At 40.2% G+C, this 72,089-nt stretch overlaps 1 protein-coding gene, 1 long non-coding RNA gene and 1 pseudogene across 5 annotated transcripts; all 3 read right to left on the bottom strand.

Annotated features, from left to right (window-relative positions):
* Positions 1–24,442: 24,442 nt before the first annotated feature.
* Positions 24,443–33,166, bottom strand: LOC311593279. Of its 2 annotated transcripts, XR_014777648.1 has the most exons (4): positions 32,993–33,166; positions 32,518–32,592; positions 31,673–31,836; positions 24,443–27,277 (listed from the first exon to the last, which is right to left on the bottom strand). It is a non-coding gene; the product is annotated as an uncharacterized lncRNA (long non-coding RNA). The 2 variants fall into 2 exon arrangements; XR_014777649.1 differs by lacking the exon at positions 32,518–32,592.
* Positions 33,167–48,223: 15,057 nt separating this feature from the next.
* LOC311606943 (mortality factor 4-like protein 1) lies at positions 48,224–49,336 on the bottom strand (annotated as a pseudogene). The gene is made up of 2 exons: positions 49,226–49,336; positions 48,224–48,931 (listed from the first exon to the last, which is right to left on the bottom strand). The product of its transcript is annotated as a mortality factor 4-like protein 1 (transcript).
* A 3,723-nt stretch (positions 49,337–53,059) lies between these two features.
* Positions 53,060–71,873, bottom strand: TYRP1 (tyrosinase related protein 1). 2 transcript variants are annotated; one of them, XM_084789964.1, is made up of 8 exons: positions 71,661–71,873; positions 70,426–70,895; positions 67,784–68,106; positions 64,792–64,996; positions 60,299–60,466; positions 58,512–58,691; positions 54,834–54,980; positions 53,060–54,081 (listed from the first exon to the last, which is right to left on the bottom strand). In XM_084789964.1, the coding sequence occupies exons 2-8, from the start codon at positions 70,808–70,810 to the stop codon at positions 53,876–53,878; spliced, it is 1,614 nt and encodes a 537-aa protein (XP_084646090.1). In that variant the 5' UTR covers positions 70,811–70,895; positions 71,661–71,873; the 3' UTR covers positions 53,060–53,875. The 2 variants fall into 2 exon arrangements, with proteins under 2 accessions (XP_084646090.1, XP_084646089.1); XM_084789963.1 differs by having other exon boundaries at positions 70,426–70,891.
* Positions 71,874–72,089: the final 216 nt, after the last annotated feature.

The raw sequence follows: 72,089 nt of genomic DNA, 5'->3' as shown, positions 1-72,089 counted from the left end.
GAGAAACCTAGTTATGAAAACCAAAAAAAAAAAAAAAAAAAATTTAGAAAGGAATGATGAATGACTCCTGGTCAAAAGGCTTACAATCTAATTGAGAAAGTAGATTCTGTATTGAAAACTTAAGATAGTCTGATCTGTATCCTAATTCAGAAAGATATAGCTCAGAAAGTGGTCAAGGGAGGGAGCTGTGAGTTAGAAAGTATAGTAGGGGAAGGGTGTTTCACAGAATAAGTTCTATATTTTAATGTAATTTCTTTGTCAATAAATTGTGCCTACTAACTTTCCTTCAGTCTTGTCCAAAGATGCATATGCAATTTGTCTTTTTTTTTTTTCTTTTGAGACAGGGTTTCTCTGTGTAGGCTTGGCTGTTCTGGACTCACTTTGTATACCAGGCTGTCCCCGAACTCACAGAGATCTGCCTGCCTCTGTCTCCCAGAGTTCCGGGGTGACAGACATGCACCACCATGCCTGGTGTCATGTGTCTACTTTTATCTCCATTAATAAGAAATGTTTTAAGAAATAGAGGGCTGCTACTTGATTACATATTCACACTAAATACCTTGCAGATACCCATGTTGTACATTTGAGCACTAATGAATCACTCATTCGTTCTATGATTCATCTTTAAGCTTTCCAATTTTGATTTTCAGTGTAAGGAAAGCTAATGCATATATAGATTCAGTAATTCATGAAGCCCCCCAGCCCCATCGGTGTTAGGAGCGTCTTCAATGTGACCTGATATCATAGCAGTTTACCTCCCACGTTCCATTAAAATTCCTTGGAGCTAGCTATGCGAGACATTATTTGCTTTTGGCATACAATATCAGCTTTCAGAAATGTTCAGAGAATTACTTTATGTTCAAATACTGTACATACAGGTGGAGGCTACCAACAATAACGCTACTCCTAATGCTATTGTTTGCCCTCATAAAATATTTCTTAGACAATGATGTTTCCTAAATATCATTTTTCTACACCGTGCTCTAGAATACAAAAATGAAAGTCATGGAAAGGACTAAACTAGAAAGAATATAATTGGTTTTCAGAGCATCCATGCTTTTCGTGTGACTTTGACATAAGTTGCTTAACCTCTCTGAATCGGAGTTTTGTTGACTATGAAGCTGATTACACACATATCATAGGATCACCTGGATGCTTGAGTTAACTCTGCCTAGCACCTTGCTTTTAAAAACTGGCCTCTCAGAAGCTGGGTCCGCAGCTGGTTGTACCTGCAATTACAGCTTTCAGAAGGCTGAGAGTTTGAGAGTGGGCTATCCAAAGAGACTTCTTCTCAAGAAAAAAGAAGAATGGAATAAAGAAAATGGGGTGGGGGGAGCCAGGGGGTGAGGCGGAAGAGGGAAAGAAAGGAATGAAACAAGGAAAAGAACCAGGATAACCAAACCAGCATTCCATGGCTCATAAGAGAGAGGAGCCTAAGGATTACTTCTTAGAGTTATTCATTTATTTATTTTTATTTTTTTTTGAGAGGCTCAGCTCTGAGCACTACTCATGTTCTGTGGCCTGATGTTCATGTGTGTGAGGCACGCAGTATGAGTGAACTTAAAACAAAAAACTTAAAAAATTATTCTCTCATATATTCCATCCCTACTACAGTTTTCCTTCCCCCCTCTCCTCCTAGCCCCTGCTCGCCATCCACTCCCCCTCAGTTTCCCTTCAGAAAAGGGCAGGCCTCCCAGGAGTATCAACCAAATATGGCATATCACGTTGCAATAATATGAGGTACCTCCCCTCATGCTAAAGCTGGAAGAGGCAATCCAGCAGGAGGAAAAGGCTCCCAGAAGCAAGCAAAGGCTCCTGAGACAGCCCACATGCCCACTGCTAGGAGTCCCACAAGAACACCAAGCTATACAACCATACATACATGTGCCCAGGTGAGACCCATGCAGACTCCGTGATTGTTGCCACAGTAGATAAGTGACCCCACAAATGGCCACTGCACACATTTTTGAGGCCCTGGGTGCTGCTCACCTGACCTAACATGGCAAAGCAAACACTACAGATTACCATCAGCTGCCAAAACGTCCCTGAAACCAAGGCATAGACTCTGTTGTCATAGTGACCCAGCCATTGTTTGTGGTTTGTTTGAGTTCGGGCACACAAAGCACCATCTACTTTGCAGAATCAGTCTTTCTCACACTCCCTCCCTCCCTCCTTTTTTCTGTCCCTCTCTGAAAGAGATGACAGTGTACTAAGCAGTGTGTTACTGCCACTTGGGACACCTTTTGTGGCAGAGATTATGTTCCAATTCCCTGCCACAAAACAGGGAAGTTGAACCAGGGTAGATTGAACATGGAGATTTCTACCCTTGTGCCTTATTTACAGCCTATGTTGTTTCAAGACAGATAGTGAGCACCTGAGAGGTCACCTACGGGATAGCAGGAAAATGGGTGTATGACTCCCACCCCACCCCCATTTCTGTCAGTCATTTGCTAAAACCCTTGTTCTTCAGACTTCCAGTAATTTTCTAGAGAATATACTTCTTTGCTAAAACAGAAGCAAAAGGAAAAAATACCTTAGAGTGCTGACCTAACTAGGAAGATATAGAAAGCTGACATTCAGATACCTTTTTCAAAGAAAATCTTTTTTTTTTTTTTTGCATTTTTTAAATTAATTTATTCTTGTTAAATCTCAATGGTTATCCCATCCCTTGTATCCTCCCATTCTTCCCTCCCTCCCAATTTCCCCTTATTCCCCTCCCCTATGACTGTTCCTGAGGGGGATTATCTCCCCCTATATATGCTCATAGGGTATCAAGTCTCTTCTTGGTAACCTGCTGTCCTTCCTCTGAGTGCCACCAGGTCTCCCCCTCCAGGGGACATGGTCAAAGGTGAGGCACCAGAGTATGTGAGAAAGTAATACCCCACTCTCCTCTCTACTGTGAAGAATGTTCTGACCATTAGCTAGATCTGGGTAGGGGTTTAAAGTTTTACGGCCTATATTGTCCTTCTTGATACTATTTGAGGACATAAGAAATGTGGCAAAGTGTGTAAAATGTGCATAGTCTTCTACTGAGACAAGAAGGCCAGAGAGGCCTATTCTCTGCTTGTTTCCAGAATTTGGTCAGTGCTGAAAAAGAAGGCCCACTAGCTGGCTAGTGAATATTTTATATGGATTCATCTGATTTTAATTTCTGAAGATGTTGGTAAAATAAATCACACTCTACCTCTGCTGCCTGTACAAGTGAGCACATGAGAAATTGACAATAACAACTTTTAATGTCATTTCAACCACAAAACTGTTCTCTCTGTGGTTAGAACTGCTTTGGCTATTTGCTAACTTGCAGACACTTTACACTTTTTTTTTCCCTTGAGAAAGAGTTTCTCTGTGTAGACGTGGCTGTCCTGGAACTCACTCTGTAGACCAGGCTGGCGTTGTACTCTGCCTCTGCCTCCCCAGTGCTGGAGTTAAAGGCGCGTACCACCACAGCCCAGCTACACATCTGATTATAGTGGCCTCAGCTGTAATTCTCCTATTTAGCAAAGGAGGATGATTTACGTCACGGAGATGGGAAACAGCTTGTCTGAGGTCACCTAGCAGTAAACAATTCGTATCTAACTTCAAAACCCTTTCTCATGTGCCATTCCCAGTCCCTGAAGCCCCAGACCACTGGCAGTAATTATGGGTTAAGTAATGAGGCTGATGATGTGTTTGCTTGCATCTTTCCCCTCACAGATGCATGTAGTACCACAAGAGCTCAAGATTCAGTCCACTTCACTGCTCTAGAAAAATAAAACAAAAACACTAGTAGGAGTTGGGGTTGGGGAAGACAGAAACAGTGCTACAGTGATCAGGAAAAACAAAGAGGTAAAGAGAGGAACTGGTCTTGCAACCTGTCTCTGCTCATAAATTAAAGCAGTAAGACAATAAGATAATGTGTGTAACCCCGTAAATTTAGAAAAAGTGAAGAGTTCAGTGTCTAGATTGGTGAAGGCCTGAGAGGTTTATGAGATAGTTGCGTTTTCCAGGTCTTCACAATCACAAAAAAAACCCCAACTCAACCAAATATATTTTGGCACCTGTTTCAATGGGGCTCAACAAACATTTGTGTATTTTATGAAAAAAAAATACTTGCTGCAATGTGTGTTCAAAAGTATTATGGGCATTTCCTTTCTTTTTCTTTCTTTTTAAAAATTTTTTGTTGTTTTGTTTTCTGAGATAGGGTTTCTCTGTGTAGCCTTGGCTGTCCTGGACTCAATTTGTAGACCAGGTTGGCCTTGAACTCACACTGATCTGCCTGCCTCTGCCTCCCTAAGTGAGTATGGACATTTTCAAAAGCTCCAGAGTGTGTCTCTGCCAGTAGGGAGGAGCAGAATGTCTTCTATCTGGTCTATAGAAGAGAAAAGCATGTGTAGAAAAACAAAAACAAAAACAAAAACAAAAAAACAACCTTAGAAATATTTGAATAAAGAGTAGCAATTAAAAACAAAACTCGTAGAGCAGATGAGCGCCTTTGGTTTAGTTAAGGGCAATCTCAATCTCAGAGAAGATTGTTATTCTTCATAAATTACCTGTGAAATGGTTTTCTACAGTTTAAGTAAAAGTATGCAGTGGACATCTGTAATCCGCTGTAATGGTTGGTGTTGGACTTGTCCGATACTGTAGCGCAGGAACACAAACCTCTTTCCAACCCCTTACAGTCCCTTGTTGCTTCCCCACCATGATTACTGCTGTGCCAGTGGCGACAGTTTCAATGTGCTGTTTCACCGGGCCAACTGAAGATATGTTTAAAGGAAACATTATTATCTGTTGCCCACCTCTCTGATTTTATAATTATTTACTTTGCAGTATTAGTTATACACACAGTGACCTCCACACTTGCACAGGGTTCTCCCCCAAAGCCCGGCCACCCCTTCAAAGTCAAAATGCTTTTGATCTTTAGCAAGAGAGGCACCTTTTATTTTCCTGAGGCCTCTGCCCCATACTGGCCCCTTGGCTCTTGTGTGTGCAAACTGGAACAAACAAAAGTAGGGCTCATTTTTAAGATAAAGAACTAACCTGTCTTGGCAGGCTCATTTTAAAATGCAAATGCTCTCCTAAGAGCATAAACAGTTGAGGTACATTTTCCAACAGCCCCCACAGAGCTGAAGTGCAGGCGAAGAGCCAGGCTTTTTACTTTGATGTTTGGCTAATTTGATAGGATTAAAGGGGAAAAGAATAAGGAAGGAAGTTGAGGGTATGGACCAGCTTGAAGTTGAAAGACAGGGCTACAACTTCCATGAAGGAAATGAAACACTGAAAACTGGTCAAGTTTCAGAATTACAGAATCAGAGACTTGGGTGAGTGGGTGGGTAGAAAAGGTTGACTAAAACATCAAGTAATTAATCACTTTTGAAGCTTATCGGGGGTTCCCTCTAGTTTGTCAAGGAACACGTTTTTTTAAAAGTTAAGTACTAAAGAAAGCCCAGTAAAGTCTAGTTTACCCATTTCATCTTTGAATGTCCAGTCCTTAAGTGGTCTTCGAAAAACAGAAGGAAAACTTAACTACAAAAAGCAGACACGGTGTAACACACCTATAAACCTGGCACTCAGGAGGCACAGGTGGGAGGCCCAGCTGCTCAAGGGGATCCTCAGTTACCTAGTGTGTTTGAAATCTGCTCATATACATGGGAATTTGTCTAGAAAAAAATTTCACACACACACACACAATGCATATATCCATATACATATATAAAAAATCATTTGAATTTCAGCCTCCAAAAGGGACATTAACACTTTTCTCAAAATGCTATGAACTTTATGCAGTAATTTCCTCTGTATTTTGAATCAATTTAAGTTTGTGTGTGCTCAGTGAGTACGTCAATACTCTAGATATGATGAATTGGGCTTTTGATGACACATTTAATTCACTAATTATGCTTTATCTTTGATGAAGAGGGTTTCTCTCTTCACATCCATTTTGTGCTGTGTGTAGACTAACAGTCTGCTGCTATCCTAGATGCTGTAAATGCACAGCTGAGTAAATATGTGCATCTTCAGCCATTAGGAGCATGGGTTGATTAACTGCCATTAAAGTTCAGATAAATGTAATTCTAGATACATAAATCTAGCCTTCAAAGTACACTGAGTAACCTGAATCTTGATGGGAACTCATCTCCCTACAGACACATGTTGATTTTAAATGCCAATAGTGACACAGACTGAGCAGGACTAGTACTTCTGAATTAAAATTTGAGTCATTTTATAAAAATAAAAGACATACACTCATGTTGGAAGTACACAATCTGGACAGCTTCATGTTTAGGATTAATACTACATAACGCAGAGGTCATAATTTATAAGAGGCAACACAAGCTTGTACTTGTAAATTACTTTGGAAATTATATTTTGCATAACAGGATAAATGTGAAATATTAATGCTTAATCCCATGTGTTCCTCTGCTTAGAGGCAAAAGCCATATGAATTCATGAAGCAGCTGTCTGAGTACATAGAGTTAGAGTTAGTAGTTGTAGTAAGGAAAAAAAATCAGGCATGTTTTAATCCCAGCGCTTGTAGCACTTGGGGTATGGTAGCTGGAGAATCTCTGTTGAATTCAAGGCCAGCCTGGTCTATGAAACAAATTCTAGGACAGCCAGAGCTACACAGTGAGACTTTTTCTTAAAAGCAAACAAACAAAATTAGTAATAGAATTTTAAAAAGAGGAAACAAATGCACAGATCATCCCATACTGAATTCCTGTTTAGACTACAATGAAGCCTAAATATGAATCTGTAATCAGGTAAAAATACCTAGGAACACCCTTCCCTCCTCCCCACACCTTCAGATGTAACCAATAGATAGTTCATTCTCCATTGTTGTGGGAGTAGCAGGGACTGACTCTGACGTGAACTCTGGTGCCCCTGATTTGATCACTTCCCCTTGGTGGAGGAGCCCAGCAGGCATACAGAAGAAAGAGAAACAGGCTATCCTGTTGAGACCTGATAGGCCGTGGTGGTCATATCAGGAGGTCCCCTTCTGTCAGAGGCCTAAGGGAGGGGAACAGGGAGGGAGTGGGATGTGGGGAGAAATGGGAAGATACAAGCAAAGGGACAACAATTGGGATGTAATCTGAATAAATTACAATAAGTTAAAAAACAAAACAAAACAGTGAGCCCACCAAATAAACCTTTCTCTTAAGAAGCCTTGCTGGTAAAGGTGCTTGCTGCCAAGCCAGACATCCTGAGATTGATTTCCCAGAAGAGAAAGTAGGAGAGAGCCAATAAGTTATTTTCTGCCCTCCACACAAAAGCCATTATACAAGCAGGAATGTGTATGCTTGTACACACACACACACACACACACACACACACACAAAGGAGTGGGCATGGAGGTGTACACACAAACATACCCTAAGTATTTAAATAAATGTAATTTTAAAGTAATTGTCCTATTCTGGCGTGGTGGCACAGACCTATAATCTCAGCACTCAGGAGGCAGAGGCAGGTGGATTGCTTGTGATTTCCAGGCCAGCCTGGTCTACAAAGTGAGTCCAGGACACAGATAACAGATAACACAGAGAAACCTTGTTGCAACGAAATAAAACTTGCTTTAGTTACTTTGGCTATGATTTGAGTTGGTGATCTCCTTGCATATGTGATAGTAACAAGAGGATGTCTCAAACAAACAAGAAAATGAGGAAAGAAAAAAGATTATATAGAAAAAGTAAAAACACTGTTACCAGCCAATGAGACCTCAATATCATCCACAGGATACTCCATTTCACATTAAGCTCTTTCTGGTACCCAATAAATACTCATCAATAAAATTAGATCCTAAATTGGGAATCAAATATAAGAGAGTTGATGTATATAAAATTTATTCTCACATAATAAAGTAATTAAACCTGAAATCAGCCCTAATCTGGACATCTTTATCACCACAGCTTTCTTTATCTAAACCTCAAGGAATATCTTAGGAGAGAAGTAGAAAGAAAGAGACAGAGGAAGGCCAGAAGTACTGTGAAACATTGTCTTCTGGGTATGGCCTGGGCATGCACTGATGAACACACTGCAGCTTTGGCCTCCTGCACATTATGGAGACCTTCAACATTCCAGCATGAATGTAGAAGGCACACATAAGCTCTCACCTTTAACTGAGTAGCTATTGGCACTTAGTAGCTGCTGAAAACTGAGGAGTCATGTTTTTTCAAGGGTATATTGTCCAGTGGCTTGAGGAAATAAGCCCATAACCCTATACATGCAAGGAAACCTAATGAAACTCAGCTGGCTATTAAAAATAAATTCACACCAAGTATAGTGGCACACTCCTGTAATCCCAGCACTCAGGAGGCAAAGGCAGGCAGGTTGCTGTGAGTTCAAGGCCAGCCTGCTCTACAAGCAAGTCCAGGACAGCCAGGACTACAAGAGAAACCCTGTCTCGACACCCCCTTGCCCCCCAAAAAGTCATAAAACTAAGAGTCAGACATGTTGAGAAGAAGGACTCCAGAGGAAACATCAGAGAGAAGTGCTCTCTCTCTGTGTGTGTGTGTGTGTGTGTGTGTGTGTGTGTGAGAAAGAAAGAGATCAAAGTGTTATATACATATATGAAATAGCCAAAGAGTTATCAACATTTATTAAAAATGAAACAAATACAGGTATATCTACTATGTGACATTTCCAGGAATCCAGCATATGGCTCAGTTTGCATCTTGTCCCTTTTCCTCTGTGACACAGTAATGCTCCTCTGCTGCACAGACTTGCTGGACAGTGTTGGCAGCATAAAGGATTGAATTTGCAGACACATGATTCGTCTGCTGATCTGATTGATATCACTGTAATTCTTAGTGTCTATTATGGCAAAATAATCCAGCCTGTCCTCCTTGATACAGCAACACAACTAACAAAGAACAGAATTAGGAGCCTGTCTATGCAGTAGGCCTTCTCTCAGAACCTCTCATAGCTTGCTTGCAAAGTAATAGGCTATACTCAACCAATGTACTTTGTGAGAGCGTATTCTTCAAATGTTGTATTACAAGTGTTACCCTGATTTCCATATATAAAGACAATTTAGGATAAGCACAAAGTGAAAGTACCAATGTTTATTATTCCTTCAAGAGCACTGCTTTTCTCTAGTCTATGATATCTGGGTAATGACTAAGCTTCCCAAGGCAAGTCTCCAAGCTGCGCATGCTTAGCATAAATATAAGTATAAACATATAGTTATAAAATATGGATATAAAACAGATATGGAATTTAAATTATCTCATGGCTCAGCATAATAGATTGTCCCATGGGTAAAAGTGCCTGCCACTCTTGAAACCTGGCATCTCAGTTTGTTCCCCAAAACCTAAGTAAAAGTGGAGACACTCGGGATGCCGAGGCAGGTGGATCACTGTGAGTTCAAGGCCAGCCTGGTCTATAAAGTGAGTCCATGACAGCCAAGGCTACACAGGGAAACCCTGTCACAAACAAAAACCACCAAAAGTGAGGACAAACAGCCGGGACCATGGTGGCACACATCTTTAATCTCAGAATTTGGGAGGCAGAGGCAGGCAGATCTCTGAGTTCGAGGACAGCCTGGTTTACAGAGTGAGTTCTAGGACAGTCAAGGCTACACAGATAAACCCTGTCTAGAAAAACCAAAATAAATAAATAAATAAGTGAGAGAAAGGTGAACAGATTGATCTTACCAGAGGCTCAGGTAAGGAGAAAAAAGGAGAATAAATAAGATAGATAAGGGTTAATAAGGATAAATAAGGATAAATGAGAGGTAAGCAGAATGCCTAGAGTGTCTGAAGCAGGGAACTTACCAGAACAATAGACCTCCTGAGGCTTCAGGATATAGGCTTTATGGGGAAACTTGATGGTGTGCGCAAGTGAGAAAAGTGAAGGGAACGTGGATTTCTCTGGAAAGACTTTCTCAGCATTGGGGAAGGCGGTTTGCCTGCCGGGGAACTGAAGCAACACTGGGAGAGCGCGGTGAGAACCAAGCCCAATCATCTCCCCGCATCTCTGAATCATCAGAGCGCATAGAGCTGCTCCTGTACCCTGCACAGAGACAGCCTTTGTCTGTGCGAAGGGACAGCCTGGGCCAGACGCTGCTGCTCTGCTGTGACTTGCATTGCCGAAGATGAGGCAGGTGTTACCGCAGCGACATAAAGCAAAACAACCTCGTATGTTTTTCTTGAAAACAAGCGCGTAGTTACGCAAAAAGAAGGGCGTTTTTAAGTTGTGCAACGCCAGGTACACAACAGATACTGGGGATGAGGTTGCTTCCTGCAACACATGGTGCTGGAGTGCTGGACATTCACACAGAAAAAGAAAGTTAGAAGAGCTTCAACCAGTGCTTTAATCCGAACACAGAAAGTGCATTTAAAAATACTTACAGATTTTAGGGCAAATGGAAGACTCTTGCTGACAGGTAAGCAGACACAGGAAGCAACAAACTTTTAAAAGTTAGGCAAAATACAGGAGAGAGTGTTAATATCTGAATTCAAGTAAATGCAATTCTAGAATTAGAAAAATAGAAGAATGGCTTCCTGTGGGAAGGTAGAAGTTAAGTTGAAAGCAGCATGAGGAATATTTCTTGGATGGTGGTAATGATTTATCTCTGACAAGGGTTTGGCTTACACAGAGACACACGCTTTTCAAAACTGCAGTGAATGTGCACTGAAGAATTTCACATTTTTTACATATAACTTCACCAGGAATCAGAAAAATATTAGTTATACTTAACATTAAGCATGCTAAAGTATCCGGTAGGCATTGTGCTGTTACCCTTCATTACTTTCAAACATGTTAAACAGTGAAGTAAATCCATGGATGGGTGGAGGAGGGGTGAGATTAATTAGCATAAACTACTTTGACTATAATGTTAATTAGCCAATTTAGGTGGGAGACATAGGGAACACTCTTAGTTTCTTTTCAATTTTGCTCTACATTGAAATTTTACTGAATCAAAGTGTAGAAATGCTCATTTCTGAAATTTACCCAGCACCCCCTTTGAGTGTAAAATAATTGTGTAGTCTGACAATTTTTTTAGGCAGACATCCCTAGAGTGACATCCACCCACTGACCCTCCCTTCCATTAGAGCCAAATGAAGTCACTGGGTGGGTAGATGCCGTCATAGCTGGTTAATAAGGGGTCTCTTGACACTCCCTGCTCCAACACACTGCCTCAGGGCTTAGGGCTGATAGGATCCAAAGCACAAGTCCCTGCTGGGAGGGTGAGTTGTGAGCAGGACAAGAATCAGGTCATTATAGACAGACAGTTACTGCTGAAGGTTCTGACTGTGGGAACAAGCTTCCATTAAAGCAGTGACATGTCCAAGCGAATAAGAACCTTCCAGGTGCTTTAAAACAACCCTACAGTCAGCTAGATTCTCCCCGGAGCTGCTGGTGCTATTTGTACATTGGTCTGCTTATGTCTCCAGTAATATTTGCACAGATGACTTATTAGGAAAGCAACAAGTGTAAGTACTGTATCTCCCACCCTTTTATTTCCTCATACACAATGTCATGTATCTCAGAAATATTATCAACCACCCAGTTAGACAATCCTGAAAGTGAAGGGCAATTTCTGATTGCCCAATTTCCTCAAGCATTTACTCATCATCAAGTCTTATTAATTCTGAATATGCTCACACAATCCTCTTTTATTTCTTTTTTTTTCACTTTTTCAAATTTTTTCCTTTTACATAATCATTTTATATCATTACACATATATACAATAAACTACATACAGCAAGAAAAACTACGAAACAACTAGGAATTTTATAAATGTTACATTCACACTGTTTTGCCTATTTGTATTTGGCAACCTTACAGAAAACATCTTTCTTATCTTGGTCAGTCTAAGATGTTTTTATGTCTAGATAGAAGTTTTTAGGTTGCTAGAGCTGAGATGTGGTAGATATTGATTTGCAGCCAGAGTTGTAGCCTCTTTTAATTCTAATGTTGCCTTCTCACCCCGCAGTCACCATCTTTGCTGTGGTTTACGGCCTCAGTCTCCTTGCTGGTCTTTGATATATTCTCTTCCCTCATTCTCATCTGCTCCCTGTATAAAAACAGATAACTTTTTCTCAAAATGTATATGTACTTTGTAGTTTGCTTGAAATCTCTCACTATTCTCCCCTCAGCCTTTGCTATAAAGTCCTCTGTGTAAAATCTAAGACTGCCTGGCAGTCCTGGCTTATCTCCCCAGATACTCCACCTCACCTATGTGTCTCAGCGAAGATCACATACCTGGCGAGTTTTACACGCCCCATCCTCTCTGGAATGCTCTTCGCCGGCTCTTCTACCTGATTCTTTCTGGTTTGGTTGTTGTTTCAATTTAAACTATCACGTGCCTAGAAGATTTCCCTGGCTACCACGTTTAACTTGCTCCCTGTGTTTTACTATCCAACAGGTTTTCCTTGTTGGGGTCTCCAGTTTGTTTTTTTTTAGGATTTATGTTGGGAGCTCCAAGAATCTTCTGTATGAGCTAAAATTTACTTTCCTATGGAGTTGATTCTACCTTATTTCCATATAGTCTTTTTTTTTTTTAAGAGTATGTGGTTGCTAGCCAGGTGGTGGTGGCATATGCCTTTAATTCCAGCACTTGGGAGGCAAAGGCAGGTGGATCGCTGTGAGTTCGAGGCCAACCTGGTCTACAAAGTGAGTCCAGGACAGTCAAGGCTACACAGAGAAACCCTGTCTTGAAAAAAAAAAAAAAAAGACTTGGAACACTTAATATTATTTCTAAGCTTTTGGTAGATTTTTATATTCCTTTTTGATAGATTATGAAAAATAAATCCCTCTTTAGTGATATTTTTAATGTTCTGTTTAACAAGAAACCCTCTATCCATAAAAAGGGTGAAACACTGTTCCACAATTATGACAGATACATTAAAAATAAATTAATTGACTCATATTTAATTTTGAACTAAATTGCACAGGCTTGTTTTGTTATTTATATTTAGAATGAGAGTGTTAGAAATGAAAGGAATCCTTGAAAGAAGATCCACCCAGACACAACCTAGGCCAATATGGAGGGTGTGCTATCCAGGCACCACACCCTACTGAGACATTATCTGCAGTTGATAGCGCCTACAGGAGGACAAGTGTCCTTTTTTGAAATGTATGGCTTCTGCTAGTGTTCCCTTGCTATAGCGATGGCCCCACAGCATGTACACATGGGTATTACACCTGTGTAGTACTGATTAGGATATTATGGGATATCAACAAAAGAAAACAAAACAGGAAATTAGAAACGGTCATGTTGGAGAGGATGGTAAGGGGGGAATATCATCATGTTTCACTGTATACATCTATAAATTTCTCAAAAAGAAAAATGGCCCAGATATATAGCTCAACGGGCTCAGCTAAAGAGAACAGGATACTCTAACAGAGGTCCCAGGTTCAATTCCCAGCATCCATAGCGAAGCTCAAAACTGTCTATAACTCCAGTACAAGGGAATCTGAGGTCCTCATCTGGCATATGATGCACTTACAAACATATAGGCAAAACACTCACACATACAAAACAATAATTTTTAAAGAATTAAAATTAACAATTTAAAAATGCCTAAAGTAACTTGGCTTTATAGTTTTATTTTATGGAAAGGAAGTAGGAAGGTAGAACTTTAAAATCATCATGCAGTCATACAGACACCAGGTGAGTAGTGCTGTCCTGTCCTGGGGAGTCAACATGTCTTCTAACCTTCCTGCTTCCTTTTGACGCCATCCTTTCAAAATGGAGTTAGATATTTCCTTTAGATGACTAAGATCCAGCTTCTAAACAGCTGACCAGGGAGTGGTTAGTACACTCATACTCTGTCCAATTCACCCCTGCCCTCCTTGTAGGCTATAATCTCATTAAATCAAGTGTTTATTCTTTATTGGCAATTAAAGAAAGTATCATGAAAATGGTACTATAAGAAAAATGGCTGTCATGCAGAGGTAGTATAACTCCAGATAAGTAATCAGGAAGCCGTGCTGAGAGCTATAAAACACATGGAGATAGATGCGCACACTGCCACCAAGCCTTGCTCACACAGTTCTCTAGAACATTCTTGAGGCAGCATAAAACTGGAGGCCCTGGTGCCAGGGGCAACAAACTGAAGACTTGTAGTAAACTTGGGTTCCCAGATGTTCCTATTGGACACTACAGGACACACATATAAAGAGTGGGGAGTTTAATGTTTCCATAGATTTCTGCTACAAAATCAAATTAGAGTCAATTTTCAATAGGAGTGTATCAATCTTAAAGTCCAAATGGAGACATATTCAGTCTACTAGATTTATATCTAGTTTCCTAAAATATGGATTTCTAAAGTAGTGGATAAAATACATAAAATTCTTTCCATTTTAATTGATTTTCAGGACAAGTTGGTTTTCTAAGGACAGACCTTCTATTGGAGCCCCCTCCCACCCCAACACATGGAAAAATGAGTGTGTTTGAGTTGAAGAGATGGCTCTGTAGTAAAGAGCACTGCCTTCTCCTCCACAATACCCAAGTTCAATTCCCAGCACTCACATGCTGACTCACAATCATCTGTAACTCAAGTTCTGGGGGATTAGGTGTCCTCTTTGGTTTCTGTGGGCACCAGACTCATACATGGAGCACAGACAAACATGGAGGCAAAACACTGATATACATAAAGTTGTTTAAAGGTTAAGATGTTTTTAGGTCTAGATAGATATTTTAAGTTGATAATGACAAGAGATTGATTTACATTTAGAATTTTAGACGCACCAAGATAGGTAAGATGCTTTCTTCAAGGCTGTCAAATACAAGTAGCCAAAACACTAAGAATGTAACATTTACATAATTCTTGATTGTGTCATGGTTCTTCTTGCTATAGGTATTTTATTGTATATATGTGTAATATAAATATATATGTAAAAAAATTTTAATATGAAAAAAGAGAAAGGGGTGTGAGGTGGATGTGAAAAGTTCTAGCAGACTTCTCCTATTTTTAGTTTCAACTTTCAAGACAAACAAAGTGCCTGGAGGAGTATTGGGGAAGTGTGTGGACAGTTCCCAGGAGCCACATGAGGTGGCTTCAGGGGCCCAACAGACTGTTCTGACCTCCTTGGGCACTGCACTCACAGGCACACCCCTCCCCATACATACATAACCAGTTAGCATGGATCTTATTTTAGGAATAAAAGAAAAGCAATTAAATGATCTCAAACACTATCAGGATACATATAGAAGGGAACAGTAAATTTGGGGGGGGGGAAGCAATCTGAATATATTTTGTCACACTAACCTGATTGTTTGGATATAATTTCTCACTGCACATTCTTATATTAATAGATATTTACCACAGAAGTTTTACATTTTTGAAACACCATTTATTGATTAAAAGTTAAAGGACAATAAATGAAACAGCACAAGACAATCCGATTAAAGAAACACCCCACGTTTGGGGATTGAATATACACACAAGGATGGCAATATGACCAATGCACCAGGTCAATTTAAGTAATTTTGTTTTCCTTCTACTCCATTGTCTGTGTTTCAAGTCCTACAGGTGCCCTGCATAATGCATTTCCAATTACCTTTAAAGTAGGAGCAGATGGAATCGAAAGGTAGAACAATGGCCATTGTTCCTAGCACATATTGGCTTCATCTTTTGTGTATAGCATTATATCCTGTGGCTCCAGCCCTCCTATGCCAAATGCTGCTGCCTTTTGAATTAAAGTTGGTTTGTAAAAACCACCATCAGGAAATCCCCTAAAAGTATTTTTGTAACTTCCTGCATCCTGAATGCAATTATACTTAGGAAATGTTAGGGAAGGAAGAATCTTAGCTTCTTTTATCCTGTCCTGGCCCAAATAATTTTGTGGCTTGTTCAATCTTAATAAAATAACCTCAAGAAGTATAAGCATTTGAAGCCATGACTGAACACAGGTAGCTAAAGACAGCCACTGAGACTACTCTCCGTGGATGTGAACCTTTCCTGTAGTCACATAAGTCTTTCTGTAAGCCACCGAGCTACTTTCACTGTCTTCTTCTGGATGTTCAGAGGCTTTCACAATAGATGACACAAAGCAATGGCACTTCACTGTTTAAACCTCTGCAGGGATATTCATGCAAAACCTTGGTAAGGGGAAGGAAAATGACCTTCCTTGTGACTGGGTAAGGCTGGTGCCTGGTCCATTCTTCTTTCAGTATATCTGATGCATGCTTTCAGAACATAAGAAACATGAGAAGCCTACATTACACAGGATTCATGTCATATCTACAGTTATATTTGAAGGAAGATTCATTGATGTGACAAGCTGTGGTCAACCATAATGGTGGTATGAAGCTTGAGATTTTGTGTAAAGTAGCACATGATATGATATGATAAATCAATTATTTTCACCGTTTGAGATTTTTTTTTCTCTTTTTTGGTTTTTCAAGACAGGGTTTTCTCTGTGTAATAGCCCTGGCTGTCCTGGACTCTCTTTATAGAACAGGGGGACCTTGAAGTCACAGCGATCCTCCTGCATCTGCTTCCCTAGTGCTGGGATTAAAGGCATGTGCCATCACCACTCAGCTCCATATGAGGATTTTGAATTGGAAAAGAATGAATTGGGAGCTAGAAATAGAAATTACTCCAACATAGAAATGATTAAAAGACCAAGCCTGTAGAACCAATTACATAAGAAAAAACGGCAAAGTGAAATTACATGGTAACACAAATTAGAAGAAAATGGAATTGAGAACTATTGGGAATAAAGTAGAAAAAAAAAGAGAAAGAAAGGAGAGAAAGAGGAGAAAGGGGGTGGAGAAAGGAGAGAGGAAGAGGGAGAGAAAGGAGGAGGAGGGGGTAAGAGAGAGAGAGAAGCAGAGGGAGAGAGAGAGAGAGAGAGAGAGAGAGACAGAGACAGAGACAGAGACAGAGACAGAGAGACAGAGAGATATCAGAATAGTGAAAAGTCAGCGTGTTTATGTAATAAAAATTCAGGGATGTCAGCAATTTCAGTAGTTGTAATAATCATTGATGGCTTGCTCGCCTCTGGTCCATTCCTACACAGCTTTGCTGTCTAAGATAACAGTGGCAAATTTCAAAAAACTGTGTGGCTTAAAGCAGGACAAAATTCATGAGGGAGGGAATCCAGAGTGCAATGACAGATGTGCGTGAGACTATGCTCCTTTTGCAGGCTCTGCAGTTATCTGTTCTATGGCATCTTCCCCTTCTCCCAGCTGCAGACATCCCATGGCATCATCGCTCTCTGCCTCCGTCTTTACGTGGCCTTTCTCTTCAAATACATGCCTATTTCCCCTCTGGTTCCTGTGATTAAAAACCACTTGTCACAATCCAGGCATGATGCTCATGTCCGTAATCTCAATAGCTTGAAACTGAAGCCAAAGAATCACCCCAAGTCCCTGGCTAGCAGGGACTATAAAGTGAGACTTTGCTTGTCCCAGAAAGCAACAAACAAACAGCAAAGCACTCATCAAGCAGACTACTTAAAATAAAATGGGAGGAAAGTAGGAGGGGACTATTTATGAGAGGAGGCAGTGATAGAAGGTTTAATGGGGTGAAAGACACTGTGTAGATGTCTGGGGATGCCATAATGAAGCCTACTGTTGGTACAGTTAATATATACCAATAAAACAAGAAACAAAGCAACTGCCTGTCAATCCACATTCCTATAGACCTCAGTACTTGGCAGGCTAGGCAGAAGTCTGTTGAGCTGAGCCTTTAAGTCCAACCTAGGTTACATAGTGAAAGCTTATCTCAAATTAAAATTTCAAAAGGGGCTAGGGCTGTGGCTCAGAGGCTGAGCTGCAGTCTCTGGGATCAGCACCTAATACTGTAACCAAACCAACTGACCATCACCATGACCACCACCACCACCACCACCACCAGCAGCAGCAGCAGCAAACCAGTTTTCACAGCAGACAGGCACAGATCTAAATTACACTGCGAGGGTCGGGGAGTTAACCAAATAGGGTAGCATTCTAGGTTTCTTAGATTAGGATATATTTTTTTGGAGGAATTATTCACCTACCACACTCTCCGTGTGACTCTGAAACAAAGCTTGTTTCCTATAAAAGACTTGATTCTGCTGGGATGGGTGTTTTCAAAAGAAGAATGGATAAAAGGGAGACATTCAGATGGTGCCATCCTGCAAGCTGTGCCACCTTCCAGCCTCCTCTCTTGGCAGGGAAACTAAAACAGTTCAGAACATAGCCCTAGGAAGTGTCCAAACATTTACGTTCATAGATATGGCCTCCAGAAAGGAAGACGTCAGAATTCTGCATCATTAAATTAAAACAAAAAAATGGCTACTCATTAATAATGAGTGATGTATATGCCATTAAGTCAGTAAATAATCATTTATTATGTGTGCATTTCCAAGTTCTACGCAAGGCCCTGGGCACTAGTCTAGAAAAATTAAGACCCTTCCTTCAAGCAGCTTACAGACTGGTGGGAAAGACACATATGTGGACACAGACACGTGTACATGCAGGGCAGTTTGACTCCTGTGGTGAAAGTGTGCACGTAGGAGACTGTGCGGGACACACCACAGCTTGGATGTGCAAGGGAAAAGATTCTGGGTGCAAGTGTTTGGGGAGTGGGCAGTAGAGAACGCTGCAGAAACCTGGGGAAAATACCTTTACCTTTTCTGCTTTTGTCCCACCGTTGTAGTTCTCTGCTTTGTTTTGGCTTAATTTATAGACAAGTGGATTAGTATCTTAAGGAAATATATTTTTACTTATCATATATTTTAAGGATAACTTAATCTAGACTTTTCACAAAAGCAAGTTTTTGCTTTGATTTTTTTTTTCCAGACAGGGTTTCTCTGTGTAGCCTGAGCTGTCCGAGACTCACTTTGTGGACCAGGCTGGCCTTGAACTCACAGCAGTCCACCAGCCTCTGTCTCCCAAGTGCTGGGATTAAATGCATGCACCACCAGCGTCCAGCCGGTTATTTATTTATTTTTTTCCTAACTTGCTTGGAACTTGATATGTACATCAGGGTGACTCTTCCTCCAGAATTCTGGAGTTAAAGGCATATGCTTTCACACCCGCCTACACAGTAAGCTGTTTGTCTTCTTTGCAAAATCTCTATCTGATAATTTGCCCCAGTGTGTTCTAAAGCGCCTCAATGAGCTACTAGCAAAACATACTCAATAGCATTTCAAAAGTTTACATGTCTTAAAGAAGTGCAATTATGCAATGGAATTAATTAAAACACAAGAATGGAATTAAAACACAATGGAATTAATTAAAACACAGGAATGATTGAAAATATACAATTCCAAAAAATGTAATACAACCTACTACTTTATATCTCCATTTTCTTTGCCAAAGTTTCTTGATTTGAGAGAATATAACTTGTCTACTTCTTTTTTAAAAATTATATATCTTTTTACATATACATCTATATTATTACACATAAATAAAATAAACTACCTACAGCAAGAAGAACCACAAGACAATCAGAAATTATATGAATGTGACATTCATCGAGTTATCTTGGTGAGTCTAAAATTCTGAATGAAAATCATTATCTATCATATCTCATCTCTATCAACTTAAAACGTCTATCTAGACCGAAAAACATCTTAACCCCTAAACAACTAAGTTTGTTCAAAAGCCTCAGAGACCCATAGAATATGGTATCTAAAGATGTCCTTATACAAATAGCCAACATTATGAATATAACATTAATATAATTTCTAATTGTTTCCTGGTTCTTCTTGCTATATATAGTTTATTATATATGTGTGTAATAATATAAATGTATATGTAAATTTTTTTAAATTATTTTGTTTATTTCTTATTTCATTCCCATACCTCTATTTTTTGTTTTGATTTTTGTTTGTTTGTTTGTTTGTTTGTTTGAGACAATGTTTGTCTGGGTAGCCTTGGCAATTCTGGTCTTGCTTTGTAGGCCAGGCTGGCCTGGATCTCATAGAGATCCATCTGCCTCTGCCTCCCAGACTGCTGGGATTACAGGCGTGCGCCACCATACCTGGCTCCATACCTCTGTCTTAAAGTTCTCTCCAAGTTTGCTTCTAGGGGTTTCCATGGCCCCATGTCTTATATTAAGGGTTTGACACAAAGAGCAGTTATCTAAAAGTGTCTGGATTTATTTCCAGGTTCTGTCTTCAGTTGCAATAAGCAGCTTGCATGACGGCTTAGGCCAGCACATTGCCGTTTTGACTGCTCTGCTTTGTGGTACATTTTAGAGTCATGTATTGTGTGTCATCTGAAAACAAAGGTCAGTCAACTGTTCCATTCATATCTGGAGATGCTTGGTTTGTTTCCCTCAGACTATTACTTTCTTGATTCTTTCCAATAGTCAACTGATTGAACATTAAAAAGCGGCGATGGTAGTGGGGATAAAGCTCTGATTGTTCCATGTCTTAGAGAAAACAATTTCTTCCTCCACTCTATGTGAGGTCAGCTCTGACTTTGTCATATATACGTTTTGTTATTTCAGGTATATTCATTTGGTATCTAATTTCTTGACAGTTTTCAGCCCTCAGAGCATGGCTTCTTTTGAATGCTTCTGTCTCATCACTAAGATGAACATAGGCGCTTGTCCTTTACTCTGCTAATATGAGATACTACGTCTTTGGCACTGCGCATGTTGAATCATCCTTTCATTTTTAGATAAATTCCACTTAGTTATGATATATAATCTTTGGTACAGCTAGTGTTCTGTTGAGAAGTTTGTAGCTGTTTATCAGGTGTCTATTTTGCTCTAGTCTCTCAATGGTGACAGAGTAAGGCTGGTATTATGGAATAAAGTTAAACAGTTTCAACTATTTAGAATAGTTTAGAATGATTGGTATTAGCTAGTTTTGGACAACTTGATAGAATTCAGCAATCAAGCCCATTAATTCTGGCTTATTTTTCTCTTCTTTTTTGTTACTGTTTTGTGTTTTGAGACAGGGTTTTTCTCTGTAGCCTTGGATGTCTTGGAATCACTTTGTAGGCCAGGCTCCGCTTGAACTCACAGAGATCTGCTGGCCTCTGCCTCCCTGAGTGCTGAGATTACAGGCATGTGCCACCTGGCCTGGCTCTGGATTTTCTTTAGAGAGGTTCACTATGTTATTTTTGATTTAATCTTATTATTTTTTATTGGTTTAAGTTTTCCATAGATTCCTGGATGAGTTTTGATAGATCATATATGTTCAGAAATCTACTTATTTATTCTAATTCTCCCAAATTGTTGTTAATATTCTCTAAAAATTCTTGGTGCTTATAGAGACTGAGCTACCTCAGCATATCAAACTGAATATCCGTCTATTCTGATCCATCTATTCTGGAAGGCTGTGTATGTGTCTTGCACAGAATTCAGGAACAAATAGCTATAGATGGTTTCTCCTAACTTTTGCTGGAATGGAAAGTGGGTGCATATCATAATTTATTTGCCTTTTATTCAGGGAAGGCTGGTAGACTACCTTTTGTGATGGCGAATGGATATATGTGGCTTCTGATCACTTCCTGGGTTTCTGAACGGTGGGTGAGGTCTCCTGGCTAAGACTTCGGGACTCGGTCCTTCTCAGGACAAACTGACTAACTTTTTATTGGGTTGCAAAAGCATGGATGAACATGCTTCCCAAGCTGAAAATGGTTGAGTAGGACCATACCACGATTCCCAGGCTTAGCATCTGAGTGCAGGCTGTATAGATGCTTCTAAGTTCTGGAAGGATGGGCACAGCATCAGCTGGTGGCCAGGGCTAAGCTGCTGAAATGCTAGCCCACAAACTGTCAAGCATCGGTAGGTGAGATAGTACTGTGCATCACAGAACAGGTGATTTCTCTTTTCCTTATTGCTTCTATTTGGATATGAAGATCAGACCCTCTGCTTATAACTTTTTCGTCAGCTAAAGGACAGGCGGACATTCTAAAAAAGAAGACCAAGAGACTCTCACAGCAATGGAGCCCGCCTCTTATTGAACCGCAGAGGATCAATGCCTTTCCTCCCCAATTTTATCAAGTCTGTCAGCGTTTAGTCACTTAATGTTGTTTAGAAAGTTTGAGTTGGTCTTCCTCCTCACTGATTCCCAGTAGAGAGAAAAATTGAAAGTGTCCAAAGTATATACCAGCAGAGCTTGAGATAAGTAAACAATAATGATCACAACAGAAATAGTAACGAGGAAGTAGAGGTTACATGAGCCTTACACCGTATTTCACAATAAACACATTTTTCAGTTTTCCCCCTTTCTTTGAAGCTTTGAAGCTCCTATTTGAACTTCTAATTTTCCCTAATATCTTCTGAAAAACTTTTCTCCTATTAAGGCACAGTCAATATATTGGTTTTGCATCTAACATTTTAACTCAGAGTATATGGATTCTTTCTCTCCTAAAAGCTATTCAACTTGCAAGCAGTTTTATTTATTAGGCAAGCACATTTAAACCTGTACAGCATTTAAAAATATCTTTAAGTCAGCAGAAGCAAAAATTGAGATTTCCGTATACAATGTTCCTTTTGAAAGATAATAAAGATGTGTGAGGCTTCAGAATGTTACCTCCACCCCCAAATGTCCCCTTGGCATTTGAATGTTTTAAGCTGAAGGACACTGGAGAGAGGGGGGGGGAGAGAGAGAGAGAGAGAGAGAGAGAGAGAGAGAGAGAGAGAGAGAGAGAGAGAGAGAGAGAGAGAGAGAGAGAGACTGAAGCTAGGTTTGATGGCACATACCTTTAATCCTAGCACTCAGGAGGCAGAAGCAGGTGAATTTCTGAGTTCAAGGTCACCCTGGTCTACAGAACTAGTTCCAGGCCAGCCAGGACTATGTAGAGAAATCCTGTCTCAAAAATAAACAAATAAACAAATTAAAGAGAGAGAGAGAGAGAAAAGGGAAGGTCTCTCCCTACCTCCCCCTGAGGCAGACCACATGCTCTTATGAGAGACACCCTTTCTGTACCTAGAGCCAGGGAAGCTAAGCATTATCTTCTGGGAGGGCTAAACCAAGAGGAATGAAATAACGCCTTGCCATGCTTCCTCCAACTTAGCTACTTATCACATTTCTTTTTTTTATTTTTGTTTTTGGGTTTTTCGAGACAGGGTTTCTCTGTGTAACCTTGACTGTCCTAGACTCATTTTGTAGACCAGGCTGGCCTTGAACACAGAGATCCACCTGCCTCCCAAGTGCTGGGATTAAAGGCGTGCGCCACCACGCCCGGCCCACTTATCACATTTCTTTATTCAGTCTTGTTTCCCTGTGCTCCTTCATTCTTCAGCAATCTGAACATAGAAGCACTCTATTTTACCCATTTAGTTATGTCTTCATTTCCCTATGAACATTCTTTGATTAAACCAGTATTTCAGCAGTTTTATGTTATTCTCTTAGTCTGCTTTGCTGCTTATAGCTTTCTTTTATTACTCCCTCATTTCTGTCAAGGATCCTGGCAGTGACACTGAGATGGGACAAGGCAGAGCTCCCTTTTCTTTCTACACTGACTCCTCTAAGGACAAGCAGCTTGGCTGTGCCTCAGACTCTCAGAAAGGAAGATGCCAGGTGCTTCCTGGGGCAGCTTTGTTTCTAGCACCATCTGGCTCTTGAACTTGACTCCTACAGACACTTGCCGGAACTCTAATCACAGCAGTTGCTTATGAGCTTGCTATGACACAGCTTTGCATTACGAACTCCTGGTCTCTGCCTCTTGTGAATTAGAGTTCCTTATGCCTGCTAGAAATGAATGCAAGCATTGAGCCCATAGTAAGACCCTTGCTACAGCCTATACAGTCTTTGTTGAAAAAAGATTTTAAAATAAGTAGTTAATTTGATCAATCTGAAAAAAAGTGGTAGCCAACCACATTTAGAGACAACTAAGATCGAACAAATTTCTAAAGAGGCCTTGTATCATTGTGGAATTTACCAGAAGCTCTGGGTTTTAAAAGGCATTGATGAAAGCTAGCCTGTTGTTGCATTGCCAAACACTGCAGGATTACAAAGAATCTTGATGCATTTGCTTTTCTCTTTTTATTGCTAGAAATATGTTTTAGCATCTGTCCAAGAAGACCGAGACCCTAGTGCCCATGACCTCAGGAAGATTCTGAGGTTCCATCCTTTCTGAAAAATGCTGGTCACAGTCACATCAAGCTGTGGTGGTAAAACTTGGAAATAGTGACAGGGTCAGCTTCGGCCTCTATATTTAATTCTGAAAATTAAATGTAATTTAATGTTTATTTTTTATTATTCTATTTTTATTTATATAATAGACTCTAATTCATTGTATTAACTTGGGAATTAAATATAAATAAAAGGAAGGCAGCTTAATATTGCTTTTAGGTTTCCCTAATAGCATCTCACCATTTAAGCTTCTTTAGAAGGAGGCAGAAAATGTCTGGGACAACAAAGAGGAGAACTTTGGGTTGTAAAGATAAGTTGATGGAGTAACCCTGCCCAAGATAATTTCAGTGACATCGTGGCTGCCAGAAAATGAATTTAAAGTGTGCTTTGCAGATTTTCTTTACATACAGTAAAGATATTAGTGTGTGTGCCATGACAAAAGAGAAGGATCTAGACATATAGGTATGAACTGTGAACCTGAGGTGGCTGTTTTGACAAGGATTTCAAACCCCGACAGTTCTCTTTCCGGTAGAGCGGCCATTAATAACGTAATCTTTGGTTTCATTATCTGAGAAATTGGCAGAGATAGATTTTATCTGAGTGAAAGCTCTGGTACTCTGATTTTTTTTAAATTTACATTTCTGTTTCATTTTATTCACAAATGGAAACAAATACATGAAAACATGAACTTCAGCATGGCTGACAGTGGCTGTACAGGAAACCCCAGAGCTACCGCACTCTGTGCAGCCTCTTCTTTCCCTTCCAGGTTATAGGGACCTTTTCTCCCAACGTCCTTTTAAAAATGCTACTTTAAGGGATGGGACCTGATAACAGTATTATTTAGATTCAAATATCTGATAAGACTTCAAGAGTCACCTGCCCCGTACATGTACATGTTTATCAGAGGTCAAAGGCTTTAAGGCAGGAGAGAGAGTCGGTAGCTGTGGTATTTTAGGAATGAGCTACTTCTTGAACTGGACACTCCTTGCTCGGTGTCCTTTGCTTTAGTGTCTCAGAGGTGCAAGTCGTCGCAGGTCGTGTTCCGTCGGGCAAATACCTGAGTGCTAAGGAACGTTTTTAAAATGAGGCCTTCTTTTGTTTTCTTCTGTTCTGTTGTGTTTTTTCCCTGTGTAGGATGCTTTCCTGTAGTTCATGCCTACCCCATGTCTCAACGTCATGTTTGTCCTGCTGTCACCACTTTGCCTGAAAGCCTGTAGAAGGTGACTCCCCTAGCAACAAGCGAGCCAGGCAAAACCAGTTTTGTAGCTTGGAAAATTAAGTTTAATGGCTTATTTCACATTTAAAAAAAAAAAATGTTGGAAACCAGGTATGGTGGCTCATCACTGGAAGCCCAGCACTTGAGAAACTGAGACAGGAGACTGATGAAGGCATAAGGCTGGCCTAGGTGCCATAGTTCTAAGGCTTAGGAAACAAACAAACACCAAAGTAATGAAGAAACAAAACAAAACAAAGCAACAACAAAACCATCACCATCAAGAAAACTAGATTCTGGCTTGGCTCAGTAGTCTTTTTGTTAGAGTAAAAAAAAAAAAAAAATGCTGGCTTGGATGTAGACTCTGGCCTGGCTGGGCTGGCACTGGTGTTCCAGATGGGCTGGTTCTATCAGTTTGGCCTAGAGCCAATGCCCCCAGGAAACAGGGGTTCCTCTCAAGCCATGCTAAAGAGACAGGCAGAATCATTAGTCTTTAGTGAAATGCTGCATTTCCTGTTTCTTCTTGCTTTCTCTTTTCTAAGCATGCTTTCTTCAACACCTCTTGCTTCTCCCCTACTTCCTTATGCTTTCTCCAGAGCATCCCTCCTTTCTCTCTTTACTGTTTTTTTTTTTTGGGGGGGTTGTTTGTTTGGTTGGGTTTTTTTTTGCACACATGGTGAACAGCATGGTGTCTTATCCTTTACATCACAGTTTAAAGGTAAATATGCATAGATTGAGACCACAAGTGTCAGGGGGTAAAACTGTACAGGGCAGGGGCTTTGACAATCGGACTGCAAACACCCCTGTTTTGGCCTGAATGGAAAATTAAAATTTTGATGTGTGTGTGTGTGTGTGTGTGTGTGTGTGTGTGTGTGTATGTGTGTGTGTATTTGTGAGTGTGTGTCTGTGTGTTAGTGTGTATGTGTGTGAGTGTGTGTGGTTTGTGAATGTGTATAAGTGTGTGTATGGGTGTGAGTGTGTGTGTATGTGTACATATGTGTATGTGAGTATGTGTATAAATGTGTGTGTTTATGTGTGTGAGTGTGTGTTTGTGTGAATTATTTTGTATTTTGAGTGATAGCAGGGTGACCAAACAACAAACAAACAAAAATAGTAAGCCCGTTTTCTTGAGGAGGATTGGGTATAGTAGTTATCCACTAGTTTAATGTTTCTTCTTTTGTTTTTGTAAAAAGCAAAAATGAAATACCAACATGGGCAACTGCATCTTGCACTCAAAAATGGGTAGCTGTGAGAAGAAGCCTGCTCAACGGAACAAGTCACACTGTAGGGTCCTGGATTGGATTTGTCAAGGAAAGGAAAGGATGGGCAGGGACCATCTCAAACGCAGCAACCAGCATCAGCCAGTGAAAAAGGCTTTGGTTAGGGAGTGAGGAGACATGAGTGTACTCCTACCCTAACTTACGGTTGGTCGGTTTGAAAAAGACAGGGAGACTGGTAGGCCCACAACTTTGGGCTAAAGATGTTTGGATCAGGCCTTGAACTCATACAGCAGTGCTTGTGTGGGTGCAGTGGTGATGGCGCTAGGGCAGAAGAAACAGACTGCTAGTTTTCTTTAGGTCTTTGTTGGTAGTATGAGGAAAAAGCCATGGGGAAAACGCCATCTTTATTATATATCTGAGGCCCTCTTTTTGCTTGCCTACCTAATTAGAAAGCTGCCTAATTCTTAGTGCGTCCCTCCGCCTCCTCCCGCGCTGCATCCTGGTGGTAGACAGTGCACTGACTGACCTGCATCCCTGTAATTGCCTGGGTTCCCAGTTTTTTGGCGAGATGATCCTTTTAGAAAATGACGTAGTGCCCCCTGGTGGAAGATGAAATGTATTACAGAAAAAAGGCTCCGAAAATTCACTGTGGTCAGATTAATTCAGTCTGATAAATGCTTAAGTGCAGAAGACATTACTCTGTGCTGAGTGAGCAGCAGGATGTGGATTCCATAATAAAAATAAGAGCAAAAACAGCCAAGAATATCCTTTGAGAAAACTGGAATGCACAGAAGACTCACAATTAGGGCAGGAGGGCTATGTCCCAAGATGACCACACCTTATGGACACTGGGGAAGGCTGTATGGACTGGGTGATTTTTGCTGGTGGAACCCTAAGAAGCAGGAAAGTACAGAAATAGAAGAACAAAGGAGAAAAAAGAAAAATAAAAAGAACAAAACACTATTACCAAATAAAATAGCACAGCTCTACTTGTATTGAAAATACTTATTCAACTTAAGCAGTTAATACACGTTTTATACAACCACACTAGTGATTTCCGCCATGTGTTAATATCCTCAAAGCTTCTCGGAAGAAAATGTCATAGACCTTTTAGTGAAGCCGGGCGTGGTGGTGCACGCCTTTAATCCCAGCACTCGGGAGGCAGAGGCAGATGGATCGCTGTGAGTTTGAGGCCAGCCTGGTCTACAAAGTGAGTGTAGGACAGCCAAGGCTACATAGGGAAATCTTGTCTCAAAAAACCAAAAAATAAGTAAATAAATAAATAAATAAAATAAACTCTGTAGTGAGGCAAGCCTGGACTCCTTGAGGTTGTCATATATACCTACACACACAAAACAGTGATGACCCCCCCCCCCCACGCACACAAAACCAACCAACCAAAACCTCTAATAACTCCACAACCAAAGGAGGGAACAGAGCTATCTGAAAAGAAGTGAATGCTCTGATGGTCTAGTAAAGGATTTGAGAAAAAGAAGAGAAGAGCCAGGCCATATTTTGAAGATAAATGAACCTTAGGAATTACTTCTTTAAAGTGTTTATTTACTTTTACTTCATATGTATGTACAAAGCCAGGATTCCTGGTGCCCTAAGACCAGAATGGGGTGTCAGATCTCCTGGAAATTGAGTTAAGAGGTGGTTGAGGGCCACCTGATGTTGGTGCTAAGAACCAAACCTGGCATTACTGGAAGAGAGTCAAGTGCTTTTAACTTCAGAGCCATCTCTCCAGTCCCAGTAATGACTACTTTACATACATTTTGACAACTTTCAGCTTTTGAGGAAATCATGTGGTCTCTTTCTTGTGTGTGGGACTTATTTCACTAAACAACATTGTGTTCTTCCATCATGTTTGTTGCAAATGGCAGGATTTCTCTTTATTCATGGCTGGAAAATATTACACTACTTGTGTGTGTATCAAATTTTCTTTATTAACCTGTTGACAGGTATGTAGGTTAATTTCACATCTTAGCTATTGGACAATTTCTCTCAAGTATTTTTTTTTTTAATTTTTAATTTTTTTTTGAGAGTATGTCTTGAAATCAGGTACTGAGACAACTCTAGCATTGCTTGCTCTGTTCAAGGTTTCTTTGGCTAGTTGGGATTGCTCATGCTTCCATGTAAATTTAAAGCTGCTGCTAGAAACGTTTCAAAGTGGAGTCTTGGCTACCCAGAGCTCTCCATGTAGATCAGGCCTGTGTTGCTTGGCTACCTAGAGCTCTCCATGTAGGTTGGACCTGCATTGCTTACTCTGGCCTTAAAGTCACAGCACTCTTCTTGCTTCTGACTCCTGAGTGCTAGGATTGAAGGTTTGCACCACCACATCTGGTCCATTGTTTATTAAAAAAAAAAAAAATGTGAGGTCTTGTTTTGAGTGTTTGATGTGGGTAGTGTAAGCATTTTAATTATGTGACTATTAGAGAAAAGGAAAAAAAAAAGCAAACAAACTGGACTTATGAAGAAGAATTTCAAGCTATGTGAAGGGTGAGACCAAAGAAGTTAGAGCACAAGCAACGTCCACCAGAAATAGCATCCTGTGGATAGGAGGGAAATAACTGAAGAGCAGGAAATATATTCAGGATTTATGAGAGTGACTTAGAATCCTTCAGTCAGCATTATGGTCTTCATTTATTGCCCTCAATCATCGCCAGAAGAGAGGTAAGGATAAACTTTTCATGAGAATTTGCTAAAGAAAGATGAAGAGTCTGGAAGTGGCTTCATTTTTCTCTGCTAGTAATAGCTGCGCCAGTTTCTCACAAAGGAACTGTTTGTGAAGGGCTGAAGAATGCCTGAAAAATACGACCCTATGCACTGTTTGTAGGCCCTCATCCATGGAATCTGGGAGTGTTACCTCATAGGATAAAGTGGACTTTGCAGAGGTGATTGCGATCGGAAGACGTGGAGATTATCCTGGGTTCCCTTGGTGGGTCTGAAATGCAATCACTCAGTTCCTGACATGGTGGAGGCAAGCTAAGATTGAATAAACAGAAACAAAGAAGGCCTTGTGACAGAAGCAAATGGACACAGTTAGAAGTGGGAGGTGCAGGCCTCAGGGTTTATAGGTGGAGGAAGGCACAGGAGCCAAGGAGGGAAAGCATTGGCATTCTAGGAGCCAGGAGTGCTAAGCAGGATTTCGGCCTACCCTTGACAGGAAGGGTAGTCCTGAGCAAAGGCTGGCCTCAGCTCAGCAAAACTGACTTAAAAGTTGAGAGATTAACTGGGTTATATACTGGATTTATTAGAGTAGTTTATAGAAGATGGTTCAACTAGACCAACGCTGGCTGTCTACCAACACAAAGTCCAAGAATCCAGTGGCTGTTCAGTCCATGAGGCTTGATGTCTCAGCTGGTCTTCAGTATATGCGGACATCCTGAAGGATCAAGCTCTAATGTCGGGGGTGGGGGTGAGGGAACAGACTTGCCAGTGAGAGCAAAGGCAGGCAAAGAGAGAAAGCATCCTTCTTGCATATCCTGGAGATAGGCTGGCAGGATAGTGTATGGGCAAGATTAAAAGTGCACCTTCCCATCCCAAAAGATCCAGACTAAGAGTAGGCCTTCCCACTTCAGGCGATTTAACTATGAAGAATTTCTTCACGGGTGTACCCAATCTTTTGGATTTTGGTTAATTCCAGATGTAGTCATGTTGACAAGGAAGAGCAGCCGTCGTAGTATTTTAAACATATAAAATAGTCACTGTGGAGGTTTATTAAAATGTTACATTGAAAATCTTTATTTAAATAAAGACATGGTGTGTTTTGTTTTTATTTTTTAGACAGAGTCTCACCATGTAGCTCAGGGTGGCCTGGAACTTTATGTATACGCAGCTGGCCTCACACATTTGCCTGCCTAGGCTTAATGCACCTTGCTTACTTTTATTTTATAGTTTGAAGACATGGTTGCACTCTATTGTTTGGAGAGTTTTGGTCTTAACTGTGAGTAACACGACCAATTGTGTTGTTGATGGGGCCATGACACATATTGAGAAGCCCAGAAGCCCAGGACAGGCTAAGAATTTGTCACTAATTCAAGCTGAGAAGTGAATAAATATGTATTTATTTACTTCTACCACAGTGTTCTCTCTAATCTTAACTCTTTCTGGCTTAAAGATAAGGAGCAACTTTGTATTTTGCCATCATTTGAGGAAGTTGTCTATGCTGACATTAGAACATTTTATGTTTCATTTGAATTGCCAGCATTTGTGGCTGCCTTCTGTAGGAGTGTAGTTACTGGTATGAGGCTGGGAACATCCTGTGTTCAGAAGATAGAGAGTGAGCTGGCTCCACAGCTCCACAGTGAGTGGCCACAGGGATTTCAAAGGCCTTGGTCTTATCTCCCTAGGACTTGAAGCTTGTGCTATGGGATTTAGTGCTAGACCTTGGCCTCTGGCCTTCCATTCACACCAGAATTCACTGCTTTTTCCATGTTATTAAGAACTCAATGTATAGCCTGTCATGGTGGTGCATGCCTTTAATACCATCATTCAGGGAGGCAGAGACAGATGGACATCTGTGAGTTTGAGGCTATCCTCGTCTACAAAGCGAGTACAGGAAAGCCAAACTATTCAGATAAACCCTTTCTTAAAAAACCAAAAACAAAACAAAAAACAAACAAACAAACAACAGAACAAAGCCAAAAACAAACAAACAAACAAACAATCATCATGATAAACAAGAGAGCTTATGTCCAAGGTTGTTGAAAGGCAATGACTTCTATTGTTATCACAGAACTATGTTTTATTAAAATTAAATGTCAACAGCCTGACGGTGGTGGCACATGCCTTTCATCCCAGCACTCGGGAGGGAGGCAGAGACAAGCAGATCTCTAGAATGAGTTCCAGGACAGTCAAGGTGACACATAAAAACCCTGTCACAAAAACAAACAAACAAACAAAAAAACGAATTGTATATCAGAGTATTTATTTAGAGAAACAAAATATCAGAAAATGTTCGCTGATGAGCCTGATAAGATATGTGTCAACAAGAAGAGACTTGATACCCTATGAGCATATACAGGGGGAGGTAATCCCCCTCAGGAACAGTCATAGGGGAGGGGAATAAGGGGAAAATGGGAGGGAGGGAAGAATGGGAGGGATACAAGGGATGGGATAACCATTGAGATGTAACAAGAATAAATTAATAAAAAAAAGAAAAAAGATATGTGTTAACAATCAGTATTTTCCTTTTCTAATTTCCTGGGGCTTTGACAGTTTTCAAAAAAAAAAAGTTTGGAGAAAAATTAAGATAAGGGTAATGCAGTTTTTGAAATATACTTACTAGCCCTGTGAGATTATTTCATTGTTGGAGAAGAAGATAACAGTGGTTCTGTGGCTGGAGAACACTGGGTTATGGCGTTTTAGAGAGCACATGTTATTATAAATAGCAGCCACAGACTTCGTTCATATCTTCACATGTTGCCTTTCTTCTAATATTTGATGTTGCTAGTGATAAAAGTGTAAGGCAAGACTATATGTCAATGGCAGATTGATTGAGTCCAGTAATCATGCATTATATCATTAGCCACCTAAGCTAATGAGACTCGTAGGGCTTTTGAAATGCTAATGTCATTATAGGATGTCCTTCAGTGACATCATCTTACAATGAATGACAGCATTGCAAATGGCCTGGAAAGTTGCAGTAAACAGCCTGTGTTTGTAGAAATACATGTTGTTCGCCTGGAACAAAATCTATTCTGCATCTTCACATGAACATTCAGAGTTGCAAATTCAGTTCAGTTTTCAAAAGAAAAACTGTTCAAATGCATACATAGTATGGGCTGGCAGTAAACATTTTACTGTGCTCTCCATTTTCACTTTACAGCTAGGGTTTGTAAATTCTAGGACGACACTGACACCTAGAGGAAATCGGCTCCAAGTGCCAAGGCTCTCCGCCGGTTTTATAGCAGTTTTCTGACCCATTTTCAAGTTTATTTATTTATTATTATTATTAATTTTTACCATGCATAGTTTTTTCTCTTGTTCTATAAGTTGATTATGAAAATTTTTTACAGAATTACTTTGTCATAAAAGCATAGAGAAAGAAACAGAAAGAAAAAGCAAAGAGAAAGAGACAGAAAGAAAGAAACAAGAATTCCTCCCCATTCGTGAACTAAGATCTCATACCTAGATAAAGTGGTATCTCTGTCACTTCTGGGCTCTGCCATGAAGCTCATTTTTGCTGGGAGTAGCTGAAAGGTACTGAAGAAAAATCTGAATAAAATTCATTTTACTGCTTGAAAGCTAGACACTATGCATAGAGATAATAAAATTATTATTGGGACTATAATATATATGAATATATATTGAATGTATGAATATAAATATATATTCAACAGTTTGGTGGTTTTGCTATGTGTAGATGCTCTGTAGGAATTTATTTATCTATTTCAAATATTATCTGGATCCCTTTAATTTTAAAAGCTGGATATACATAAGCCTATTCTATCTCAAGTGTATATTTTAGAGATGAAAGTGAAATATTGTGGTTGTCAGAGATCCTGAACCTGGAGCACTAAAGACGTTGGGAAAAGCGGGAGCGTTTCCTTAGTACAAGGCCATGGGGATAACTTGAGCCATGTGAGATCTATTTTGAGGTTACCTCTCAAAGCCCTGGAAGCACCAAACAGCCAGACGGTGCAGCCTACAGCCGCCAAGGAGGCTTCTGGAAAGAATGCTGCCAAACTCCGGCGCTCCCATCCCGATTTGCATAAGTGCAAATGCAGTTCCTCCTGCGACGTGGTTCTGCACCCCAGACGCTGGGAAGCAGCTGAGGCAGCAGATGACCGTTTATATTGCCAGAGCGCGTGAAGCAGCGAACATCCCCACATTACTCACTAAGTAATGAGGAGGGGACTGAGAAGCGTTCCGCGGTTCAGACGGGCCTGCCAGTTAGCCCCTGGGCTCCGCTTTGTGTGCTCCACACACAGCAGAGACTCTCAGGAGGTAATGCAAATGAATCAACAGACAGCGTGAGGTCCCAGCAGCAGCAGGCAAGGTACCGCCTATGCAACAGGGCGTGATGACAGATAATTAGCTGTGACATGCCCTCGTTGGCGCTGGGATGAGAGCATTCAGTTGGAAACCAGCGTGCTACAAGCCTTAACAAACCTAGAGATCAAACTTTGGAGCATAAGCTTTTTCTTTCTTTCTTTCTTTCTTTCTTTCTTTCTTTCTTTCTTTCTTTCTTTCTTTCTTTCTATGCTTAATGGAAAAAAAAAAGTAGTCTCCATGGAATTACATTGAACCAAAGTTGAACTTTTAAAAGTTAAATTGTAGCCTGTACATCATCACCGTGGATACACTTAACATACATTCTCTCTTCCAGAGTTTAAAAAAAATTCTGTTTTGTAAAACTGTCCTTATTTTACATATAAGACCATGGTGGCTTAGGGAGGTTATGCGCTTGCTCAGTGACAAGGTGATAGAGGACAAGCGAGCCAGTGGGGCGTGCCTTTACCTTCAACACCCAGGAGGCGAAGGCAAGGAGATCTCCGTGAGTTCTAGACCAGCCAGTGAGGGAGCTCCAGGACAGTCGGGACTAAAATGTTGGCATTTCTACAATATTTTATTTTTCTTATAAAAGCTGTTTATTCAAAACAAAACAAAAATACTCCGGTCGTGACGCCTATAATCCTAGCATTCAGGAGGCAGAGGCAGGGGCGTCTCTGTGAGTTAGACACCAGTCTGGTCTACAAAGCAAGTCCAGGACAGCCAGGGCTGCACAGAGAAATCCTGTCCTGAGAAACAAACAAACAAACAACTGGGAAAAATTTTGAACTGTATATTAGAAAGGAATATTCTATATCTGTCAAATTTCTTCCACATTTCACTGTGTTTAATAAGAGAATTTTGCTGAAACATATTCACAGAGGAGACACAACCAAACAGGAATCAAGGGCCTGGATAATCATCTATTTACTTTTAGACTTGCTCAGGAAACACACACACAAACACACATACACACACACACACACACACACACACACACACACAAATAGAAACAGTAAAAACACACATGAAAAACTCAGTACCTGCCAAATGCCATTGAAACATATTTGGAGCCGGGCATGGTGGCTCACGTCTTTAATCCCAGCACTCGGGAGGCAGAGGCAGGCGGATCGCTGTGAGTTCGTGGCCAGCCTGGTCTACAAAGTGAGTCCAGGATGGCCAAGGCTACACAGAGAAACCCTGTCTCGAAAAACAAAACAAAACAAAAAAAAAAAAAAAAAAAAAGAAACATATTTGGGGGCTCATTGTATTCTTGCAAACATTTCAGAAATTGGAATTTTCTAAAGAAAGGTAAACATGGATCGTAGGCTAATTTTTCTTTGAAAGCTTTGGATGCTTATCTACTAAACTAGCCATTATTTCAATATCTGTATGGTTAGCAGGGACCAAGTGGGTCTGATTCCCACGGCCACCCAGCTCTTCCACCTTTGTCACAAACCGTAAGTGCCTTTTGTCTGGCAGAATCCTCTGTTGTCTGCGAAGCACTAGGTGCTGTGCCACCCACCTTCCATTGTGAGTCCTGAAGAGCCTGGTGACCATGTAATTGTACAAGAAACAAGGGCACCTGTTTGCCATTATTGTTTAGCTGGGGATTTTAGCAGTATGGGGGGGGGGATGATTAATTACAAATGTCTCTTCCATCAGCATAGAAGCTGTTTCTTCTGTTTTCAAGGATCACATGAGCGGGTTTGAGGCAGAAAAGAAGCAGCAGCTGTGAGCGCTGTTCATTTCAGCCAGAGTCGCTTGCTGCTCATAATCAACACTTTGAAATGCACTCAAAGGGGCCATCTTGTGGGAGATTTCTATTCAATTTTCAGCAGATTTATTGACAAAGTCTGGCCAAATCTGAAGGTTAGAAGGAAACAGCAGTGTAGAAGTACATTTGATGACATGTTGGAAGCTTCTGGTTTGAAATTTAAATAACAAAAGAAGGCCAGAATGTACCTCCAAACATAATTTATTTAATTGAAACAAAAACTGTTCGGAATTTCCGTCAGAAGGCAAGGCATGTTTTATTCAGCATTCTTTCCTCTCTTCCTTATATTACAAGCCTGACATTTTTATTTTTATTTTTTGTACAACATAGGGAAAATTAAGAATAAACTTTTGTGTTATATTATACATTTTGAAATACATCATACTGTATCCTCATTTCCAGAATTTTACTCCTTTCATTATTTTTTTCCCCTCTAAGTCAAAGCTGATGGAGCTCTGTAAATTGCCTGCTGCCTTTCCCCCATCCAAGCCACACTGCCAGGAATATGCATTTTCATCTTGTGATGTTGATTCTCTGATTTGCCTCTTTGTTTCTAAACAGTATATTTAGACTTAGGGTTCTTTTTTTTTTCTTTTGTTTTCTTCTTCTGTGAAATAGGGTCTCATGATGTAGGCCTGGCTGGCCTGGAACTCACAAATGTCAGTCAACTCTGCCTCTCAAGTGCTGATATTAAAAATGAGTACCGCCAGGCATATCTAGACTTATATTTCTTACCTTTTTATGGCCAGGAACTTGAGAAAGCATATTTTATGGCTCCAGACATCAGCATCTTAAATATGATTTTGCTTCTGTTTGCTGGTGGCACCACACTTTTTATTGCTAAGTCATTGAATTATCTAAGCTAGCATAGAACTTTACTTTTTTAAAATGCTTTCTACATAGTTCACACAGTGAAAATTTCTGACATAGTAACTATTTTCTGAGAATTGATAACTGTGTCACCTTCTGTGAACTTACATGAGCCAGGCGGTTATCCTTGTACTTGGTGAGGCAGAAGCAGGCAGATCGCTGTGAATTCGAGGCCAGCCTGGTCTACAAATCGAGTCTAGGACAACCAAAGCTACACAGAGAAACCCTGTCTTGGAAAACAAAACAAATGAAACAACAACAACAAAGTCTTACATGAGTTCCACTGACCTTTTGAGACGTAAAATATATTCTCAATGAAATGATTTTCCTGCCCTATGCCTTTTATGTGACATAAAATTTCATGTTGTTCTGTTACTTCCAAGAATTAATATTTTAGTTTTTGTTTTGAGTGACATTATTTAGACTTGAGTTTTCCTTCTTTGCAGAAGTTCAGTTATGAATGTCACAAAAACATCGAGGCTATAAAACAGGTTCTGTAAATTAGCAATGAGCCCAGGATATGAGAAAGACAGCTTATCAATTTAAAATGGGTATTTATTTTACCAAAAATTCTAGAGTATTATCTCTTTCCTTATAATAAAAATAAAAATGATTAGGTTTTCTTATTTAAGCATGATATATTTGGAAATAGAGATTGCAATTTAGTAGTATCTCATTTAGGCTTAAGGAATTGTTGAAATACTGTTTCTATTACACAGAACATTTTTCAGAAATACGAACATGTTTGTTTTAAAATACTACACTTTGTGTTGCTGGTATTAGTAAACTCTGATTGGACCATCTTCTTCCTGTACTTAAAATGAGACACATCATTTTCTTTTCCTTCTTTCTTTCCTTTTGTCTTTTCTTTGTATTAGCTCTGGCTTCATTAGTCTCATAAGAAAATTATTATTTGTATAAGCATTTACCCATACCTTATTCATGTAAGATATCCCACCACGAGTGTAGAGGAACACACAAAAAAATTTTAGTACTGTATTCCAAAACTAGTATAAAATAAAACAAAAATAGTTCTATAATTAATACTTGCTTTGTTCTTAAGAAACACTCAGTGTAGTCTTTTAAATACATGGTTGTCAACCCACCCATAAAACTTCAGCCCAAAATTTGTCCTACCTACAAGAGGTGTAGGGATAAAGTTGGAATGGAGATTGAGGGAATGGTTAACCAACGACTGGCCCAACTTGAGACCCATCCCATGGGAGGGAGCCAACCCCTAACACTATCAATGATACTCTGCTGTGCTTGCAGGCAGGAACCTAGCATAACTGCCTTCTGAGAGGCTCCATCCAGCAGCTGATAGAAAAACATGCAAAATTTCTCAGCCAAACAGTAGGCCTAGCATGGGGAGTTCTGTGGAATGTGGGAGAAAGGCTTGAGGGAGTTGGAGGGGTCAAGGACACTACAAGAACACCTACAGAGTCAACTAACCTGGGTCCATGGGGGCTCACAGAGACTGAACCACCAACCAATGAGCAGGCATAGGCTGTGTGTAGGCTTCCTATACCCATGTAGTAAATGTGAAGCTTGGTCATTATTTGAGTCCCTTAACCAATGGAGTAGGGGCCGTCTCTGACTCTGTTGCCTACATTTGTATCCCTTTCCCCCAGCTGGGATGGATGTTTTGTCTGGACTCAGTGGGAAAGGATGTACCCTGTAACTTGATGTGCTAGGGTGGGTTGGTACACATGGGGTGTGTGTGTGTGGGGAGGTTCCTCTTCTCTGAGGAGAAAAGGAGAGGATTGAAGGTAGGACTGGGAAAGAGAAGAGAAAGAGATTCAATCAGGCTGTAAAGTGATTAAATAAATAAATAAATAAATAAATAAATGAAAAAAAAAAACAAAAATTAAGTACATGGTTGTCTGTCTCCACATTTAATTTAAAATCTTTTTCTTTAAAATTCATTTAGTCTATGAATGTAAAACGTTTTTTTATTTACATGGACCTGTGTATACCAAGTGTGTTTGTCTGTTGGCAAAGAAAATTAGAAAAGGATGTCGTATCTCCCAGAATTGGTACCATAGATGGTTTTAAGCCATCATGTTGGTGCTGGGACTTGAAGTTAAGACCCCTGGAAGGACAACCAATGCTTTTAACAACTGAACTATCTCTCCAGCCTATTCAGCTTAAGGTTTTCAAAAATATTTATTTTTGTTATTTTTAGTTATATATATATTGTGGGTATGTAAATGAGTCTAGTGCTTGAAGAGGCAAGAGGCAATGGATCCTTTTTTTTCATTTAAAATTTTATTATAATTTATTCTTATTACGTCCCAATTGTTATCTGTTCAGTTGTGTCTTCCCATTGCCACCCTCCCTCCCTCTTCTGCCCTATTCCCTTCCCTAGACCTCTGACAGGGATACCTCCTCCCCTACCATCTGACCACAGCCTATCAGGTCTCACCCAGACAGCCTGTATCCCCTTCCTCAGGTGCGCCCTGCAAAGCTCTCCTAAGAAGAGGAAGTGATCAAATTGGGGGCAGGAGAGCAGTCCCTGCTCCCCTGACAACCATGCAGAATGAGCTGTCCATTGACTATATCTGGATGGGAGTCTAGCTTTACTATATGCATTGTCCTTGGTTGATGCATCAGTTTGTGCAGGCCCCCTTGGATCTAGATCCTCTGCCGTCCCTGATGGTTTCTCCATGAGGCTCCTGAGCCCTCTGAGTCCTTCCATCTCCCCACTCTTCCATGCAACTCTCATCACTCAGCCTAGAGTCCAGCTGTGGACTCACAGCAGTGGGTCCTCTTGGAGCTGGGATTACAGGAGGCTGTGCACCACCAACATGGGTGCTGGGAATCATAGTTAGGTCCTCTGTAAGAACAGTGTGAGCTCTTAACCACTGAGCCTCTCTCCAGCTCTCCAATTTTAATTTAAAAAATGTTATTTTCATTTTATTTATTTGCTTTTATTTTTATTTATATGTATGTTTCTTTGCATATGTATGTGCACAGGTGTACAAATGCAACTGGGATCAGAGGAGGGTGTGGGATCTCTTATAGCTGGAATTACAGACAGTTAAGAGTTGCCTAGCAGTTTCTGCAGGTCCCTCTGGGTCCAGATCTGCCAGGACGCGATGGTCTCCTGAACCTGCTGGGTCCTTCCATACTCCATTTTTCCACAGTACTCTCTCACCTGGAGTACAGTAGTAAGTCTCAGCATCTGTCGGGATCCCCCACTGGATGGAGTCTCTCAGAGGACATTTATGTTGGGCTAATATCCACTTATAAGTGAGTATATACCATGTGTGTCTTTCTGGGTCTGGGTTACCTCACTTAGCATAATCATTTCTAGTTCCATCCAACCTGATAGGCTGTGGTCATATGGTGGGGGAAGAGGTCCCGTTCTGTCAGAGGTCTGGGGGAGGGGAATAGGGCAGAAGAGGGAGGCACAGTGGGAATAGGAAGATACTAGTGAGGGGATAACAATCAGGGTGTAGTCTAAATTAAAAAAAAAAAAGAGTTGTCTAATAAGCCAGGTGTGGTGGCACATGCTTTTAATCCTAGCAGTCAGACCTCTGTAAGTAAGAGGCCAGCTTGGTCAACAAAGGGAATCCTGGACACCCAGGGCTACACAGAGAAACCCTGTCTTGGGGGGAAAAAGAGCTGCCAAACATGCATGCTGGGAACTAAATTCTCACCCCCTTTAAGAGCAGCAAACATTTTAAACCACTGAACTATTTAAACCTCCAGCTCTAAATTTGTGAGGCTGACCACAGGGAATCTCTCTAGCAGATAATTATTTATGGGTTAATATTGTATTCTGAGTTAACAGAGTCCCTTTCTGTAGGACCATATCCTCTGACCCCTCCTTCTTTTAATCTCTGTGGTAGGATTTACATATCTCTCAGTTGCATTCTTCTGACAATCTGGCTGTTCACTCTTCCTGCTGGTAAGTGTTGACCAGCCAGTACATTTTAAACTGTTGAAAAATTTAGGTAGCCTAGTTATGTTCCTTGCACTCATGAGATAACTACCCTTTCGTGTATGCCTTTATATTCTGGGTCTCATGGTCACTACAAATCCTGTATGCTCTCTCTAGTAGGGATGTGAGTGGTGTGAGTGGTGTGTGTGTGTGTGTGTGTGTGTGTGTGTGTGTGTGTGTGTGTAATAACATAGCTCCTAGGATATGAAAAGTGGGTACTTGAGATACTGTTTCAGCTCTTCTGGCAGACCTAGGCTCTAGCCTTCCTCTTTGTCTTTGTTATATTCTCAGAAGTCATGTGGCATTTGTACATTCTCATCTGTACTGGGAAAGAGCCTGGTGAGACACAGCTGATAGCAGACTTCTTTTTTAAAAAAATATATTTTATTAATTTATTCATATTACATCTCAATTGTTATCCTGTCCCTTGTATCTTCCCATTCTTCCCTCCCTCCCACTTTTCTCTTACTCCCCTCCCCTATGACTGTGACTGAGGGGGACCCCCTCCCCTTGTATATGCTCATAGGGTAACAAGTTTTTTCTTGGTAGTCTGCTATCCTTCCTCTGAGTGCCACCAGGCCTCCCCCTCCAGGGGACATGGTCAAATATGAGGCACCAGAGTTTGTGTGAAAGTCAGACCCCACTCTTTATGTCCCATGAAAGTCTTCACTTACCAGGAAAGTGGGACAGATGGGAGGGCATCCTATTGGGATCTAGGTGAGAGAAGCATGGGAGAATGGAGAAATAGAAGGATCCAGAGGGTCCTAGAAACCTACAAGAAGAACATTATGACAAGCAGATCTAGGCCCAGGCTCAAACTATGGCACCAGCCAAGGATAATATGTGCAGTAAACTTCGAACCCCTACCTAGATCTATCCAATAGACAGGACACTCTCCACAGTTGATTCCTTTAAAAAAAAATGATTTATTTATTTTAAGTATGAGTGCTCTATCTGCATGTACACCTGTGTGCCAGAAGAGGGCATCAGATCCAATTGTAGATGATTGTGGTTGTGAATCACCATGTGGTTGCTGGGAATAGAACTCAGGACCTCTGGAAGAGCAGGCAGTGCTCTTAACCTCTAAGCTATCTCTCCAGTCCAGACACAGCTGATTCTATCCTTCACTATGAGAAAGTTTTAACAGAGGAACCTAGACAACACTCTATGTTGAAAAATATATGAATTTGATTGAAATACACATGAATTCTAATGTAATGCCAATTTCACATCACATCTGCTCTACACAGCTGTATGTTAGGATACAGCAAATCAAATAAACAGAAGAAAAATGTGGTTTCCCTCCTTCCTTTATCGTTTCCTTTCTTTCTTTGAGACAGGTTCTATGCAGTCCTGTCTGTCCTGGAATTTGCTATGTAGACCAGGCTGGTCCTGAGCTCATAGAGTTCTCTGTACCTCTCTACTTTTATTTAATTAAGATTAAATATACCTATTTCCATGCCAGACAGAAGTGGTGTTTCTGCTATTATATCTTAAGAATGTTGCTATAAACTTTGTCTTAAAAATGCTCCAGGAAGCTAAGTGGCGGTGGCAAATGCCTTTAATCCCAATACTCCAGAGGCAGAAGCAGGTGGATCTCTGTGAGTTCGAGGCCAGCTTTGTCTACAGAGTGAATTCCAGGACAGCCAAAGCTACACAGAGCAACTCCACCTCAAAAAACCAACAAAACAAAACAACAACAACAACAAAACCAAACCAAACCAACCAACCAACAAAAAATACTGAAGGAACAAATGACATCCTGACCTTTGCGAGAAAATGGGATCAATTAAGATAATGATATTTTGTGATAAAGGAGACTCGGAAGTATAAAAATCATGTTTTTGGTAATATACTGAAACTAGATTTATTTTATTAACTTCACTCTGTGTGTGTGTGTGTGTGTGTGTGTGTGTGTGTGTGTTTGTATGTGCATTGTGTGTGAGTGATTGTTAGTTCTAGCTATCAGCTTGCCACAATACACAGACACATGGAAAGGGAGTCTTAATGAGACATTGTCTAGCTTAGATTGGCCTGTCCCCATGTTTATGAAGAATTATTATTATTATTTTTTAAAGATTTATATATTACTTATACAATGTCCTGCCTGCATGTATGCCAGCAGGCCAGAAGAGGGCACAGATCTCATTACAGATGATTGTGAGCCACCATGTGGTTGCTGGGAATTGAACTCAGGACCTCTGGAAGAGCATACAGTGCTCTTAACCTCTGAGCCATCTCTCCAGCCCGTTTATGAAGAATTATATTGATGGCCCTAATTGACATGGGAAGACTTAGCCTTAAGGTATGTGATATCAATCTCAGACTTGGGGGATGATATAAGAGCAGGGAAAGGTAACTAAGTACTAAGCTTGATATTTCTATCTTGATTTCTGCTCTTGACTGTGAACTTGTTTCATGTTCCTGCCTTGACTACCTTACAGCGATGGACTATAACCTGGAGCTGTGGACCTGGGGTTAAAATAAGCCTTTCCTCCCACAAATTGTTCTTTATCAGAGTATTTTTTTTAATCATAGCAACAGGAATGAGACTAGGACAGTGTGTATGTGTGATACGTGTATGTGTGTGTGTGTGTATAAGTATGGGTGTGCACATGTCATAGTAGATGTTTGGACATCAAAGAACACCTTCAGATGTCAGTCTATATGTTCCACCTTGTCTGAGACTGGGTCTCTCCTTTTCAAACTGCAATTCCTATGCGAGCCACCAGTGAGCTTTTGGTGAGCCAAACAGATGAGTGTTTGGCTTTACATGGGTTCTGAGGATTTGAATTTAGATTCTTATGTTTGTGATTCATGTACTTTATGAATATAAATATATATTAAATATTATATATGTGCATACAACAGGAAAGCAAGAGTGGGACTGTTTTCAGAGAGCAAAAGGGCCAGTGTGAGGCCAGAGGAGGTGACGGGAGAATTAGGAGCATTGAGAATATGAACAAAGTTTAATGACAATGCATAGAAAGTGTCAAAATTAAACTCATTATTTTATATGCCAACTGCTTTAATTACTTATAAACACTTAAGTAAACATTGGCTTGAGTATGTGGTGGTTTTTTTTTTTTTTTTGAGAATGTATTGGTGCCTCAGCCCTTGATGAATAGCAGAAGTAAGTATCTGTGATGATGCTCTGGAAATTAAAAGAAATACATTTTAATGAAAAATTGTTTGACCCCCAAATTGGATAACTTATAACAAATGGTTGTTTAATGAATTTTATTTAAATAAGCTTCTGCAACTTAGAAAGAACAATTGATAAAAGATATGCTTTATCAAAATTAAATCAAGAAAAATATACCAGTGGCCTGCATAGCACTTGCTGACACTATTAGCCAGCAGGAAGGGAACTTCCAGCTTAGTTCCAGCTCACCTTCTTCTTATATTATAAATACAATGTGTGATGTCTTCAGCAATAGTCTTATCAGCTACTTCTAGAACACACACACACAGAGTCACACACATACATTGTTTGTGTTTCGAGACACAGTTTCTCTGTAGTCTTGGTGTCCTGGTATTCTCTCTGTAGATCACAACTGGCCTCAGACTCAGATACCTGCCTGTCTTTGCTTCCAGAGTGCCTGTGCCATTCCACCTAGCTTTCATCTTATATACTTTTAGTTGTCTTAAGAGGTAGTAAAAGGGTAATACATTCTCTTATGGCATTTTTCTGCATCCTTGGTTTTGGTTAACCATTACTCTACTTCCTTTTCACATCTCCCATCCCCATCTATTGCTTTCACCTCTAAAATTCTACCTCTCTGTTTTTATATCATCCATGCTCTGCTATTCCTGTTTCCTTAAGGCACCCTCCACTCAAACGTTCTTTGCTTAGTTCCTTTACCTTTATAGGTATCCATTTTAGACACAAATTGTACAGTATAAAGTCGAGGTCTATATGGTGGATTGAATAGGCATGGCCCTCCTTTGCCCTCATAGACTAATGAGTTTCAATGCTTGGCCCACAGGGAGAGACACTATTTGGAGGTGTGGCCTTGTTGGAAGAAGTGTATCATGGTGGGGTAGGCACTGAGGCCACGACAGAGACAATGAAGTCATTACCTCGTATCAGCAGTGACTACCTGCCATGGGTCTAAGCAAGACTGGGCTGAGCAGTAGTAAGCTGTGGATGGGAAGGTGCCCGCAGAGCCCTATCACCTCCTGCTGATGTATTGGTTACCGATGGATTCAGGAGGGAGCAGACATTGTCTTCAGGTGTGTACCCACTGATGGCTCTCCCCATGATCACACAGATCATCCTGGTTAAGGTCTGTAAATCTCAAACAAATGAAAACAAAACAGCAAAACTGGAAACATGAACGATTGAAAGTGAGGAAAGGTGGCTATAGGAGTGGGATGGAGATTAGAGAGGGTAGTGGTTACAGTAACCAGAATATTATTTATGCATGGGATTATTAAAGGACAGATGAAATTGAAGTTGTTAGCCCAGTGTGACAGCACGTACCTTTAATCCTAGCACTTGGGAGGCAGAGGCAGAAACAGGTAGATTTCTGTGAGTTGGAGGCTAGCCTGATCTACATAGTGAGCTCCAGGCTTGACAGCACTGTATTTCAATAGCTTCAACAAAACAAAACAAAACAAAAACCCAAAAAACCTGACAAAGGTCAAACTCTCAATCAGTTAGATACTAAGGAAACTTACCAGAAGATATATTAAGGGCCAGAAATGAAAACTCACAGGTTACATGACATGAGGAAAACTATAGTCTAGTGTGGATAAGGAGGCCACCAGTCACCTCTAGTCAGCATAACAATTGAGATTTGAGCCAGAGGGAAGGAGGGAGGGAAACAGAAAGTATACAAACAGGAAAGGAAAAAGCAGCTACCTATGTGCACATAAGACATGATTGTACATTTAGAAATTAGCAAAGGTCACAAGCACATACTTACACACATGCACACACATATGTACAGACATGCCCCCTGACACACATACTGTTAAAACTGAAGAACCCGTTTTAAAAGTCATAATTATAAAGTCAACAGACAAAACTTTCTATCCACTACACCAATGACTCAAAATTGAAATTAATAAAATAATCCTGGGCTGGGGAAAAGTTCAGGGTATAACATGCCAACTCCACAAGCCTGGTGACGTGAGTTCAGTTCCCAGCACCCTCATGGCAGAAGGAGAAAACTGACTCTTGCTGGTTGTCCCTTGACCTCCGCTCATGCACTGTGACATGGGCATATCTGTCACTATTTAAAAAATAAGTAAATGTTAAATGAAAAAAATGCATAGTAAAGAAACCAATTAATGGCATGAAAAGACATATACAGATTGGGAGGTAATATGTAAAAGTCACATATTAGACAGGTTAATATGTAAGAACTATGTAAGAAAGGCATAGAGCTCAATGGCAGAATTTTCACTAACCCAATTAAAATGGACAAGGAATCTAAATGTACATTTGTGTAAAACATGGAAACCCAACAGTCTGTGAAACTGCTCAGTGTCATTGATGTCAGAGGAATGCTCGAGAGACATCAATTCACATCCGCTCAACTGCTAACATGTGTTGGTGATGGTGCAGGTAATAGAGCTTCCTGACTCGCCAGTCATCTGATGTACGCGGATGTAGCGAAGGTTTGAGATGAGGCTCTCAATGAGCTCTGTGAACACTCATGTTTGCTGTAGTATTATTCATAAAAGCAGAGGCACAGAAACAATATAAATGTCCAATGCAGATGACTAGCTAAAAATGTGCATGCATACACTGAGATATTTAGCCTTTAAAAGGAAGGAAGGCTTGTCATTTGTTATATGGATAGATTTGAAACACACTATCTAGTAAGCTAATTTAAATTCAAAAAAGGAAAAGTACTGATTTCACTTACCTGTGGACTTTAAAAGAGCTAAAATCATAAAGGCTAGCCATTGGAATAGAGATCACCAGGGGATGTCGGGGGAGAAAATGTGGAAGTGTTAAAGTTCACAAATTTTTTCCACGATGAGTAAGTTCTAGAGATGGAGCACAGGGCATAGAGCTTGAGGGTAGTGATTGTACTTCATACCTTTAAAAAATTTACTAAGAGGGAAAATCTAAATGAACAGGGAACAAGGAAATGCTGAGCTATAACAGATTGATGTACATATGAATACACGTACACACACACTTGTGTTGTGCATATATATCTCTCTGTGTAGACCTATACAATTGTAAATTACATGAGGCCTTACACACTACAAAACTTGTTTGTCTGGCCTGGAAAGATAGTTCAGAGGTTAAGAGAATTGTCTGTTCTTCCAAAGATCTTGAGTTCAATTCCTAGCAACCACATAATGACTCACTCACAACCCTCTATAACAAGATCTGCTGCCCTCTTCTGGCATGCAGGCACACATTCTGTCAGAATACTGTATAAATAATAAATACATCTTAAAAAAAAAAAACCTCAAAAAACAAACTACTGCACCAACCAAGGACAATACATGCAATAAACATTGGACCCCTATTTAGATCAAGCCAATGGACAGGACATTATCCACAGTTGTATGAGAGCAGCGACTGACTCTGACATGAACTCTAGTGCCCCATATTTGACCACTTCCCCTTGGTGGGGAGGCCTGGTGGCACTCAGAGAAAGGATAAGCAGGCTACCAAGATGAGACTTGGTAGGCTGTGACCATATGGTAGTGAAGGAGGTCCCCTTCTGTCACAGACCTAGGGAAGGGGAATAGGGTGAAGGAGAGAGGGAGGGAGAAATGAGGAATGGGTGGATACAAGTGAGGGAATAACAATGGAAATGTAATACGAATAAACTAATTAAATAAAAACAAACAAACAAAAAACCAAAAAACTTGTTTGTCCTCCCAGCCTTACACCACAGTTTTTCAAGATGATCACCATCAGCCCTTTGCTTGTGTCCTGCAAATAGCAGAATGTTAGTGACATCCAAAGTCTCTGCCTACTAGATTGCAGTCACACTTGGAGTAGCCCAAAGTGTCTCTAAACCTTGCCCAAAGTCTGCTGGAGTAAAATCGCCCTTCAGCGGAAAGTCATAGCTTTAAATACTGGACTTAGAGCTTAGGATAGAGTAGTTAATAGTTAGTGACTCTATTATCAAAACTGTTAATTAGATGTGAGAATTGAATAAGATGGGAGTATTCAAAGATGCTTCCATATTTCTCTCTTTGGATAGTAATTATATCTTTTATAAGAAAACTGAAGTGGTAAAATTGTCATTGTTTTTCTTAAAATGTGGACTTAAAGTTGAATTACTACTATAGATGGAACTTATGCACAACAGATTTCTGTTTCTTTGTGCTGAGTCCTAACAACTATCCTATACTCGCTTTTTGAATTACATGTTACTTTTCTGTTTTTTACATCACACTGATGGCTTATATTTAACTCAAAGTCCATGAAAACCCACTAATATTTGTAAAGAATCCTGTTAGCTCTTATATTTTTTGACTCAGTTATTTTTATTTATGTTTTTGAATCACATTTTACATATTTTTTAATTAAGTTTCTTTCTTATAAAATTCTGTTTGTGATTTTGCTAATATTTTAAAAATATTTTCATATTTCATATTTGATCTTACATTATTTTCTTTTTGAAATTTAAAGAAAAATTTATTTAAGATCTGAGAAACAACTCCTACAAGGTTGACTTTTCCACAGAACTGTAGCTATATGGTACATTGTGTTTATCATGTTAAAATGTGCATATAACACAAATATAAAAACCATGAAAACAGGTCACCATTCTTTAACAGTAGAGCAAAGATAAAATGGCTAAGGAACAACTTGGATGACTTGCAAAGGATGGGCTCTTTTAGCAGCATTTTAATAAAAGCAGAGATGGATGAGTGTTCAGTTACATACACTGGAGTGAACCTTTGCCACTAGGAATCAGAGCATTTTGTCATAGAGCATTAACACATATTATAAAAGTGTGTAGTATCAAAGGAACAGAACTACCATCATTCAAAAGCAGGCTTGTCAACTATGCAATAAAACACTCTACAGCATGTCTGTGTTGCCCATTACTCAAGACACTGGTAGAAACTTCAAAATGAAAAAAGAAAGAAAAAAGGGACAATGACTCCTTTTATTTTTTCTGTTTAAAATGAAATAGAAAACAAACCTCAACTCTGTTATACACTAACTATCTTCAAAGTACATCATCTGTACAAGAGAAGGACTGAGAACCAAACTGTTTACAGAGATCCAAGCACAAGTGAGAGAGGGCGCACACCCCTCAAAGGGCTTTCCGAAGGTACTCAGGAGGAGCCGCATCATAGTCACTGCACTGAGCAAAGTTGCAGACTTCTTTGCCAGGTAGTTGAGGAAATCACGTGGATACTTCAGTAATAAAGCAAGGTGTTTCTCATCCAGAGGTGTATGAGCTAACATTGCTTCAATTCACACAAACAAGCTCAATAAATGTGGCGCTCCACACACCCGGGACATGGGATACATCGGGGTGATCTGCAAGAATTTCAGCAGAGTGGCAGAGTGCCCAGCATCCCTGCCGCAACCTCAGTAACAGCATACTCCTTATTATCTGTATTTCCTCGAGATTTCTTATAATTTGCACAATCCTCCAAAGTGGAATCTACATGCTTTTTGGCAGGAAGATGAAAAGCTGCTTTTGTCTGGTAATCAAGTCCCAGTCATCCACAAGCCATGGCTCCAGCTCTTCAGCGATCCTTACTTTCCTTTCAACTCTGTTCACGAGTCTTTCTTCATTTTCAGCTGTCAGATCTACCTGGGCTCTTTTCTCCCCAGGAGGCTGAGGCGTCTCACTGGTCCTGCCACCATCGCCATTTCCAGGAGTCTTCTGCTTGTTCTTTTTTGTTTTAGCTTTAACAGTTTTTCTGTTGTAGACACCAAATGTGTTTTTTCCTCCGGCACCCGTCTCAATTGTTCCTTTTTGGCCTTTTGAAGTTCTTGCTATTTCTGCAAACTGATGTCAATGTATTTGAGTACTCTGCTTTCCAGGACCCAATCATCCCACTTATTTTTATTTTTATTTATTTATTTATTTATTTATTTATTTATTTATTTATTTGATTTGCAAGACAGAGTCTCGCCATGTAGCCTTGGCTGTCCTGGACTTGCATTGTAGACCAGGCTGGTCTCGAACTCACAGAGATCTACCTGCCTCTGCCTCCCGAGTGCTGGGATTAAAGGCATGCGCCTCCGAACCCAGCTCCTTCCAATTTTTATTCCAACCACCGTAATCGATAAAGTATCTCACTCTATGGCAACCATTACACAGACACTGCTTCATCAGGAAGAGGCCCATGAAAGCACAGCACGCTCCCGCCCTGCCCTCCTGGAATTTAGCCTTCAGGCCCTGCTTGGGCATCATTTATGGGACTCACTGACTCCTCCTCCTCCCACCACCCCAGACTAGAGCCACACACTCTACTCATCCCTCCCCTCTACTCTCTCTCTCCCTTCCTCTTCCCTCCCTTTCTCCTGCCCCCCCACCCCCGTTTCCCCTCCTCCTCCTCCCCTTCCTCTTCCTTCTCCTCTTATTTTCACACAGGGTCTCTCTGCATATCCTTGACTGTCTTGGGCTCCATTTGTAGACCAGGTTGGCCTCAAACTCACAGATATCTGCCTGCCTCTGTCTCCCTGAGTCCTGGGATGAAAGGCGTGCGCCACCGCACCTTGCTGCTACTACATTTCTTGATTGCTTGGTTGGTAACAGTTTTGTTATGAACAGAGTAAAGGAAGAAAACATGTAACATTGAATACTCAGGAATTGTACTCAGAACAAGTTTCTCATAACCAAATCATGGAATAGTTATATTAACGATTGCAAAATTTCTCCTTGCCTCCAATTTTGAAACTTAAAGCGAAGCTGCACAGTGGTAGCACACGCCTTTAATCTCACCACTTGGGAGACAGAGGCAGCCAGATCACTGGGAGTTCAAGGCCAGCCTGGTCTACAAAGCAAGTCCAGGACAACTAGGGCTAAAACAGAGAAGCCCTGTCTCAAAACACTAAACAGAACAAGTTTAAGTGAACAAAAATATATCACTAGTTCTGAAATAAGCTACTGAGAATAAAAGTAGAAAATATAACAACTGAAGGCCACATATACTTAACAACCTCTCTCTCTCCCTCCTCCCTTCCCTCCCTCTCTCCTTCTGTCCTGTCCCTGTCTCTCTCTCACCAGGTTATTACTATGTATATGTAGCCAGGTTGGTGTAACAGGGATGCACCTGTGATTCTCAAGTACTCTGCGTAGAGAATAGCTGAGCTTAGCTGTGCCACTGGCAGGAAATGAGCCAGTGCCACAGGAAAGGATGGGTTTTAAGTGGTGTGAAAATTTCTTATTAATGAGTATGTCACTGTGCTTTGTAAGGAGACACAAAGAGGGATAAAAGTGCCAGTTCTCAGCCAGGTAGTGATGGGGCACACCTTTACTTTCAGCAATCCAGGGGCAGACAGAAACAGGCAGATCTCTGAGTTTGAGGCCAGCTTGCTCCACGGAGTTTCAGAACATCCAGCGCTACAAAGACAAACTCTATTTAAAAAAAAAAAAAACTAGAAAAATAGTGCCAGTTCTCCAAGACAGCAGATGAATATTATTTTCATGAATAATGTAACATACTACAGAACAAATAAAGGCCACCTGATCAAGATAAGTTATAAAACTTTCCTATGAGCTGCACAATAAATGAAAGCATGGAAGAAAAACGAAGAGGAAAGTTGGCTATATTCATAAGAAAATGAGTGTAGCTCCCTTGTAGTGAGACTATTTATCATCTGTGCCTATACTTTGGGTGGGGCTTTTCTCTCCCATGAACTGTTCCACATTAACTCTTCTGGCCTCTTCTCTAGCCACCTCTCATCAATATTTACAGGTCTTATCACTGCCGTCACTCTTGTAGATGCATACCACATATGATTCCCCTGCTCCACCCCAAGAGCTTTTCTTTTTCTGTAGGATGAGTTCCAAAATGTTCAGGATTTCCCATGGGACTCTCTGTTTTCCTTCTCCACCGATCTTTCCACTCTTCTCCGTTTTGTAGCCATGTTGGCCTACTTTATATTTTTGGATGTCCTGTGCTCTTTCAAACTTCTGTGCTTTTGCTCACACTATCATTCTGAAAATAATGCTCCTCTCTGCTTTTATATTTGGAAAATTCATTAGCTTTCCTCAAAGCCAAAGTCAAGTGTGACCTTCTGAATTTGTCAATCTTGACTTCCTTGAAAAATGTGAGACTTAGTATGTGACTAACAAATGTTTCCAAATGAGTAATTATTTAATATCCAGAGTGTCAAGTGGGGGTGTTTAGTTTCATTGATACTTTACATAAAAAACTTATGTTACATAATAACATCTCTAAAATGTTATAAAAAACATAGTATTTCAACATGTTAAGATGTGTTTGGAGAGAATTAACTGAATACTGCTACTTGAAGAAATTTAAAGTACTGCTTTTTGTTTTGTTTGTTTGTTTTTAACTTTTCAAGACAGGGCTTCTCTGTTACACAGGACATGGCTGTCCTGGACTCAGTTGGAGACCAGACTGACAGAGATCCACCTGCCTCTGCCTCTGCCTCTGCCTCTGCCTCCTGAGGGCTGGGATTACAGGAGAGCACCACCATGCTTAGCTTATCTGTTTTGTTTTTGTTTTTGTTTTTGTTTTTGGTTGTTGATTTTTGTTTTTTGAGACAGGGTTTCTCCGTGTAGCCTTCGTTGTCCTGGGCTTGCTTTGTAGACCAGCCAGGCCTCAAACTCACAGTGATCTGCCTGCCTCTGCCTCCTTCAGTACTGGAATTACAGGTTAAAAGTACTGTTTTTTTTTACACATACCACTTAATACATTCCATAGTATATTTTGTCTGCATAGCATTAATATTGTTTAATTAAAGGAAGCCAGTGAATGTAACTTTAGTCTTGTTTCTTTATCTTAAGCTGAGATATCAAATCAGCCATGTTCTGCAGATTTATGATTATTATTACTATTATTTCTTTTGACTCATTAGAATAGTTGTTATGACTAGCTGGAAAGTTCATCTTTGGAACGTTGTCAAGCAGCACAAAGTGAAAGAAAAATACATAGGTTAGAATACAAAGTGAAGGCCAGATATAGTGATATATCTCTTTAATCTCAGCGTTGGGGGAGTCAGAGGCAGGTGGATCTCTATAAATTTTAGGTCAGCCTGGTCTAGATTGAAAGTTACAGGCATCAGAGTGTGTGAGAAAGTAATATCCCACTCTCCACTCTACTGTGGAGAGTGTTCTGTCCATTGTCTAGATCTGGGTAGGGGTTTAAGGTTTACCGCCTGTATTGTCCTTGTCTGGTGCCTAGTTTGAGTGGGACCCCTGTGCCCAAATCTGCCTATCATAATGTTCTATTTGTAGGCTTCTAGGACCCTCTGGGTCCTTCTACTTTGCCTTTCTCCCATGAATCTCACATCTAGAGTCCCACTAGTATGTCCTCTCTTCTGTCTCTGTTTCCTGGTAAGTGAAGGCTTTCGTGGGACATGCCCATTGGGCTAATATGCAGATATAAGTGAGTATATACCATTTGAGTCTTTCTGCTTCTGAGTTAACTCACTCATTATGATCATTTCTAGCTCAATCCATTTATCCACAAATTTCGGGAATTCCTTGTTTTTAATAGCTGAATAGTATTCCATAGTGTATATGTACCACAGTTTCTTTATCCATTCTTCTATTGAGGGACACTTAGGCTGGTGCCTCACCTCTGACCATATCCCCTGGACGGGGAGACCTGATGGCACTCACAGGAAGGACAGCAGGTTACCAAGAAGAGACTTGATACCCTATGATCATATAGAGGGGGAGGTAATCCCCCTCAGGAACTGTCATAGGGGAGGGGAATAAGGGGAAAATGGGAGGGAGGGAAGAATGGGAGGATACAAGGGATGGGATAACCAATGAGATGTAACAAGAATAAATTAAAAAAAAAACATACGCAAAAGAAAGCTTAAAAAAAAAAAGAAAGTTACAGGCATCTAGGAAAACAGAATTAGACTTTGCTGTTAAAGGAAAAAAAAGATAAAAAGATAGGAGGAATAAAGAAAACAACTGAAACCAATGAAACAAGATTCAATTGTATTTATTTTACAGTACACAGAAGGCCGAGAAGTGGTGAAAGAATGCTGTTGAAGTGAAACACAATGTGTTTGATCCTATCCATGGAACCCCATGTCCTTGAACTTACACCTTTTCTGCAGACCTATAAGACACTAGATTTAGGAGGTGAACTGTGTCACAGGCAGCTTCCTGTCCAGAAAGCTAAGCTCAGGAGCAGAGTGGTGAACAGGCAATAGCAGCTGTGTTCCAGCAAAGTGAGGCTTTCATCTTTACAGAGGGTGTCAAGGATTGTGACTTTGTGGTGGCCTTGCACCCAAGCCCAAATAATACATGCTGACACCAAAACGAGACCAGTTTCAGAAAGCTAATCAAGATCCTATTTGTTTATAATGTCAGGTAATTCATTTTAACTAATCTACATGGCTGCCTTTATATCTGTTAACCAGTATCCATAATAGCAATGTGTGTACATGTTCCCATGTAAGAATGGACAATCATATATTTGAAGTAGAGATTTTTACATCAAATTATTTTCCTACATTGCTTATTCATACCACACAGGCAATCTGTAGAACAGCACAAAGCTCGTCACAGTCTCCTCTTAGATACCATGAAGCTGATACGCTATTCCATCTTAAGTAGAACTAATAATTAGAACCCATTGAAAAGATTCTGAGTTCTCATCACTGAAAAATAATGCTTCAATTCCAACATATGTTTCTATAAGAGAGAAAGGGAGGGAGCAAAAAGAATATGCTTGACAACTGTGTTTCAATCAGGTTGCTTCCCGTCCAAATGCATTAGTGGGCAGGCAGGCAGCTGTCAGACCCTGGACTGATTAGGATTTGGGAGCTCCTCATATTCCTCAGCATAGCGTTGATAGTGATCAGTGAGGAGAGGCTGGCTGGCTTCATTCGTGGTGCGTCTAGAACGGATCAGACAAGAAGCACCCACAAAAATGACAGCTACGAGTAACAGTGCAGCCACTACAGCAATGGTAATGAGTTCAGGTATAGTGAACTCCTGACCTGTTTGAAAAAGATAAGAGTAAAATGAATATTAAAATAATTATCACCCAACATGGACAGCTCACATTTAGGCACTGTTCAAAGCACTCTGGGCGGGACCCCAAGTTTAGTTTTTGTTGGCCATATGGCCTGAGCTTAGCACCTGCCATCTTGAAGGTACTCCTTAATTTTTTCCATGAATGAGCCATATTGAGATCAATGTATTGCCATTCTAAAGTTAAAGACATGACAGCTTCAAGAATTGAGAGGCTGTAGGAAGAACTGCTGGTTTTGAAGCCCAGTCTTTTCAAGTCCCACGTCCCATGATCTTTCACTATATTCTTTTACTTCTGTTGCAGAAAACTTACAGTTGAAAGTCTCGGATTTTAAAAAATCTCAGAAAAGCAGCTTTGAATATCTTACTACCTCTTCACTTACAGGCATCCAAGTTTAAAACTCACACTCTCTTTTACTGGAAACACAACCTTTCTAGTGTTAGAATTAATCTCTAATTTTTTGAGTTTCTTTCTTTGCAAAAATGAGAAATAAGCTGCTTGTCTCCAAAGATCATGAAGATTAATAAGACAGAGTGATGAACAACTATTTCAACACTGGGTTGAAGTGAATGTTCAGTAAGTGATAACTTCCCCCCTTTATTCATAAATAAGACTCCGCAAGAACATGCTAACCTCAGGATGCTGTGGGCCTCACTTCTAAGATAACAAGTTTGCTTTTGGAGAACACGACCAGGAAGATGAGCTGACAAAACTGACCTGGCCATTGAACTTCATAAGCATATCCCAGGTTATCTGGAGCAGTAACAAACATTTCTGTGTTGGTCACCGGAGGCCAGAATGGTACCATGTTATATTGCCTGTTATGGCCAATAGGAGCGTTTTCCATCGGGAAGGTAGAAATATCTAAAAGATTCCAAAGGCGATTTGTTAGCGGGCAGGAAGTTGATACCAGAGTTGTTGTTAGGTTCTGATGGTGGCTAATGTGCGAAGAGCATATGCAAAAATGTTTTCATAGTTTACATCAAATACGGGCAAAAAGCAAGCATCACCGCCGAACAAGGAGAATGTGGCACCAACGCTTGTCTTGATAGAATGTTTAAAGTCAATGAACTTGAGTTACATTTCTATACAAGACTCTCATCAGCTCCTCAGTTATAAAACTACACAAGCTAATTTAAATAAATCTGCAAAACATATTTTTTCAGTCAGTGAAGAGCCAGACCTGCCCTTTCTCTATCACAGTCTGTAATTCAAACTTGACAGATGATTGTTCTTGACCTCAAATACATCTGCTTAATATTTCTGTTTTTCCAGTTTACTTATAGAGAAATCAGTATCAAATTTATTCCCATGTTTTACATTAGCAAAAAGTTCCTAAAATTTGAATCTGATTTCTAGAGCACTATTTGTTTCCTGTTGTCTCTCTTCCTTCTATCTAAAACAGCCATTTAAACTGAAGGCATTAATCGTTTTAGTGGGTTTTTGTCAACAAGGATGAAAGTAAGGATAGATTCTTTGTGTCAGAAGCAGCCCTTTTTTTTTTCTTGTTAATCTGTATTTATGTGAGTGCTATTTAACACCAAACAGAATACTGTAAAACCAGAGCTGGATCTGTGTCTCAGAGGGGTGCTAACTGCTTCTTTTAAGACACCTGGAATATGTGCGGCCAGCCAGGGCTTAGGATTTCCTTTTCTGGGAGGTTTGTTATCTGTGGAGGAGCCATGGAAGGATGATTCTTCATTTACTTTGAGAAAAAGTCAGGCACAGAAACGGAAATGTTCTATTTCTTTGACTTTAGTTTTGCCACATATTACAGGAAATAAAATTTTTGTTCAAATGCCTACTAATGCTAGGTATTGGTCCATAGAACAAAGATGTCAATTTCTGGTCCTCAAAGCCCCACATCCTGTTGTAGTATTGGTAATGTGTGAAGGTTTCCTGTTGAGTCTCATAAATTAGCATCTGGACGTGTTCTGTATTATATTGTGTCCAACAATATGATTGTGAGGCATCATATTGTAAGGCAACAACATGCTTTAGCTTTTTCAATGTTCTTATTTTGGCTTCTTATTTTAAAGTTCTACACTTCTGATTCATCAGCCTTCAATATAGTGAAGACCCTTGACAGAGTTTGGAAAGTGAACACCATCCTCCCTGCTGCTGGACTCTTTCAAGCTCTGTGGAACTTTTAAAAGACTCTTTCCAAGTTCTTACTCTTGCTGACCTCATTATTTCATGACATCTTTTCCCAATGGACACTTAGGAATAAATAAATGGAAAATTGAGAAAGTGGCTGATTGGTCAGTTTTCATTCTCATGAAATTTTTCAGCATTGTCTCATTCTATAGTGTAAGACCATATTTTATGAGAAAAATGCCACAGGCTAACTACTGTTTATTTATGGACCTTCTCTACTCTACATTGCCTTCTTTGTAGTTGAGAATCCTTCAACCACACAGAGCTGAAGCAGAGGAGGCCAGGGGAGAATAAGAAAAGAACACAAAACTTTCTGGTTCAGGACAACCTTGAGATTAGACCTGGAGAATCTTTAACAAATTTATACGAATACACATTAATTATTTTCAAACAGAGTATGAAAGTTAGAATTTTACATTTTCACTCCCATTGAGAAGTCTAACATTCACAGGATTGGTAATGGCTGCACAGATATTACCTAAATATTTTTGGTTGGTTCCCCAAAGCCTGTACTTAATAAGAGCTAATGTTGTTAATTCCCAACCTATTAAATACATCTTATATAATTCTGTATCATTGTAAGCAGGGCAATCTTGTTTTTACAACTATTAGGTTGAGTACTACAGGAATTATTAAAAACAAATGCTTGAAGTAAAGCTATGGATTAAGGAGTGGAAGGCATGGTTGCAAAGTCAGGGAAGCTGAAATTCCTAGATTACTATAACCAGACTGAATCATAAACAATATTAATTTATTATTTTATTTTAAGGAAACTGATGGTTTGAATGAGAAGGGCACCTTATGGGCTCATAGATCTGAATGCTTAGTCAGCAGGGAGTAGATCTTCTTGAGAATGGTTATGCGGATTGGGAGGGTTAGTAGGTATGGACTTGTAGGAGAGGTGTTTTACTGGGGTGGGCTTTGAGGTTTCCAAGGCCCACTTCAAATCCAATGTCTTTCTTTCTGTGCCTGCTGCCTATGCATTGTATGTAAGCTCTCAGCTACTGCTTCAGCCCCATGGCCTGTCTGAGTCCCACCATGAGGGTAATGGACCCTCCGTTAAGTAAGCACCCAATCAAGTGCTTTCTGTTCTAAGAGTTCTCTGGATTATGGTGTTTCTATAAGTGTTGTCCGGATTATGGTGTTTCTTCACAGCAATAGAACAATGTCTAAGACAGAAACGAATGCTGTAATTAACTAATTCACTGTCTGTTGTTATCTATATAAGAACACATGAAATATAAGGCAGGATACCAACTGTATATACCAATTCATAAAAGACTAACAGTTAAGCAAGTTTTTGAGTGAACTTCTGTTTGACTTTTCTTTTTTGAGATAGTGCTTCCCTCTGCCCAAGAACTCTAGCTCCTCTACCTCAGACTTCTGAGTACCAGAACTATAGACACTACCATACGTGGCAAATAACTTGTTTCTTAAATGATTTTTGACAGAATAACATATTTTGACCTCCACATAGATTGGAATAGTTGGAATGGGTTGCAATAGTGGTTTCTGTAGCATGCAAAGAAGTGTGAACGGTCTCACTGGGTAGATGAAGCAATAGCGGGCCATCCTTCCCTGTTGCGTGTGCGTGATAAAGGCACAGCAATCACAATTCAGACCATTTTCAAAGTATGAAAATTTATCATGTTTAAGCCAGTGGAAGTACTTTCATGGCTTGGAAAAGCAATGTACTTCACTTAGCTGAGTAGGAATGCAGTAAATGAGGTCTCTAAAATAATATTTTAAAGAATGCATTGAAGTGAACTTAAAAGAGATTTCCTCTGGTGTGATATAAAAACTGTTACCTTTTTCACGTTGAGTAAGTTTCCATTTCTGTAGGGCCGTAAAAATAATACAACTCAGAACTGCAGATTATGGATATGGCATGTTTAGTCTTTCGTGAAACCCAAGAAAAGATCTGCAACATCTTTCCATTTATATTAAAAAGCAATGAGAACGTTTGTGGAAAAATATGAGTAAGAAAACCCAGGAACACATGTTAGTCATCTTTTCATGACAAAAATGCCGGTAGTGTCATCTTAATGGTAACTGTACTGAGAGATGTCTGCAGTTTTCAAAGTGGTTTCAGGGTTTGGCAGTGGTTGGATGGGAGAGCTACTGCACCTTTATTTTGGAGCGTATTTTATGCGCTTCAAGGGCTAGCTTAAATTGATAACCACACCTTCAGAATAATCCCTTTGCAAAGCCTGCAAAAAGCATATGAAATCGTCTCACCAGCATTATACCTCCTTAGCCATTCGTCAAAGACGGCATCAGTGAAAGTATGCAGGAGGACGAAAATAGGATCGTTGGCAGAAAGATGGGTTTGTCCTCCAGTTCCGTTCAGGAAGAGGTGGGCCAGGTTGTGAAGGCTTCGAACAGTAGGGTCGTATTTCCCTGTGGGGTCATTGTAACCTACATTTAAAAGTAAGGATGAAAATAGGAGAAAACATTGATTGTCAACAGCAGTGATTATATTAGGAAACACTTTTTGTCAAAGCTCGCCAGGCTAAATATTGCCTCAGTACAATAGTGTTGCCTCTCTGTAGCAATGGCTGATGACATTCGCTTGCTAGACTCAGAAGTAGGTTAGTGCTGAGCCGGAAGTGCGGCATTCCAAATGTAGCTTCTAGGTCAACAATAATAACCTGTAAAGGATAACAGTCAGAATGTATGAATGCCGGCTTTTGAAGACGCACAGGTCGTTCTGCGTGGAAGCAGACAGTGGAAATCCTCCAGTTACTGCGGCCACCCCTGGGAATAGTGCTGCCACTGTCCTGGAAACTCTCCTACTACCCTCCTTTTCAATGATTGCCAGCATGTTTTCAAAAAACGGATTTTGTGAGGATGCTAAAATGTCACCATTTCCTACACCTTCTGTACAGTTCTAAACATCTGGAAAGATTACTGTAAAATATTTAGGGACTATTTATTGTTATCTCTACATATTTAGGCAGATGAGAATAAATGCCAAATGGGTCAGAAAGCAGTTGGAGGGCTTGTGGTTAGGATAGAGCTATGTGTATCTGATTGAGTTGGACTCCTACGTATATAGATTTGCTCAGTCAGTTACTCACTCATTCATTAATTCACTTCATGAATTTCCCCCAATTTTTTGACTCAAGAAATATAGTCAGTACATTGCTTTAAAAAAATCAATACTTTAGCCTTATAGATTCCAGTTTAGTATCTATATGTACTAAATGTTGAATCAATTCTGTCAGTGAGTTAATACTATTTAAATAAACATAAGGAGCATATACAATTTTGATAGTTAAAGAGCACAATATTAAAAGTAACAACTGGGTTTACTTCTTATATATCTCAGATCAAGGAGCGAGCTTCTTTCCTGTTGGAAGGGCATTGGCGCACCCACCTAACAAGCAGGACTCCAGAACTCAAGGGCAAGTTGTATTCTTTTAGAAATTTGAATATTATTACTGGCTATCTTAGAAAAGTCATTGCATGTATTTGAACTGTACTTCCTCAACACCCAAATACTTTTACTGTTATGAAATGATGAATATAAAGTTCAAACTCAGTAGATACTTGTTTATATTTTTTATAGACCTTTAAAATTTGTTAGAAAGTGTTGAAACCTAAATAAAAGTGCCCCAAACAGACTTCACATACTTTCAAGCAATTTGGACTTAAAAGAATTGTTAATCTTACTTTTTTAAAGGAACAACTTTATAACTATGAAAGCCGCCTGTCAGTGCTACAGCATGACATTATTACACATGCTGGCCTGACAACTGCCAGGCACTATGCTAAAGAAGCTGTAGATATTTAAGTGGTTTGAACTGATAATTCCCCCTGGCTTTTTCTCTGAGAATCTAATGGAGTCTGATACTCCCCTTAGTTTTGAACTGGAATTTGTGACTGAATCAAAATCCACAGCCAGTTTCCATGAACCCATGTGATCAATGTGACAATGAAAGTCTTTTCAAAACCATCCAGTTTGGGACACTCCAATACTCTCCTAACTAGATTAATTCAAAGCACAAATTTTGTTTACTTGCCTTCCACTGTGTTTCGAAAACTGTTTGTAGAATTGGAATAAAAGGGAGGTGTGTCAAACACACCGACCTCCAAGCACTGAGTGACATCCTGTGGTGCAGGAAGATGCTGTACTGCTGGTCTCCCGACATTTCCAGCTGGGTTTCTCCTGATTGGCCCACCCTCAGTGCCTAGGGAGGGAAGGCATGCACACAGTTAAAGAATGTCTACAGGTCTGAGTGTTGCTCTCTGATATGCAGTGAAAACACTGAAAAACAGATCCTTATGGAAGAAATAGGAAAAGACGTGCTTACTGTGAAAAGCATCTAAATTATGTTGCCCTACTTCCATGAAGGATATATTTAAAAAAATGTTGGAAGGAAAAAAATAATCACACTGAAAGACATGGGTCTCAGTGCTGCTAGGTTGCAACAAGATTTATCACAAGAACTTAAGAACATGAGAAACTTAATTTTTGTTAAAAATAATCTTATAAATTAAATACAAACAAAAATACATATTTCACACACATATAAAAAAAATCTTACCCAAATGCCATCTGTTACAAGTCTTCAGAATGATAAGAAAAAAATTTCCTTGGAATATGGTGCATATTTCAATAAAGTGTTTTTCATTTTTAAAAGTCAATTAATGTCACCATTAAATCTTTTGAAGGCTGGTATAGATGCCTTAAGGGAGGGAAGAAAATGTGAAGAGAGAGAAGGAGGGAGGGAGTGAGGGGTAGTGGGGGAGAGAAAGAGAGAGAGAGAGAGAGAGAGAGAAAGAGAGAGAGAGAGAGAATAAGGAATAAGCTTATAAGGAATTCAAAACGACTGAAATGACTGGGGAAGAATTTCCGTAGTAAAGTCAGAGAGATTTTGCAAGGAGTGTAGTCTAGACAGGGCCAGTAGCACACAATCATTAGCTTCCCTCTGTTTGTCTCACAAGGACATGAACTCTCTCACCATCCCTGGCACAGTGCCTGGTGTTTTCTCGGTGACAAGGAGTTGCTGCATACTTTCCTGTTGCTGTAAAAAGCAATTTCTTTGGGGGAAGAGCTTGCGAGGATCAGAGCCCACTGTCAGCATGCTGGGAAGTATACCATAGCCATATTGTGGAGAAATCAGATACCAAGCTCAGAAGGTCATGCTTCTCTCATTAGGAAGTGGAGGAAGACTGGAGCCTCAGGTAAATGGGGCAGGGTAAGAATCCTTAAGAACACTTTTCATGAGCATTCTGTGGTGATTGATAGACTCATTAGTGGCCCACAGGTACAAGGCAAATGACCCATTGGCAAGGGACAATACCGCAGCTTCTGCTTTTTTTTCATTTTCAAATGTCCTATACTGAATTCTTAGCACAAAGTTGCCTTATCTGCCACATTAACATAACAACCACTAAATAGCATAGCAATGAGACATAGATGGGTATTAGGAATGCATTGTCCATGCACATTTTGGGGGTGTGGATTATCCTAAAACACCTTCCAGCATCACTAGACCTCAAGTCTGACTTTAAGCTGGTATTTTGGGGATTACTGTCTGGGGAATTCTCAGGAAGTCCCATGAAGAAAAATTCTGTCTACTTTGGTACCCTAGTTTATCTTCATGGAGTTTCATGTTTGAGATTTTGGATAATAAAAGAAGTCAAGACTTTGGGTAGCCAAAATACCAGCTGCGTCATTTTAGCTTTTTTTTTTTTTTTTTAAATTGTTGTTGTTGTTTGTTTTTCAGGACAGGGTTTCTCTTTGTAGCCTTCGCTGTCCTGGACTCACTTTGTAGACCAGGCTGGCCTCGAACTCACAGAGATCCACCTGCCTCTGCCTCCCAAGTGCTGGGATTATAGGAGTGCATCACCACACACTGCTCGAGTCGTTTTAGTTTTATCTCAGTGGTTTTGGAAATGAGTTTGCACCTGGACTACCACTGCCACATCAGCCACTAGCATCCTATGACTTATAGTCCTGTAAAATTTCCACATCAAAACGAGTGGGAAGTTCAGAATGTGTGAGAGAAAATAGGTTTGGGAAATCCTGCGGAGAAAGAACCAGTGCACTTCATATAATGAATTGTAGCTCTATTATGAGGGTTGACAGAATGGCAGGTGTTACTAACTCACTTTTCCCACCCACTAAATTTAGTGAAACAAGTAAATAACAATGTAAGTATGAAATCTCTAAGAAAGAGTGTTCTAAGGCCATGCATGCATCAATCGCCTGAAGAAGATATCAATGCAAATGGAGAAACCAATAAAATCTTCTCAGACAAGTAGATAAAAGAAATAATTTCCATGAGAAGTGAACAAGACACAGAATCTCATACTTTATGAGACATACGATGTGATTGATATAGGCTGTTTTTCTTTATTCTTTACAATATCTGATTTTAAAAATTAGGTGTGTGTTCTGGGCAGTGGGGGTGCATGTTTTTAATCCCAGTACTCGGGAGTCAGAGGCAGGTGTTTCTATGTGAATTCTAGGTCTGCCTGGTCTACAGAAAGAATTCCAGGACAGCCAGGGTTACACAGAAAAGCCTTGTCTTGAAACAAAGAAACAAACAAAATTATTTGCGTGTGTGTGTGTGTGTGTGTGTGTGTGTGTGTGTGTGTGTGTGTGCACATATAGAAGTCAGAGGACAACCATGTGTGTCCTAGGAACTGAATTCAGGTCAGTCTTGACAACATGAGCATTTACTTGCAGAGCTGTCTTTCCAGCTTTCTTTATCATGTTCAATAAATACAATGCTAGCTTGAATTGTCACAGTGGACAATATTAAATTGTCTTAAACCCAGAATAAGTACTTTTCAACTTCCCATGCATTTGTGATGCTTGTTAAATTAAATCTATGACAAAATAAAAATGCTTCTTTTATTTTTTTCCTCTTATGCCATATTTTCAATTACTCTTTTAAAATGATTCTTTCTAAGCTGGGAAGATAGCTTGTGAAAGCCAAGTGCTTGAGACCTCAATTTCACCCCACAGAGAAGAAAATGAAGTACTTAGGGCACATTTGCAATTTCAGAATTAAAAAGGTGGGGGCAGGTAGAGACCCAGCTTGGTAGTGAGCCACTGATGAGCTCTGGGGTGGTAAGAAACATTGCCCCTCCCCCCCACCAAAAACAATGGTAACTAGAGCTTGGAGCCTGGTGTTATTCCCAGCACTTGAGACACATGATTAGTTGAATCTCTATGAGTTAGAAGCCAGCCTGAGCTACATAGTGAGTCCTGACCAGAGAGAGAAGTATACAATAAGACACTGTCTCAAAAATAAAATAAAATAGGTAGATAAAGCCAAAAGAATGACAACTGAAGGTTTCCTATGGCTTATACACACACATATACACATGTGTATCTGCACACTCACTCATAAACATCAACACACATGCACACGTGCACCGGCAGTTATGTCTAATCATCAGTACGGCTAGAAAATGTGTAAAATCCCCCAGCCCTAAATATAACAGCTTGGTGAGAAAGATGAGTGAGTTAGTACGCGGAGACACTCTGACCTTCAATTTCATTCCTCCGTCACAAGGTGGAACCAATTGCTCAGGTGTTAGGCTTCTATAGGAAACTTCCGTGTATTATCATAGTCCATATATTAAAACAAAGCTAAATGCTTTTCTAATGGTGAGAAAATGAACTTAATTCCTTTGATATAATTAAACTACTCTCCCTTCAAGCTTCCAAAGCAATACAAAAGTTGGTGTATAAAATACAAGCCTAGTAATAGATCACACATATAATAATAAATTACAACTCTGATTTTATGTGGAAAATCAATTATTTCAAATATCTGGAAGTGCCTGAAGAAGAAAAACAAGAAAAAATAGAGAACTTCAACAATTAAGACTATGTTAGCAGTTCAGGGAGGGTAACTGTGTTTCATGGCAGAAAATGAAAAGCTCCTGAACAGACCAGGGGAGATCAGACATGTTCTGGGGCAGAGGCATAATGGCCAGACATGTCCACTCTCCTTAGGAGAGCTGAGAGCACTGAGTCTGCAGGCATCGCTGTTACTGTATCTTCCTATTGTGAAGCACATCGCTGTGAAGGGTAGCCCTTTTGCACTTTAGTCCTCTGACTAAACAAACATGGAATTTTCCTTCTCTGCTTCCCTCCCTCTTGTCCTTCTCCCGGAGCACTCTCAACGAATTTTTGCACATTTAAGATTTTTCTTGGGAGACATTTCTTGTGAAATTCCAACCCAAGACATATGACTGCTAAGCAGTTCTGAGTGTATTAAGAGGATTAATCTACATTAGGCTTTTTGAAAATAAAGTTAGAAATGTACTGACCAAATTTCTGGGGGGGGGGGGAATGAATAAAATACACAGGTACTGTGTGTTTCCCTGGAGCACCTTGTAGACTGCCTTGAGTCTCCTGGGGGCTCGATGTGCACCTGTACGGATTCGCTAAAGACTGATCGCAGATTTCATCCTGAAGAAGGATCTTCCAGGCAGCATGTCTTTATCTAATAAAGAATTGTGACTATAGTAACTGTCATTTATGTCTTACTGTTGCAAAGTGTTCCCAGGGTGTCGTACTCTTCTAAGGACTCGCAGACCACTCTCCATTGAGAAAAGACAGAGTTGGGGCTTATAAGGGTGGAATCAAAGTTGCTTCGGGATCCCATCAAGTCATCGGTGCAAACATCACAGACATCTCTCCCGGTTGCAAAATTCCAGTAAGGGAGGGAGAAAGAAGGCTCCTGCAGCATCTCCTAGATCACAGAAATCCATTAGTGGTCCCTGCTTCTACTTACATCCTGTCTCTTGGTTTGCATGGCTCTGGTGCCCTCTTCCTTTAGCTCTCTCTACATAAGGAACAAGTGGTAAAGTCTGGAATGTCAGAGAAGTCAAAAACCTTATTGAACACAGTTTGGAATTTAGTTGGAGGGGTCATATAGGCTGAAGAAGCAATGAAGTTCATTTTCATGCAGAAACTTCTACAAATAATTTGGGGGGAAACATTGTTTTCTTTATTGGCAGATAATTGTGTTTCTATTGGTTATATGGAAAATTCTTGATGTTTCTATCTCTTCCATTTTCCTATTTTTAATTGGGGCACCATGACCTCTTGGCAGCCTGTGACCTCAGTTTTGAAAGGATCTGTGGCATAGTAGTAACTTTTGGGGTTTTGCTTTTAATGTGTTCTGAATGACTTTAGTTAGGTAGATCCTGGTTTGCTGACAGACCTCATGTTTTTTTGTCTCACACAGACTCTATTTGCAAAGCTCTAAAGTTTTGTTCAGAGATCTACACTAAAATGCTGAACTAGGAAGACAGGCATCCGCCTGAAGCTCGCAGCCAAAATGCTAAACAGTAGCAGAATGAATTTTGTGCCTTTTGTTCTTAAGATAAATGACCTAGTTTCCACTCGAAACCACCTCACACTTCTTTAAAATGCTTCAGACCAAGGGCACATCCTTATTTTATTGGATTCTTTACAACTCCTGCTTTCCTCATTTGCCTTTCTTTGGCCCTTGGGGAGTTACTTGCAGAGGGGGGGAGGGGGGGGAGATTTACTGTGGAGCTGTTTTTGCCTTCCCTGGCTTTCAAGCACCTGGTGAGTTTCTGCTCTTTTGCTGTAGCTCCCTTCTGGCAGGCATCTCCTTATCCTTGGGTGTTTTAGAGAGTCAAAGCTTTTCAAGGCATCTCTAGTTATTGATCTCCAAGGTTTATATTATGCATACAAAAACTGTCAGTGTTCTTCCTAAAAAATTAGTGACAACTTCCAAGGGCTCATTACGAATCAAGACCAACTGTGGCTGGGTTGCTGGCACTTGGCCACATTCAAATGGTGTTGCATGTCACTCGTAGCATGGAATATGATAACACCTTGTTCTCTGGCGTAGAAAACGGAAGTCATCAAGGTGCAAGTTACACTGGCAGAGCTGAGGCTTTTAGACACTTTCCACCTGCCCTTTCATTTTGGTGTGCCATTGGGAAAATGCCTTGAGAGAATGAGGATCTAGAGTCAGCTATAGATGACAGATTTATCTACTCATGATCTTTCTTGTAATTAGAGCTTTAAAAGATGATGCTGAGCAGACTGGATGGACCCATTTCCTCACCCTTGAAATGCATATGGTCAGACTCCTGTCAACTATATTACTCTGTGTGTTGCAGCGCATCAGTTTGATTTCTTCGAACCACAGCTTTCCCATGAGAGGCTAGGCCAGCACCTCAAAAGCAAAAAAGTCTGAACAGATTTTGTTTGTTTGTTTAATTTGTCTTTAGTTAATTTTAGTTAATTTTAAGACTTTAACTTTGGGATAAAGATTCATGATTCATAGAGGAAGCAAGTTTAGTTTATAGACTTAATCGTTGAGTCCAACAATAAATACTTTTAGCTGGGAAGTCGTGGTACACACCTTTAATCCCAGCACTTGGAAGGCAGATGCAGGCAGATCTCTGAGTTCAAGGCCTGGTCTACAGAGCAAGTTCCAAGGGCTACACAGAGAAACCTGTCCTGAAAACAAAAATGAAACAAAAGAGACAACCAGAAAAACAAACAAACACAAAAAATTGAGCTGGGGATTGGACCTAGAGCCTTGTGCTTACTAGGCAAGTGCTTTGTCATTGAACTAAATTCACAACACCTAAACTATTCACTCTTGAATAACAATATTTTTCCCAAAAAGCAGTTCAATTAGTGAAAAGACAGTAAGATCCTTATACTACCAAACAAAACAAAAACAAAACAAAAAACCTTGAATTTACTGTGCTTGAGTTGAGGTCTACTTTAAATTCTCTTTCAAAAATCTAGTTTTCAAATGAAAATTCATTTATAAAGATATGTCATTTTGAGGTCCTTTTGTAAACTATATATATATATAATATAAAATGATGTTTTGATATCTATGAATGTATATGTGTGAACATACACATATACACACTAATATACACATGTACATATGTAAATATGTACATTTACATACAGTGAAATGATTACTACCTCCAAGAAATTGAACATACCCATCATTTATTTACTGTTATGTGATGCTTTTGCTTAGGGGGCTCTTCTGTAAGCCCTAAAATGATAGGGGGTCTAATATAGTTTAGTGGGAATAAAAGGGTTTAGGTTCTAGAACCATCAGCTGTTTGAGGGGGGTTACATATGGATGGAAGAGTGAGCCATTTAGGAACACAAGTCCCCAGGAGGTGGCAACTGCTTATACTCCACAGAAGAAGACCTGGAACATAAGATTTCTTTTGTTTCGTAAATCATTTTGTTCTGGTTGTTAAATAGAAAATTCCAAATTTTTAACTCCTGCCCAAACAAGACCTCCATTCCCCTTCCCCATTGCTAACATTACTTTTGTTTCACTGCACAACAGGTCAACATTGATGAATTAGTGAGTAATCAGTGTGGGAAGGGCCTCACCTGAAAGTCAAATGTACTCTCTTAATGTGATTGCTTTGCCATGGCTTTATTCTTGTCATTCAGTACAATGTGAGTTACAGGGCCTTACATGTCAGGACCTAAAAACCAAGCGTAAGCTTACCTGCATGTCTCTCTCCAGCTGCAGCAGATGGTACCTGTGCCATGTGAGAAAAGCTGGGCCTTCATGAGAGAAATCTACGTCACCAAAGCTTTCCTGTCCTGCCCCAAGGAAGGTTTTTTTGACCGAATAATAGTGTGTCCAAACAAAGTAGTTGTAAATGGATATGTTCTCGAATTGTGGTGAGTTGCCATCTGGTCCCAGTATGTCTTCTGACCTCCTTGTGGCAATGACAAATTGAGGGTGAGTTGTGCGCTTTGCCATATCCAAGGCCCCGACAAAGTGCCTCTTTTCTTCTGTACTTAAGTCGAGAAGATTTCTTCTGACTTAAAGCATGAAAAGATTGAGACATGAATATTAGCAGAGTCATGTTACAGCGTGCTACACTTCCTGTACCCATTAATGGTCATTTGTGCACCTGTTCAAATATTTTACAAATTATTTAGCTGGTTAAATATCATTTCCAAGATGCTTGGGACCAGATATATTTTAGAGTTTATTTTGAAATATTTACTTATACATTATACTTTAAGGATTGGGTCCAAAGCTAAATGTAAAATCCATTTGTTTCATGTACTCCTCATTACACACATAGACTGAAGACAGCTTCAAACACAGTAAACTCAGTTTCATTACTTTCTGCTTAAAACAAACATTGATATAGCCTTTATTCCCAGCACTCAGGGAGGCAGAGGCAGGCAGATCGCTGTGAGTTCAAGGCCAGCCTGGTCTACAAAGTGAGTCCAGGACAGCCAAGGCTACACAGAGAAACCCTGTCTTGAAAAACCACCACCAACAACAACAACAACAAACAACAACAACATATCCTACCCTCTGTCAAATATTAGCAGTATGGAGTTTCCCATTTGTGATACCATGTTGAGGTTCTACATTTCAAAGTTTGGAGAATATGGGAATTTTGGATTATGGATACCCAATCTGTATGTTATTAAGAATACCTTTAATTAAATCTGTGTTTATATTGATCTCTTCCCCTTTTCTTCTTTTTCGCAGCAATTTACTCTCATGTTTCTAAAAGCTTTCTTTAATAGTACATGCACATTTATGGTTCTGTGACATTGTGATATTTCTGTTCATTATTGGCATTACTTTTTTTCTACTTCTTTGTTTTTTTGTTTTTCAAGATAGGATTTTCTGTTTAGCCCTGGCTGTCCCAGAACTCACTCTGTAGAGAAGTCTGGCATCGAATTCAGAGATCCTCCTGCCTCTGTCACCTGACATCTGGGATTAAAGTCGTGCCCCACCACCAGTGGATTTTTTATTTTTTACTTTTTATACAATATAAACCTTAGAAAAACAAGGCAGATGAGCACAGTATAGTTGTTATAACAGAGATTTTCTGACTTCTGGGATATTTTCTTAAGCTTAATTTTTATATTTATGATATTTGGATCAAAAGAATTACTTTACAAGGACATAAAGACTAGCGAGGACATACACACACACATACACACTCACACACATACACACTCACACATATGTATGCACACACACATTCATGCACATACACACATACACAGACATACTCATACACACACCTATCAAACATACACACGTACACACAATCACACACACATGCACACAAACACATACACATATGTATGCACATATACACACAAACACACACATATACATACCCATTCATGCATATACACACATGCACACACATAGATACACATACTCATACACACATCTCTCTCTCTCTCTCTCTCTCTCTCTCTCTCTCTCTCTCTCTCTCACACACACACACACACACACTAAGTCCATGTATGATAGTAAAGTCTCAAAAGATAATCTGTGAAACCCTTGGTCAGTGTGTGACACATGGAAAACAAGCAAGTGCTGCTGCTGTTACTGTTTAATACTCCACAGCAGCTCCTTCATCTAAAATGCAAGAATTCCCACCACATTGAGGAATTGTGGGTCACCAGGGCTGCTTGGGGAGGAATGCTATCTTGTTAGAGCTAGCAAGATCTCAAAGGGAATGGCATGCTTGCTAAAGGTCCGGATCCAAGAGTTTGGCCTTTCTGAGTCTAACGCATAAGGATTAGCATAAAGACTTCTAGTCATAAAAAATCACTTCCTAATATATAGTGGTTGCTTAGGTATTTTTTGAAGGAAATACTGTGTGTGTGGAGGAGAAAAATGCATGTGTGTGAAGACCAGAGGAAGGTGTCAGCTGTCCTCTGTCACTCTACATCATTTTCTTGAGACAGGTTTTCTCAACGGAGTTCATCACTTTTTGGATAGACCCATGATCTTCAAAACTCCAGAGAATCACCTGTCTCCAGCCCTCAGTACTGACATTACAGTCAGATGTGGCCACCAGGTTTCCTTAAGTGGGTGCTGGGGACCTGAAGTCAGATACTGCTGAGCCTGCAAGTGCTCTGACTTCTCACAAAGCCATCTCTCCAGACTTATGGAAATGCTGTTAATTAAAAGGTATGAGTTTCAGTCTCAAACCAGACAAATGTTTTCGATTTCCTAAGCTTCGGTTTGCTCACCTGGGGAAAGAGTGTTGAGCTCCGTGATTTGCAGGTGTTTCCTGACTTAAGTGGTTCAGGATTCTTTGTATAGCCTCAAGTCTAACTCAGAGAAACGTCCTCCCTCATCTGTCCACTCACCTGTGAGAATTTTCTGGTTGCACGCAGCTCCGCTCCATCCAGGACGGCAGGTCCCACAGTTGTGTCCTGAGAAATTACCATTGCACTGACACGTCCTATCGAAGAACCTCAGAGGCCAGCGCTCTCGGTCATCTTTACCATCGTGGGGATAATGGCGGCTATGGGGTCTGGAGTCAGCAGTCACAGCCTCACACCTGCCCCTTCCTGATGACGAGCCACAGCGGTCAGTCCCAGGTCCAGAGGATGGGAACAGGTCTGGGCAACACACCCTACTTCTCAGAGCTTCAATGGTGGTACATTCTCGTGGAAACTGAGCCCAGACTTGATGAAACAGCATTAAGGAAGAGAAGATGGAGGCTAGCAGGAGGACTGTGTAAGATCTCATTCTTCTAGAAGCAACAGTGCAGGATGCAGGTCTAGTATGCTGCTTTTTGTATGGAGGAGACAGGGGTACTCAGATCAAAATCTAGCTTGAGGGAAAAAAGATAAAAGCAAAACAGAGTCACAAAAGTTTTTTTTTAAAAAAGATGTATTTATTTATTATTATGTACACAGTGCTCTGCCTGCATGTACACCTGCACACCAGAAGGCGCATCAGACCACATTATAGATGGTTGTGAGCCACCATGTGGTTGCTGAGAATTGAACTCGGGTGGTCTGGAAGAACAGTCAGTGCTTTTAACCTCTGAGTCATCTCTCCAGCCCCCACAAAAGTTCTTTTGCGTACTCTTCTAACCCACTCCAGAAATGACACTTCTAAACAAAAATAAAAACACCTTTAAATATCTGGCAGACATAATACCTAGATCACTGAATCCTCTCTCCTTATATTTGAGTTTTCTTATTTAAAATTTCTATTCATAAGAATACTACTCTCGGGTTGGAGAGATGGCTCAGTGGTTAAGAGAATATACTAGTTTTGCCGAGGAGCTGAGTTCACTGCCTTGTACCCACATCAAGTGACTCACAGCTTCTTGTAACTAAACCAGGTATTCACCTCTGTCCTTTATGGGCACCTGCTCTCATTTGCACATATCCATATGCATATACATACTTTAAAAAAGAAAATAAGTCTATTCTAAAACCAAAAGCACCCACTAGCAGGTGGCTACCACAGTAACATTTAACCATGGATATGAAAGGGGAACTGGGAACAGGCTTATAGCAAACAAATCTCCTTCAGCCTCTGAGAGCTTTGGCCACAGCACACCCCCAACAGAGCTGCTCAACAGTACCTTCAACTCCGGGAAGATTTCTCTGCTGACCTCCTTCAGAGCCAGTGTTGAATGTCTGCTTGCCCCTGATGCCAGCTACTAACTGTATGTAGGTTTCTGCCAGACAGTAAATCCCAAAGGGGATCACTCACACTGGGAGGGGCTGGTCCTCTCTTCCAGCTCTCACTAATCCCTTCTCACACCAGTGAATTCTCCTGCCCTTTAACTACTCCTCTGGCACATGACTCCTTCCCGACTGGTTTCCTTGTGATGGTTGAAGTCTTAAGAAAAGGTCAGACACACTGATTTGGCTGATGCATTGGAGACACTGTAGAGCTTTTGTTTTCAGTGTAGTGATTTTATTTTTCTTTATCTGTATACTGCAAAGGATGAAACAAGATGAATTGCTTTATCAGGCAACAAAGGCTAGGGTAACACTTGTATCCTCTG

Source organism: Acomys minous (assembly GCF_964271855.1).
Source record: "Acomys minous genome assembly, chromosome: 1".
Lineage (NCBI taxonomy): Eukaryota > Metazoa > Chordata > Mammalia > Rodentia > Muridae > Acomys > Acomys minous.
Note: the sequence above shows the minus strand (reverse complement) of the source record. Positions and strands in the feature narration are given on the sequence as shown.

What these genes read in the sequence shown, in the direction of transcription:
- TYRP1 (XM_084789964.1), bottom strand. Translation starts at nt 70,810, where the DNA reads ATGAGATCTTACACAGTCCTCCTGCTAGCCTCCATCTTCTCTTCCTTA. An exon ending in TTTTCGAAACACAGTGGAAG is followed by an intron (nt 58,692 to 60,298) that starts GCAAGTAAACAA and finishes TTTTAAATGTAG; the next exon opens with GTTACAATGACCCCACAGGG. An exon ending in GCTAAGGAGGTATAATGCTG is followed by an intron (nt 54,981 to 58,511) that starts GTGAGACGATTT and finishes GGAATCTTTTAG; the next exon opens with ATATTTCTACCTTCCCGATG.